Here is a 71,228-nt window from a genome sequence, read left to right as displayed (position 1 = left end):
TTCTCCAGTGAAGGTACCCAATTGTTAGATGTGTTCACTTGGACACTTTATGGCCTTAAGGCTATAACTGTGTAACCAAATAAACCCCCTTTATAAAAGCCAATCCATCTCTGCTGTTTTGCATTCCAGTAGCATTAGCAAACTACAACACAACTAATTCAGTGAAACCATTGCTTTTTACCCAGTGGAAGCATTCCTACTAAATTGATTAAGGTACAAGTTAATTGCTATAAGAGATTTAATAATAGAGTGGGTTCAGTAAAATTGAAATGTATTTCTCTGTAATAAAACAGTCCAGAGATGAGCTGTTCGGAGCTGGCAGTGTGGATCTGCTTCATAAATTAAACTGAAACCCAGATTCTTCCCAGATTGTCATTCCTCCATCTCCTGAGGTTGTGATTACCTACATGACTGGAGTCATGTTACCTCCATATCCTCATACTAACCCTCAGGAAAGGGACAGAGAAAATACAGAGAAGGCAGCTTGGACATTAAGGAGAAGAGGCAGAAATTTCATGCATTTCTTTTGCACACATCCATTGGCCCAAACTTGGTAACACAGCCACATCCGAAAAGAAAAAAGCCAAATAACTATGTTTGGGGACCCAGGGCCTGGGGACCCCTCCCATCCATAGTGATTTCACATAGCGGCCTACTTGACTGGGACAGATGTTAAAAGCCATCAGACCTCCCCAGGGGGAGAAAAAAATGTATTGTTAACAAAGCTTTGAAACTGCCCTCCCCTGATCACTATTGATAACAATCTCCACACCCTTGTGTCACAAGACCCTGCTGAAACTCTGTTCCCACACCCTCCTTGCCCTAACCCTTATAAACCACCCCCTGGCATCCTCTGCTCTTGCAGAGCACTAATTTCCATCTTTCTCAGCCTGCTACCACCATGGAATCCTAACTCCTGTAAGTCCTATTAAACTCATGTCTAACTCCATGCCTGGCATGTGCTTGGTTCTAGGGCTAAGCTAGCTTGTGACACCATGGACTCTAATTTGGTAGCCAAGAGCCCAGCTAAAACTAGGGGAGTTCTATTAATAAACAGTTGAGGGAAAATGGATAATGAGGAGACAACTAGGAGTCTTTGCTACACCTTCCTAAGGTACCTCTAAACCAACAAAGCCTAGAGTCACAGGGACAGGAACAAAATATTTTGCAAGTGGGTCATTAGGTTTAATAGTGAAAGGTGCCACTCCTACTTCAACCCTTTGGTTACCAAATAATTGTATTTTTGGCTATGGGAGAAACCATGCCATATATTGGTCATTAAGTTCAGAGCCTATCTCTCACCTATAGAATAGCACTATAGGTTTATTCTCCCAGCTGGTACCGCATTTGAGTTTTTAATTGGCAATGGAAATGCGGTACTAGGTAATTACAATGATTCTGTGAGCATCAGCCCATTGTCTCACTTATTTTGCTATACAGTAAGTTCCTTGGTCAGAAACAATATCATGTGGAATACCATGATAATAAATGAAGCATTCTGTAAACACCTGGGTAGTAATATTGCCAGATGTGTGGCAGTAGGAAAGGTAAATTCATACCCAGAATAAATGATTATTCCACTTAGATCATTGCCTCCTTCATGAAGAAAAGGGCCCAATGTAATTAAATTATCCCCAGGTGTATTAGTTATCTATTGCTGTGTAACAAATTACTGCAAAAATTATTGGCTTAAAACAGCGGTCATTAAGTTCAGAGCCTATCTCTCACCTATAGAATAGCACTATAGGTTTATTCTCCCAGCTGGTACCGCATTTGAGTTTTTAATTGGCAATGGAAATGCGGTACTAGGTAATTACAATGATTCTGTGAGCATCAGCCCATTGTCTCACTTATTTTGCTATACAGTAAGTTCCTTGGTCAGAAACAATATCATGTGGAATACCATGATAATAAATGAAGCATTCTGTAAACACCTGGGTAGTAATATTGCCAGATGTGTGGCAGTAGGAAAGGTAAATTCATACCCAGAATAAATGATTATTCCACTTAGATCATTGCCTCCTTCATGAAGAAAAGGGCCCAATGTAATTAAATTATCCCCAGGTGTATTAGTTATCTATTGCTGTGTAACAAATTACTGCAAAAATTATTGGCTTAAAACAGCAAACTATTATTATCTCACAGCTTCAGTGGGTAAGCAATCCAGAAAGGCATTAGCTGAGTGCCTCTAGCTCAGATTCTCTCCTGAGCTTGTAGTCAAGCTGTCACCCAGGGATACAGTCATCTCAAGGCTCAACTGATGTTGGAAAATCCACTCTAATTCTTATGTGGCTGCTGGCAAGCCTCAGAAGATCTGCTTCCTAGCTCACTCACATAGTTGCTGGAAGACCTTGTGTTCTCTCCACATGGGCCTCTTAATAGGTTTCCTGAGTATCCCATAACATGGCAGCTAGTGGTGAGAGAGAGACAGAGAAAAGAGCCAGAGAGGGGACTCAAGATGGAAGTCAAATTTTTTGCAACCTAACCTCAGAGATCCCATCACTTTCACCATATTCTTTTCATTAGAAGCAAGTTACTAGATCCAACCTATACTTAAAGGGAGTGGATTACCCAAATCTAGGAGGTGGGGATCATTGGGAAACATCTTAGATACTACCTACCTCACCAGACTATTGCTATTGGCAGGTTGAACACTCAGCTGTGGTGTATCCAAATCAGTCTTGGTGGGGGGGAGCTATTATTGGTAAGCCTATGCCTAAACTCCAACTCTTCCAACATGGACATTTTGTTCATGATCTCTTGAATAAGACCAGAGAGACTGGGGAATGAGGCTCACTGACATTCATTGGGTGAGTCATCTTGACTCCCTAAATATTGACAGTGGGAGATCTTTCATGAACATTCAAATGGATCACAAATAGTCTCACAGTATGGTCCCATGTTGAAAAGTCCATCCACAATATAGTGAGATGGCTAAGAGCATGCATGCTGAAAAATCCCAACTCTGCCACTTGCTAGCTGTATGGTCTTGATCAAGTTCTTCTCTGTGCCTCAGTTTCCTCATCTATAAATGAGCATAAAGTAGAACCTATTCATAGGGTTGGTGAGAGGATTTAATAAGTTAATATACGAAAAGTGCTTAGAACAGTGCTTCACATAGAGTAAGCTAACACAGGTCATGAAGAGTAGGTCAGGTTGCATGATCACCTGGTGTCCCTAGTCAGATGTTCATCCCCTATCAGGTACCAAATATCAAACAAGGGTCCATTTCTCAAAAATACAGTAATTATTTGCTGAAGAAAGCATGGCTTTTCTCTGAAACCCTAGGGGCCTCTGCTATGATCCTCTTAGAAATGTCTGCAGACTCCAACCAGCATCGATTCAGCCACAGCACTCTTAACACCATCAAATTCCCTTGGTCACATAAGCCAGTGGCAGAGCTACCCACATTTCAGTCTGGTCCAGCTGGAAGCCTTATTTTGCTCTGAGCCCCAGGCAAAGCTAGAAGATATGTATGTTTAGCTGAAAATCTAAAATTCTGAACTTGTCAGTTTCTTTAAGTTGTCTAGAGCAGTTAGGGACAGCAGCCTAACCCACTGTCATTTAGTTACTTGTATTCATAGTACTATTCTATGGAGCCACCACTCAGTGGCACCTGGTTTCAGGTGACGATAGGTGAGCACTGAGGTAACTATTTGATAGTCAAAGACTAACATTTTTCCATTCTCTAACAGGACCTGTATCCTCATTGTTCTTAAACTCACTGAGTTCAAATAATCAGTCCTAGATTTCCATCCTTGCAACCATTTCTGCTTTCAAATCCTGGATCAGTGTATCAGTCAGGACTCAACAGCAGATAACAAATACCATTCTAACTATTTTAAGAAGAAATATATTTAATTCAGATAATTAGGTACTTATAACACAAAATTTAATGGAAGGGCCAGAAAAGAAGATTAGAGCTGAGCTTCTAAGAATGTGTCTTAGAATAACATTGTAGATCAGACCTGTCAAGGAAGCTGTCAAGATCAAGAAGGTGGGGCATTAGGAAGCCCCTACCCTAACTGCTAGCTCCAAAACCACATCAACTTTACCTCTATCCATGTCAGGCAAAATAAATGCCACAGATCCTGCCTCTTAGCATCCACAGTGCTGAGACCTCTGCTATTACTACTACAGGAAAAAAAAAAAAAAAGACAACTAAATTTGCCAGGAGAGACAGAGAAATAAGAGAAACACAGTTTTCAATCTTCTGTCTTCCATATCTGCCACAGGCACTTCAACATGGTAGAAACTGGGACATGTGCAGAACCTGAGCTGTAACGGAGCCTGGGAATGAATCTTTAGCCTTCCAGACTCCACAAGACAGTAAAGCATACTATGAAATGGCTGTAATAGAATGGAATAAGCAATCTAAAATATCTGTCAAATCACCTACTGTATACCAGCTCCTCTTCTAAGCTCTGAGGCAATAGCTATGAGCAAAACAAAGTCCCTGCCTTCATGGAGCATACCTCCTAGTGACAGAGACATACACAAAACACTTAAACAAACAAATATATAATTCTGATTGAGATACATGCAATAAAAACTATAACATAGAGTGATTGAGGTATGGTCCTCCTTTATCCAAATATGTCAAATACTGCTGAAACACTGTGTGAGATGAAGACCAAAAATTGACCATTATGTTTGACAACATGGGGTTTGCTCATGATCTAGATAAGAGAAGATTCAGGAAGCAGTAGGGAGAAGTGAAGAAAATAGGAGATAAGTAGAGACGGCAAGGGTTAACTAGGGGGCATCCAGGATTAAGGCAAAAGCCCAGACTATACCATGTAAACACCTCTGCTCTACCCCAAACCCCACCACACTCACACACCACCACCCACTCCACCCTTTCTAGACCAGAGATATTCAGAAGACCTGATGCTAAGTACAGCTGCAGTAAAATCAGAGACTTGGGGGTTAACAGGAACCCAGTCCTCCTTCCCTTGAACCCTGGGTAAATAGACTTTGTCCTCTTTGCAATATGTTCCTTCTGAAAAGCAAACCAAGCATGCAAATATGTAACTGAATCATGCTTCACTCTTACATCTAGAATCTGCCAGGAGCATCTCCATTTAACTGGGAACTAAGATTTCATGCAGAGGAGGGAATTACCCATGGTGAGATTCTAGCTAGACATGAGGGAGGGAGACACCCAAACCTCATGCTGTCTGGGACCAAGGAGACCATGCACAGGTGGGGAAGCCACAGTTATCCAGGGAAAGGGACAGGGTGTGAGGAAAGGGAGAAGGACACATGTTATCCAAGAGAAATGGAATTAAAGAGAGGAGGGAGTTCACGGCAAGCATCAGGGACCACCTGCAAATCACCTCGCCCGTGATGCTACCTCAGCTCGGGGTTACCCAGGGAAACCCCAGCAGTCAGGGCCACTCATGTCCCCAAGGGTGGTGGCACAACACCAGCTAGAGAATAACTGCGGGCCCAACAGAGGCTGAGACTTCCAGGTAGGAGGGAGGAAAAAAGCAGAGCATAAGCCTGTGCCCAGCAGCCTCTGTCCTGGCTGGGTGGCCATTTCCCACTTCCCTGGGTGAGTTCCCCACAGTCCTGGGCAGCCTTGGGCCTCTCCCTGAAAGGGCTGGAGCCTAAAGGAGACAGGAAAGGAAGAGGAACCATGAACAGATCAGGTCCACTCAGGACCTCAGATCTTCTCTCTGTGGGTGGGGAGCCTGTATTGTCCCTGGGCATGTGGTGGGGGTGGGGAGTCAAGACAAAGTTTCCAAATCTCTACTATTGCATTTGCAGAGGTGTGATTCAGAGGCTACCAGCCTGGCTGAACAGGGAGAGGAGCTGGAAAGGAGACAAGGAACCCTGGACAATTTCTCCCAGATAAAGCCGCAAGTAATACAGCAAGGCAAGTGTGTATACATACAGACTATGCAAATCTCTGAATGTGCAGTGTGAGTAGGTATGCTGTGAGGTGGGCTGTACCATGTAATGTGTGGTGATTGTGTAATATGTGTATTAATATGTTTGTTTGTAGTGTGTCTAATAAGCTGGGGTGTGTGTATTGAAGTGGTGGGGGTGAAGTGGTGGGTAGTGTTTGCAGGTCTACAGGTTTGTGGGTGGTATGTAAATAAGGTGGGCATTCAAGACTCTGTATTGTCTGTGGTCAGTGATGAAAACTTAGGACATTCTTTCTCTGGTCTCTGTTGATGGTCCCCATCCCAGTTTCCGTAGATGGAGCTACCTGCATTCTCTTTTGCTTCCCAACACAAATGCGCATGCACACACACACAGACACACACACACACTATTCCATGCCCAATTGCCATTAATACCGGGGAGTGGGGAGACTCTGAAAAAAAAAAAAGGGAGTTGCCTGGCCATGCTTTTCCAGACCTCCCAAACTAAATAAAAGCTGTCTTTCCCCTCCTCTCCCACACCCCCTACCAGCCTCCAGAATCCCAGGTTCCTTGCCCCCAAGATGCCAGATCTACCCATCAAAAGCTGTATTCTATCCCATTAGCCTTCCAAGAGCCTCATCTCCCCCATTCATGGATCGTTGGGCAGACCAGCCATTTAGCCATCCAGCCACACCTGTATTGGCTCATCCTCTGTGCATCTAGCCTGTCACCCACAGGTTACTCATTGTTCCATCCACATACCCATCAGCTGATCAATTTATCCATCTGCCCATTTCACTAACACTTGTTGGAGGAACAGAGGATGTTTTGGGGTTTTGTTTTGTTTTTCTCAACCTTAGAAAGAAAATCCCCTCTCTGTTGACCCAGTGGCAGTTACTCTGTGTACTTCTCTCTGTCCCTTTGTGGGAAGCTTTGGAAAGAATAACAGTGACTTCAGCGCAGTGTCTCTCCGAAGAGTGTCCCAATTGTGTAGGTTGTGTGGGAGATCAGAGAGGTAGAAAAGGGAAATTAATAGAGGCAGAGCGGAAACAGTGATGGTGGGAGCTGAGGAGCAGGGAAGGAAACCACAGAAAGCCCAGGAGAAACTTGACCATCCATGCTCACAGATGATATCTTGAGGCAAAATTTAATCAGAAGATTGAGAGTGAAGAGACTGTCTTAGTGGAGCCAAGGGGACGCGAGTATGGCAGGAAAGGTCTTCGTGTGGATGGACAGGATCAAAAAGAGTCCCAGTTTCACTCAGGGTAGGAAGCCAAAAACATATATGACCTGGCAAGAGCCATAAAAATGCTCATACCCTTGGCCAGTATGATTTCATTACTGGAAATTTGTCCTAACGGAATAAGACAACAGAAGCAAAATGCATGTATGAAGATAGTGCTTGCATCATTATCTACAACAGCAAAAAATGGAATGCCTTAAATTGCAAGGGCATGAGAAATGGTTCTTAAACAGTAGCGGAAAAATTCTAATGGACTACTACTACTGAAAGGGATCATTCAGAAGACTGTGTGGTCTCATGGCAAAATGCTTAGAGCAAATATGTAAAAGGAAAGGGAAAATACAAAATAATATATTTATATACTATGACTACAAGCATGTAAAATGGGTTTGTAGTTAAGCAAAGACTTGAAGGAAATATACAAAAAAGAAAAGAATGTAATTAGGGTGGTGAGATCATGGATAGCTTATTTCCAAATATTTCTTAAATATTTTAAATTTAGAAACAACATTTTTAAATTTGAAAAGAGCAGGACCTTTTCCATAAATTTTCTAAGTGCCATGAATATCTAAGGGTTGTTGACGGGGATGAAGAGAACCAATGGAGTCAGATATTCCTTCTCTCCAAACAGAGTGAGTTCATCTCCCAGAACTGTAGTGGGAAGTGAACCCACAGTGATGTTCAGTGGTTGAAACCTCAAGCTCAACATTACAATTCTAGTTCTGCTACTCACTAGCTGTGTGATCTTGGGTAACTAATTTAAACTCTCTGAGCTCTGGTTTTTATCTGCAATGATAAAATAACAGCTATCACTAGAGTTGTTATAAAGGTCAACTGAGGTACCACACAATGATCAGCAAGCAGCAATCTCTAAACATTAGCTATGGAGTAAATGACTCAAGGCAAAAAATATGGTGAGAGGCCGGTGTGAGAGTGGGATGGTTAGGACCACAAGCAATGGGCAGAAATTTTGAGACTCCCCCAACTAAAGATGAACATGGCTGGGCTAACCTCACATGTGAAGTGAGTGTGGGTGATGAAAGCTCTGTGAATCTTGGGAAACAGGACTTCCTAAAGACTTGAGCCCAGTTTCCTGTCTTTTTCTAACTAGCTGCCTGACTTTACGCAAATCAGCAAGTCTTCCTGATCATCAGTTCCCCTCTCTTACAACTGGGATTCACTCATTTATTTAATAAATGTCTAATGAACATTTGGCATATGCAAGTTATTGGGCTAGTCATTCTGGCAATTAAAATAACCTCTAAGACAGCTGATAGCTTAGTGCTTAAGAATACAGGCTCTGGATTTAGGCAGGCTTAGCCTTGAGCCCAAACTTTGTCACTAGTTGTATGAGTTTGAAAAAGTTACCTAGAGTATCTGGGCTTCTGTTTTCTCATCTGCAAAATGGAGAAAATAAAAGTTTCTGTATCATAGTGTAGTTGAGAAGAGCCAATGTTTTCAAGAATGCCAAGCCCTTAGCGTAGTGCCTGGGAAGATGTGGGCCCTCAGGATATGTTAGCAGCTGTGAAGACAGACGACCCCCCACCTCCCCACCTGTCCTGCAGGATCATACAGGGGAGACTTTAGACCAATAAGTTTTGGGACTGAGCCAAGGCAATGCCTCATGAGAGAAATGGATGACAGTGCTTCCTTCAAAAACTTGATGGGCTGTGTGCCGCAAGACAGGTTAGACATTCTGGAAAAGAGTAAGAATTTAATAATAAAGACTTTTCCTACAGGCAGAGGAAGCCAGAGCTAGAAGGTCTATCTTATAGGTGCTGATTTTTCCCATCACTGTAGATATTCAAACTAACACTATACAGCAGCCTTCTAAAAAGCTGTAGATAAGATCTGAGCATTGTCACATTGAACTATTTGACCCTAAAGGTCACTTTTAATCTGAAATTCTGTAGGTAATTATTTCTGCTCAGGAGAAGCAGAGAAATCTGCCATCATGGACAAGGAATCTGAGCTGAGGCTTGAAGTATGGGTGGAATTTTACCAGAATGAATAGAAATATTCCTTGCAGGAAGGACATTCTGTAGAAATGGATGGAGGCCTGGGAAACAGAGTGTGCTGGGACAGAGCTCCTGGTGTAGCTGATCATAGGGGCCCAGATAAGAGGAGAGCAAAGGACTACATGGCCAATCACTATCCCACTTCCCTCACAGGGCAAGTGCCAGAATCTAATAATTTATGGTAAAGGGCTCTGCAGAATCCTTTACCCTAAAGATTGTGCACTATCATTACAAATAGTCATTTAATTGTGTGGGATTCTACATCCACAGTCCATCACAGTGATCATTAAACACTAAATTGGGACAGTCACTGAGTCTACGGTAGGGATACTACGTGATTTCTTTCAAGCTGGGGTTTTAAGCCCGGAGAGTACAAAGGAGACTAAGTCACAGCAGGTGTTCCAACCCCATTCTGGAGAAAGACCTAAAGTACAGTGCTAGGATCAGGCCCTGGGACAGGGGATGCAGAGCATGGGTAACAGTGGTGTGATGGTTAGGTTCATGTGTCCAGGTGACAGTACTCAGGTGTCTGGTCAAGCAAGCATTGGCCTAACCATTACTACAAGGACTCTAGTGACTGGTTAATAAACCAGAAGGCTGGTTTATTAAATCATCAATTGACTGAAGCTGACTGATTGTATCAATGAAGGGCATGTCTTCTGCAATGAGAGAATTTAATCAGCTGGATTTAATCCAATCAGATGAAGACTTAAGCAAGACAGAGGACCTCACTTCTTCTTTGGCTAACCACCGAGCATTTCCTGAGGAGTTCGTCATAGTTGCCAGTTGGCTGCCTGAGGAGTTCATCGAACATCTTCATTGGAGTTGCCAGTTTGCTGCCTGCCCTATGGAATTTGGACTCATGCATACACACAGTTGCATGAGACATTTTTATAAAATCTTTTTTATAGATATCTCTTGTTGATTCTGTTTCCCTAGAAAATCCTAACTAATACAACTTGGTACTGGGAGTGGTTCTTGAGAAACAGAATCTTAAAATGGGCTTTTACAATTGGTTTTCTACTCTGATTAGATTCAAAGGCACTAATGACTCCATTTCCAATAATCAAGATGGCACTGACAGTCCACGGCATGAGGTGGCAATGGAGATATACACAATATCACCATTTGATTCTCCTAATCACACTCTTGTATGATGCAAGGCTCTGGGTGACAGTGTTTTTGACACCTTAACAGAGTTTTGCAGAGTTAAGAGGTATAACGATGTTGGCTGGTTGCTCTTAGATATGCTGGATAAAGTTATAAGAGCAAGGGACAAGCTAAGTCTTCAAATTTGAAACTTTAAGCACCATGTGACAGATGTAAAGGTTTCTATGAGTGCTCTGAAAGAAAATTTTATTTCCTATGGCCACAGACTTGAGATTTCTGAAAACCAGACCCAAAGTCTCATTGTGCGAGTAGCAGATTTACAACATAAACTAAAATTTCAAACTCTCAGGGTGTCTGCTGTTAAAGTAAACACATTGATTGGAAAAGAATGGGATCCTGAAACTTGGGATGGGGACATATGGATGATAATAATGGTAGTGAGGACATTGGAGTCCTGGATTCTGCTGAGTCTCTGTTAGATACACCTGTAGTAGTCTGTCCTGAGGAAACAGCTTCCCAAACTCCAGTCTGCCCTGAGGAGCCTGCCATCCAACCTCCACCTAAAGAGATTAACCCTTCAGTGCCTGCTAAACCTGTAATCATCTCATCTCCCCTGAGAAAGCAGCCCTCACTCCTCTGTCTGGAGAGATTAATGCTGTTTCATGAGATGGAACTGCAACATAATGTCCTGAGGCAAATGGCTTGAGGGATTCTTCTAACTCTTTTCATGACCCACCCCACACCAGTCTTTGCTTCAAGACCTATGACTAGACTAAAGTTCCAACAGGCCTTGAAGGGTGAGATACAAAGTGTGACCCATGAGGAAGTACCCTATACTCCAAAAGAACTGTATGAGTTTTCCAACTTATACAGACAGAAATCAGGAGAATATGTGTGGGAATGGATCTTAAGGGTGTGGAATAATGGTGGAAGGAATATAAAGTTGAATCAGGCTGAATTTACTGATATGGGCCCACTAAGCAGAGATTCTGCATTCAGTGTTGTAGCTTGAAGGGTATGAGAGGGCAATAACAGTTTGTTTGGGTGGTTGGCTGGAACATGGATCAAAAAGTGGCCGACATTACCTCAGGTTGAAATACCACAACTGCCCTGGTATAATGTAAAGGAGGGGATTCAAAAGCTTAGAGATATTGGAATGTTAGAGTGGATTTATCATGGAAGACCTGCTCACACATCCCTGGATTGTCCAAAGGACACAGCTTTTATCAGGACTGTGAGGAATAAATTTGTGAGATGAGGTCCATCATCCCTGCAGAGCTCTGTAGTTGCCCTTCTCTGCAGGTCAGATATTACTGTGCGAACTGCCGTCTCTGAGCTGGAATTCTTAAACAAAATGGGGATAATAAGATCCGGAGTAGGCAGAAGCCATGTGGCAGCAGTTAATTACCAAAGACAAGGTGAGCATGGCTACCATAATGGAAAACAGGCTCAAAGCAGCAGTCAAAATAATCTGACTCACAGAGACTTATGGCATTAGCTAGTAGATCATGGAGTACCTAGAAGTAAAATAGATGGGCCATCTACTAAATTCTTGTTTAAGCCATATAAGCAAAAGAATTCTAGCTTAAGTGAACAAAAGTCTACCTTGAATTCTAAAGTAAAAAGTCATGACCCATTAGTCAATTCCCAGACTTGAGACAGTTTACAGATCCAGAGCCCCTTGAATGAGGGGAAGGCTGGGTACCCTTGGGGAAGGACCCTGTTACACTGCCAAAAATTTATACAGTTAATCTTCCTCCCAGCCTTCCTGGGGGGGTGGGGTGGCTATAGCCTTTACCAGGGTAAGTGTGCATTGGGGAAAAGAAAATGATCAGATATTTCAAGGATTATTAGACACTGGTTCATACATGACATTGATTCCAGGAGACCCAAAACATCACTCTGGTCCTCGAGTCAGAGTTATTGCTTATCAAGGTAAGGTGATTGACGGAATTTTAGCTCATGTCCATCTCACAGTGGGTCCAGTGAGTCCCTAGACCCATTCTGTGGTTATTTCCCCAGTTCCAGGATGCATAATTGGAATAGACATACTCAGCAACTGGCAGAATCCTCACACTGGTTCCCTGACTCATGGAGTGAGGGCTATTATGGTGGGAAAGGCCAAGTGGAAGCCACTAGAACTACCCCTGCTAGCAAAATAGTAAACCAGAAGCAATACCAGGTTCCTGGAGGGATTGCAGAGATTAATGCCACTCTGAAGGACTTGAAGGATGCAAGTCCTTCAACTCTCCTGTTGGCCTGTGCAGAAAACAGATGGGTCTTGTAGGATGACAGTGGATTATCATAAGCTTAACCAGATGGTGACTCCAGTTGCAGCTGCTATTCCAGATGTGATATCATTGCTTGAGCAAATCAGCACAACCCTTGGTACCTGGCAAATGCTTTTTCGGCAAATGCTTGATCTTGCAAATGGGTTTTTCTCAATAGCTGTTAGTAAGGACCACTAGAAACAGTTTGCATTCAGCTGGCAAGGCCAGCCATATACATTCACTGTGCTCAACTCTCCAGCCCTATGTCATAATATTGTCCACAGGGATCATGATCATTTCTTCCCCCCACAAGACATCACATTGTCCATTAGATTGATGATATCATGTTGATTGGACGTACTGAGGAAGAAGTAGCAACTACTCTAGATTTGTTGGTAAGGTATTTGCATGGCAGAGAATGGGAGATAAATCAAAAAAAAAATACAGGGGACTTCCATTTCAGTAAAATTTCTAGGTTTTCAGTAGTGTGGGGCATGTCGAGATAGTCCTTCTAAGGTGAAAGATAAGCTGTTGCATCTGGCCCCTCCTACAACCAAAAAAGAAGCACAATCCTTAGTTGGCCTCTTTGGATTTTGGAAACAACATATTCCTCATTCGGGTGTGCTACTCCATCTCATTTAACAAGTGGCCAGAAAAACTTCTTGTTTTGAGTGGGGACCAGAACAAGGTGAGGCTCTGTGACAGGTCCAGGCTGCTGTGCAAGTTGTTCTGCCACTTGGACCCTATGATCCAGCTGATCCAATGGTGCTGGAAGTATCAGTGGCAAATAGAGATGCTGTTTGGAGACTTTGGCAGGCTCCTATAGGAGAATCACAATGCAAGCCCTTATGATTTTGTAGTAAAGCCTTACTATCCTCTGCAGATAACTACTCTCCATTTGAGAAACAGCTTTTGGCCTGCTATTGGGCCTTAGTAGAGACAGAATGCTTAACCATGGGCCACCAAGTTACCATGAAACGTCAGTTACCTATCATGAGCTGGGTGTTGTCCAACCCGCCACGTCATATGGTTGGGCATGTACAGCAGCACTCCATCATAAAATGGAAATGGCATTTACAAGATAGAGCTCAAGTGGATCCTGAAGGCACAAGAAGATACGTGAGGAAGTGGCCCAAATGCCCATGGCCCCCACTCTGGCCACCTTACCTTCTCTTTCCCAGCCCACAGCTATGATGTCTTGGGGAGTTCCTTAAAATCAGTTGACTCAGGAAGAGAAAACTCAGGCCTGGTTTACAGATGGTTCTGCACAATATGTAGGCAACACCTGAAAATGGACAGCTGTAGCACTGCAGCCCCTTTCCGGGATGTCCCTGAAGGACAGTGGTGAGGGGAAATCCTCCCAGTGGGTGGCACTTCAAGCAGTGCACCTGGTTGCTCACTTTGCTTGAAGGAGAACTGGCCAGAAGTGCATTTGTATACTGATTCATGGGCTGTTGTTCATGGATTGGCTGGATGGTCAGGGACTTGGAAGAAACATGATTGGAAAATTGGTGACAAAGAAGTCTGGGGAAAAGGTATGTGGATAGACCTTTCTGAGTAGGCAAAATCATGAAGATATTTGTGCCCCATGTGAAAGCTCAGCAGAGGGTGACTTCAGCAGAAGATGATTTTAATAATCAAGTGGATAAGATAACCCATTTGGTGGATACCAATCAGCCTCTTTCCCCATCAACTCCTGTCATTGCCCAATGTGCTCATGAACGAAGTGGTCATGGTGGTAGGGACGGAGGTCATGCATGGGCTCAGCAACATGGACTTCCACTCACCAAGGCTGACCTGGCCACAGCAACTGCTGAGTGCCCAATCTGCCAGCAGCAGAGACCCACACTCAGTCCCCATATGGCACCATCCCCCGAGGTGATCAGCCTGTTACCTGGTGACAGGTTGATTACATTGGACCACTTCCATCATGGAAGGGGCAGTGATTTGTTCTCACTGGAATTGATACATACACCAGATATGGGTTTGCCTTCCCTGCACGCAATGCTTCTGCCAAAACTACCATCCATGGACTAACAGAATGCCTTATCCACCATCACAGTATTCCACACAGCATTGCTTCTGACCAGGGAACCTACTTCACAGCAAATGAAGTGAGGGAATGGGCACATGCTCATGGAATTCTCTGTTCTTACCATGTTCCTCATCATCCAGGGGCAGCTGGGTTGATAGAATGGTGGAATGGCCTGTTGAAGACTCAATTACAGCACCAACTAGGTGGCAATACCTTGCAGGGTTGAGGCAGTATTCTCCAGGAGGCTGTGTATTCTCTGAATCAGTGTCCACTCTATACTGCTGTTTCTCCCATAACCAGGATTCATGGGTCCAGGAATCAAGGGGTGGAAACTGGAGAGGCACCACTCACTATCACTCCTAGTGATCCACTAGGAAAATTTTTGCTTCCTGTCCCTGCAAGTTTAAGCTCTGCTGGTCTACAAGTCTTAGTTCCAAAAGGAGGAGTGCTTCCACCAGGAAACACAGCAATAATTCCATTGAACTGGAAGTTAAGACTGCCACCTGGCCACTTTGGGCTTCTTATGCCTCTGAATCAAAAGGCAAGGAAGGGGATTACTATACTGGCTGGGGTGATTGATCCTGACAATCAAGGAGAAATAGCACTTAACTACACAGTGGAGGTAAAGTAGAGTTTTCCTGGAATACAGGAGATCCCCTAGGGCATCTCTTAGTACTACCATGCCCTGTGATTAAAGTCAATGGAAAACTGCAGCAACCCAATCCCGGCAGGACTACCAATTGGCAAGAAAATTCAGGAATGAAGGTTTGGGTTATCCCACCAGGCAAAGAACCACAGCCAGCTGAAGTGCTTGCTAAGACTAAAGGGAACATGAAATGGGTAGTGGAAGAAGGTAGTGATAAATACGAACTATAACCACATGACCAGTTACAGAAATGAGGACTATGATGACAGGAATATTTCCTCCTTGTTTTGTTATGATATTTATGTTAAAAGAAATCAATTTTAAGAGTTAATGTCACCCAAGGACTTGCACCCTATTCTGGAGAAATTTAGTGCATTTCTGGTTGTACGCAGGACAGCTGAGTATTGTTGGGTGAAATATATGTCTGTTATTGTTCTCTACTTAGAGATAAAATATGGTTTAAGGTGATGTGTATAACTGCCAAGCTGACAAGGGTTGGACTGTGATGGTCAGGTTCATGTGTCACCTTGGCCAGGTGATGGTGTCCAGGTGTCTGGTCATGCAAGCACTGGCCTAACCATTACTGCATGGACTTTGGTGGCTGATTAATAAGCCAAAAGACTGGTTTATTAAATCATCAGTCAATTGACTGCAGCTGTGACTGATTACATCAACCAATGGCATGTCTTCCACAATGAGAGAATTCAATCAACTGGATTTAATCCAATCAGTTGAAGACTTTTAAGTGAGACAGATAGAGGACCTTCACTTCTTCGGCTAACCAGCGAGCATTTCCTGAGGAGTTCATTGAAGTTGCCAGTTCGTTTTCTGAGGAGTTCATCAAATATGTTCATCGAAGTTGCCATTTCACTGCCTGAGGAGTTCATCGAACATCTTCATTGAAATTGCCAGTTTGCTGCCTGCCCTACAGAATTTGGACTCATGCATACCCACAGTTGCATGAAACATTTTTATAAAATCTTTTATTTATAGATATCTATTGTTGATTCTGTTTCCCTAGAGAACTCTAACTAATACAAGTGGAAATGCATGGAATTTGGAATTTGGAGTCCCAAGACCTGGATTCAAGTCCCAGGCATGCCATTCCTTAGATATGACCCTGGGGAAATTCCTTAACCCCTCTGAAACCCATGCCTCATCCACAAAGTAGAGCTCTATCTCTCTTATGTGATAATGAGAGGGATTGTAAGAAAAAGGCTTTACCAAATTACAAAAAGGTGATCTGTTTCTGTATGAAGGTGTCTTTTTCTTTCTTGACTGTGCCATAGGTTCTGACCTGGAGTGATGGCTCAGGAAAACCAGAACTCTACTCTGCCTGAATTCCTCCTTCTGGGATTCTCCGACCTCAAGGCCCTGCAGGGCCCCCTGTTCTGGGTGGTACTTCTGGTCTACCTGGTCACTTTGCTGGGCAACTCCATGATCATCCTCCTAACACAGACCAGCTCTTCCCTGCACACTCCCATGTACTTCTTCCTATGCCATCTCTCAGCACTGGAGCTCCTCTATACCACCAAAATCGTACCCAGGACCCTGGCTGACCTTGCCACCCCATACCCCCGGGCCATCTCTTTCCAGGGCTGTGCAACCCAGATGTACATCTTCATTGTCCTGGGCATCTCGGAGTGCTGCCTGCTCATGGCCATGGCCTATGACCGCTACACTGCCATCTGTTGGCCCCTGCATTACTCCACCCTCATGAGCCGGCAGGCCTGTGTGGCCTTGGTGGTCACTTCCTGGCTCATGGGTGTCATCACAGCCACCACCCACTCCTCCCTCATCTTCACTCTGCCTTTTCCTAGTCACCCAACCATCCCACACTTCCTCTGTGACATCCTGCCAGTCCTGAGGCTGGCAAGTGCCAGGAAGCACAAGAGTGAGGTCTCAGTGGTGACAGCCACCGTGGTCTTCATCATGGTCCCCTTCTCTCTGATCGTCACCTCTTATGCCCGTATCCTAAGTGCCATCTTGGCAATGACCTCCACTCAGAGCCGCCACAAGGTCTTCTCTACCTGCTCCTCCCACCTGCTTGTGGTCTCCCTGTTCTTTGGAACAGCCAGCATCACCTACATCCGTCCACAGGCAGGCTCCTCTGTCACCACGGACCGCCTCCTTAGCCTCTTCTACACCGTCATCACACCCATGCTCAACCCCATCATCTATACCCTTCGCAACAAGGAGGTGACAGGAGCCCTGTGGCACATGGTGAAGAGGAAGGTCTCCTTTCCCTAAAGGAACATCTGCTCACTGCCTCACCCCTCCAAGCCTTCAGGCTCTGGACTTAAACTCCAGCCCAACAGAAACCAGACAGGACTCAAAGAAAGGTTACCTGGCAGCAAGTATGGGAATTAAAACAGAGGTGGATCTATAGCATACCTGCTATCCCATTTCCCAGTGGTCAGAGCCCATGTCAGTCAGGAAAGATGTCTATGAGGTTGACATCCAACTAAGTGACCCACCCATGGAAGAGTTTGCCTGCCACCTTCCATCACATTTTCTCCCACCTGTGTCTGAGTCTCACTGTACTAAATGGTACATTTATCCCGATCTTGGCCTCCAGAAAGGAGTATCTGAGGGTTGTAGTCATACAGCTACTCTCTCCTTCTGAAGATATCAGTTCAAAATGGAACATAGTTAAATTACATCAAGGACTGAGGTTAGATAACAGGAAAAACTTTTTTTTCAGGATCTGCTAGGAAATGTCTCCTAGGAACATACTGGAGTCTCATGCTCTGGATGCCTTTAAGATGAGAGGCAGCCTGTCAAGGATTCCAGAAGAATCTCCAGCTTGAGGGGAGAGATCCAGGGCAGGTGCTAAGTGGGGAGCCAGAAGCAGGAATCCATGGAAGCAATGCACTCCCATCTCTCTGGTGCTGAGATTCCACTGCCTGCCCACCTCCCCTCAGGTCAGAGACAGTGGTTTATGTTACTTTACTTCCTCCATAACTAGATAGGTTGACCAGGGAATGCCTCTCTGCTCCCACAGCCTCTGACAAACAATTACCACCTCAACACTCTCTGGACAAGAACCTTCAGAAGCTTTGGCTCTCAGTGAGGAGGCCCCCAACAGTTCATCAATAATATGAGCTGCTCAGAGAGAGATGGGAACCCAGTCTTCCCTCTCACCAACCTCTGATCTTCAAGCAGGCCTCATTCCTCACAGAGAAGAGGGTGATTCAGACATGGGAATCCTCTTCCCTTTCTATGAAGAACTCCCCCATGAAGAACTCCTATTCATCCTGCGAGACCCAGCTCAAAAAAATTCTTCCCTGGAAATCTGTCATTTGTTATCCCAAACACACATTTCATTACTCCTTCCTTTATGCCACTCCCATTATAATCCCTTTTCTCAACAATTGCAATTATTTTTCATATTTCTGAATCTACTTATAAGCTGTTCAAAATTTAGGGCAGGGAAACTTAGGCCATCACTCCCTAAATAGCCCCAAAAAATGTTAATTTATTTAATGAAGTTAACGAATCACTCAAGCATAATAATGCTTGTAAAGACATTTCATATAATCTAAATGCTATATAAAATTCTGTAAATTAAACTATTAAACTCCATGTTATAAATGAGCTCTAGGGAGGTTCAGAAATACCAGTGTGAGGTCTTCTAAATCATAGAACCTGCTTCCTCTTGAAATATTCTACATGAATTCTGTTGTATGCCTTTCCCACCTTTGATTTCTGACATCATCCATAACTGGTGGTAATATGTTCAACTGGACAAGATGATCTCTCTGGCTTCCCTGTTCTCCTTCCAACCTATGTCATCAGCTTGTTCCTGCACCTGCTTCACCAGCACGCAGACCAGGTGAGGCCCTGAGGGCATCCTGGATAGGACCTGGAGAGTGAACGCTTAACATTCATTGTGGCCACCCAGCATCTGAATGTCTTTCAATATTTGGGGAATTCTTCACTTTAGAAGGCTGGTGGGGAGAAAAACCATCTCCCCCTGCAGAACTGAGGATGCTTCCCAGCTTCCCAGGCATGGGACCTGGATTCCAGGGGAAGAAGTACACTATGCCTGACTTTGACTGAGTAGCTGGCACCCGTAAGAGGCAAGGAGCAGCCCACTCTCACTGGTGGCAGCAAAGACAGCTGCTGAGTCAAGTTTCTGGCATAGAAGTGGCATCAGTTTCCTGGGGGTAACAACAGTGGTTTTTCAACTGACCAGTTTGTGCTTGGGAGTTATTCCTGGAAGGCTAGCCTCTGGTATGATCTCTCGTTCTCCCAACAACTCTATTTTTTTAAATAAATTATTCTTCTGTGTCATCATCCAGGCAACTTCTGTTGCTGTTATGGATTTTGACTGAAATAATAGGTTTTGGAAGCTGGAGGCAGCAGAGAGGAAAAACTCAACCCTAGAAATGCAAAGGTCTGGACCCTGTCTAGAGACCAGTTAAAGGAAACCTGGGGTCAGAGGACATCCTTAAACAAACAGACACAGCATCAGTGTGCCCTATGCCACACTCCTGATATTCAGGAAATAACAGATAAAGTTCTTGCCCTCAATGGGAGTCAAATTCTAATGACGGTGTGGGGAGAGAAATGAACCAGCAGAAACATACAATGAGAGCAATTATAAAGATGCATAATAGTGCAATGGAAGGTTAATGATTGATGACAGTTTGAGGTGTTTCTGGAAGACTTCCTGGAAGAAGTAACTCAATGCAGTGCTTCCAATCTTTCTTACATCATAGCACACATAGAAAATGCTAATATTTCAGTGGCACACCAGGGAAAACTGGAAGTGATTTGGAGGGCTTGATTGAAAAAAAAATCATTATACTCTTTTTATTATATAAGTATAATAAAAATAAGAAATAAAGTAATAGGTGAGTTGTTAAACGCTGATTTTATATAAAAATTCCTAATAAAATATTTAAAATTTTTACAAGACACTTAAGCTTGCTTCTGTGAACAGAATTTTTTATGTTAGATTTTATGGTTGAAGAAATGACTAAACATCTCCTGATCAGGATCTTTAAGGGTTGATTTCTTAAAATGACTGATATTCACAACCAAAGAAAACTTTGATCACAGATGTGAGTGATAAAAAATGTAAAACCTTTCTCAAAGCCATTCAGAATTTTCAACCATTGAAATCATATGAAAAGAATCTATCAGGTCTTCCTTTCCTTTTACTGACAAATGGTAATGTTGAAATGTCTTGTAATACTGACAAAATATTGTATCCAAACATGCTTTTTCATGTCAAGTATTTCAAACTACAGTACCATTGGAGCTCTAATTTGCAGAACATGTGTGCATTGTTGGAGCAGCCACCAAATAGTCATCTTGAATACCACGATAGGGCAAATCAGCAGTTAACAGACAGAAGTAACTCCTGTACATGAGAATGGAGATTCAGGACCACCACAAGAGCAGAACCCTTCAGGAGACCTCCTGGCTCCCCACCTCCAACCCCAGAGGGCCACACCTTGGGCTGTGCACTATGTTCCCCGGCATGTGGAGCCCCAGCTCCTCCACAGCTGCATGGGTCCTTTGTCCACAGTAAGCAGGAGGCCACTCTGGAGCCAGCTGCTGGAGTAGACATGGACATGGTAGAGCACCTCCTGGGCTGCCCTCAACCTACTGAGGCCTAGGAGTGGCTACTGAGTATCACTCATTTTACTCAGCACCAATGGGAACCTTGGAGTGCATCACCAAACCCCACTCCTTTTGGACATTCCCCCTGAGAAGCACCAGGCAAAATGCAATAGGCCTGGGGGTTATGTCAAAACCAAGATCCCACACACACAGAAACCAAGGACTAAGAGGATCAGTCTCTTATGCAACACTTCCAATCCGTTTGTGGCCTGCCAGCATGCCATAATGCAACTTTTGGGAAGCTCTAGTTTAATACACTCATTCAGAAAATACTGTCAAGCCATGTGCCAAGATGGGGTTGCAAAGGAAAATAAAGCACAATGTAATGGAAGAGACAAGTCAGTCAACAGGAAATTACAATTTTACAATGTTTTGTGTGATATGTACTAAGATAGTAGCAAACACTGGAGCACAAAGGAGAGGTCCCTAATCCAGCCCAAGAGGGTCAGAGAAGACTTCATGGAAAAGGGCATATCTTAACTGAATTCTGAATAACAAGAACTTATCCAGGAGAAGAAGTAAGAAAGGGAATAGACTGTGTAAAGGCCTACAGGTGAGCAAGAGCCTGGCACATTCGAGGAACTGCAGGTCATTTATTACAACTGAATATAATCAGCAAGTGGGGACAGTGAAAAGGGAGAAGGGAGAGAGAAACAGTGGCCAAAATGGTTGGGATTTTAGAACATCCAGTTAACCCCGTGTCTCTCCCTTTTGTGTTCTCTATCAACTGGGAAATATACTCTGGAGTTAGTATTTAATTTAGTTAATACTAACTAAATTAATAAAGCTGAATTGGAAGATGTGGCTTGAACCCAAGGTCAAAATGATCTTCCTGGGGGAAATTGTAACAGTAACTTTTTAAATATAATTTTAAAACTGTAAGCAAGCAGGAAATTGCAAAATGTAACCTTCAAAGCTGGAACAGACTATAAAAAAAAAGCTCTTTTTCTCACAAAGGAGCAATTTGTAAATGTAAGGTCTGCAAACATATGTAAATGTAAGTTTGCACTTTTCCCAGGTGTCATCTAAAAAACAGGAGATAACAAATTACTGAAGTTCTTCAAACCTGTTACAGGTTGACTAAAATAATTGACTCCCTTTATCTCTAATGAGTTTAGCCGATTAAACAATCACTGGAGACTACCCCAAACCTCCCAGATAGATGCGCCTTTTGTCTATCACTCTTGTTGCATGTTGACTGAATGATTATCTCTCTTTGTTTCTGAACCTCTGTATAAAACCCAACTGGAGAAACACTTTGGGGAGGCAGAGTTGGGAAAACTTCCCTTGCTTTCCACTGGAGTAAAATAAACCATCTTTTCCTCTTCAAAAAGAACAAAAACAAAAACAAAAACAAAAAAAGATTTTCCTGCTCCTTGCCTTCACCCCCACCCCACCCTAAGCTACAGGCAGAGGATTGTGCAAATCACAGGTCACTCCACGCAAGCCTGCCACTTGAAGGAAAAATGAGTGTATGCTGCCCGAGGCAGGCCAGCCTGAGAAATGTTTTAAACTGGCAAATGCCACAAACGTCATACAATTCAGAAAAATAGTATAACATTTTTGTTACTTAACTGCCTGATCACCTCTATAATTCTTTTTTTTCCTATGCTTTTTGCTGTGTATTCTTTGCATGTCTTCTCATATGACAATGATTTTGTAACACACTTTCTACTGAGAGATTTTAAAAATGACTTGTCTCTAGCATGGCTGATTGCAATTTGGTTATTTGGTCACTTAGAAAAACTTTTTCAATTTCACAACTCATTATTGGTAATTTTATGTAAATTTGTAGGACTATTGTCAAATATGGGAAAATTTCTATCAAGTTTCTGTTACGGTGCCCGCGAGTTAAAGTTTGAGACAGACAATTAGAATTTAAAAAGCTTTTATTAGCTGGCCGGCGACTGCTCAGCTTGACTCCCTCCGCACAGGGAATTCAGTGAGCAGCCCCGACATGCATGCGCTGGTTCTTCATATAGACAGAAACCGTATCCTAGAAACGCAAGCAAGCTAGTCTAACAGAAGCAGAGTTGGCAGTTAGCTCTTGATCACAAAAAACAATTTTACAAAGAGTTTCACTTGGAACTGGAGCAGTTATTGATCACAAAAAACAATTTTACAAAGAAACAATTTCACAAAGAGTTTCACTTGGACCTGGAGCAGTTATTGTTAAAAGGGTTATGCTTGGCTGATGCGTGCAACCGCAGCTTCGCTTCCTTTAACTGGTACAGTCTCACTCCCCCCTCCTCATGGCCTAATGCTGTTTACACAACATTTTTGCTTTGCAGATGTTATAGGATTAAGGGAAAAGGGGACCCCACTTCAGTTTCTTTCACATGCAAGCTGTAAAATTTCATATTTCAAGGGTTCTTGTGCAATGACTTATCTTAAATAGTCTTTGAACTGATTTTACTCACTAACCAGTTTGTCCTTGAGATTCTCACTGTAGTAGCATATTAAGTTTTATATTATCTTCTTTGATGTCAAATTAGCAAGAAATACAAATCTTTTTCCCAATGAATTCATACACCCATCTTCATTAACTGGATGGTGTTCAAGTTATCCATTGCTGCATGACAAACCACCCCAAATCTAGTTGCCCAAAATGATAATCTTTTTATTATGCTCATAATTTCTGGAGAGCAGGAATTTAGACAGGGCATAGCAAACATGGCTTTTCTCTGCTCCACAATGTCTGGGTCCTTGGCTAGGAAGATTTCATGGTGAGAAGTGACATGAATGGCTGGGAGCAGAACACCTAGAAGTTTCCTCCCTCTCATGTCTGGTGCCTACAGTGACTTGAAAGCTGAGCTGAGCTGGCACTGTTGACCAGAACACCCATATGTGATCTCTCCATACAGCTTGGGCTTCTCACACTTAGCAGCTGTATTCCAAAAGGGAGTGTCCCAAGAGGAAACACCCAGAGAGTAAGCATTCCAAAGACCTAGACAGAAACTACCAGTCTTCCTCTAACCTTGCCTTGGAAGTCAATCATCACTTCCACCACATTCTATTGGTTATGCGTCACTAAGGTCAGCTCAGACTTAAGGGTAGGGTGAATTAGAACCCACCTCTTGATATAGGGGATCAACAATGTCACATTGCATAAGTGCATGTGGGATGGGAGACATTGTTGTGGCAATCTTTGGAAAATACTGTCCGTCAGAGATAGATCATCAAATAATTCAAGAGCCTACACTTTGTGCAAAATTTATTTCTTCCTCTTAATGCCTTACTGCTTTTAATATGATTTCAAATTTTTATTACAAGTCATTTCTCATTATAAGAATAACTCTCAATATAAGAAAAAAAGCATTTATCTTTATTACTTTTGTTTCATATTTCACTATTTTCATTTGGGTTTTCTCTCTGTGATTCAATAAATAAATTTAAAGATAACAAAAGAAGGTAACTTCATACACATCCAAATCAAGTGTCTATAATTTCTCACTTTTTTATCAAAACACTCAAAAAGTCTTTTCAAATTTCAGTTAAACTGAATTATTTGGGTATTATAAAATACTCTTTTCCCATCAAAAAATAAAAAATGAATGGTGTGTTTGTAATTTTATAAGCTACCACATTATCAAATGCATTTCTAACAGGAGAGAATTTTTTTTAACCTTGAGGGTGAAAATCAAATCTTCACTTACAAGTTTACACAAATGATGGTTGGAAGACTTTTATTTTCCATAGACTGGCTTCTGGTTCCATACATTTCCAACTCTGTTTCTCCTCCACTACCTATATATTTTCAGTGCCAGGTACCATCCGACACATTTTTGTCAGAACACAACTTCTGACACTGCACTTTGGTGTCACAAATGCTGAGTGATATGGCACAGTCGGTGGAAGGAGTAATACTGGAAGTCATTCCCATGTAGTATAGCAAGCAATAATTTAACTATACCCAAAGTGACTGTGAACCACATAAATATATCTCACAAACTCAAACTTTATCTATCCCCAACTCAACTCCACCTTAGATCCAAAAATATCCACAGCCTCTTCAACACCACCCAGCACAAGGAGAAACATGATAGAGGGGAAGCCAGAGAGGAAATAGATAGTGGTTAAAATATATTGCTTTAACAATTTTTATAAGAACATATAAAAACATTATACAAATTTTTATATTATGTTTGTAATAACAATTTCTAGGGCTCCTCCCAGGCCTCAGTAAGAAGCCCATGAAAGTTAAAGTTTCCAAAAGCTTAAGCTTCACAGTAAATCCATGTCTAAGTAGACTCTGTTATTATGCCAATTTCACCCAAATGAAGAAACTGAGGCATGGATATATTTGACAACTTTCACTATGTAACACAGGAAATGACAGAGTTATGTTTCTACTCCAGAGCACACACTTTTAACTCTCTACAGTCTGAGTTCTTTCTATGATAATGTGAGCTTAGAGAGGGTAGGAAGATGAGAGTAGACAAGTGTGATGGTTAGGTTCATGTGTCATCTTAGCCAGGTGATGGTGCCCAGGTATCTGGTCAAGCAAGTGCTGGCCTAACCATTACTACAAGGAGATTTGTGGTTGGTTAATAAACCAGAAAGCTGGTTTATTAAATCATCAGTCAATTGACTGCACCTGTGACTGATTGTATCAATAAAGGGCATGTCTTCCACAATGAGAGAATTTAATCAGCTTGATTTAATCCAATCAGTTGAAGACTTTTAAGGGAGAAAAGGAGAGACCCTTCACTTCTTTGGCTAGCCAGGGAAGCGTTTCCTGAGGAGTTCATCGATCACCTTCATCGGAGTTGCCAGTTCACTGCCTACCCTACAGAATTTTCATTCGTGCATATCCACAGTTGCATGAGACACTTTTATAAAATCTTATATTTACAGATATCTCTAAACAGTCAAGTAGCTGCAAAGTCTCTTGGCCAACTAGTGTGGAACTGAGATGTGAAACCCAGAAGCCAAATCCCCAGCCCCCAGTCCAGGACACTCTCTAATATGTCATCCTGTTCTGCCCATCTTGGGGCCCCCTCTCCTACTAGCCCTTTCTCCACACCTGTTACTTGTCCGCTGAAGGCCCAGCTCCTTCCAACACCAAGAGACTGGGGCATTCTACACAGCCCCCCAGGAACAGCAGACGTTCTCTAGGAATCCCCTCGTTCCCCAGCCTCCTCACCACCTAACCAGGCTCCTGGAGTAGGAGAGAGCACACCCTAAGTAGTACAACAAGGAACTAAAGAGAATAAACAGATGGGGCAGGTGAAAGAATAGGACATTAGTGGAATACAGAGGGAGAAGCAGGACAGCCAGAAAGCTACTCCTTCTCACCTGGATTGGGTATGAAAATAGTGAATGAGAAAAATACACTTTTCCCTACCTCATTATCAGAGAACACTCCAGAAGCAATATGCTTTCTCCTGGCACAGACAGAATTTTGCCCTTCTTTTCTTGCCTTAAAGTTACAAACAGCTCTCTAGCTGTGGATCATCATTTAACTACAGACATTTGATCATGTCACCATCCCACAGGACACCACACTGCTCCGTTATATTGTTGACACTATGCTGATAGCACCAGAATACCAGAAAATAACATTTACTCTAGATGTACAGTCATACCAGAGAGTAGGAGATAAATCCCCTAAAATTTGGGGGCCTTCTACCTCAGTGAAGGATTTCTGGGGTTGTCAACATATCTTCTCAAATGTTAAGGACAAGTTGCCTCACCTTTTTCTTTCTACAATCAGATGGAGACCACCTATGGTTCTCTGGATTTTGGAAGCATCATATAGCCTGTTTGGGTGTGCTGCTTCAAACCTTTTATCAGACATCCTAAAAGCTGGAGCAAGAAAAGACTCTAGCTGATCCAGTTTGCAGTTCTGTCACTTGTGCCTTCTGAAATACCTAGCAGACACTAATATGCTCAGTGTCTGTGGCAGTGGAGCCTATAAAGTCCAAGGTGAACCACAGATTAGGGAGACACACTTTGCTCTTTGGGGCATCATTAATAAGCATCATTTTAAAAAACTGCTCTTGAGCTGCTCATAGGCTTCAGTACATACCAAATGCCTGACCATTGGACACCAGGTGACTATGTTGAGCTTTATTGCCAAAAATTGGATGTAGTTTGATCCACCCAGCCTGAAGTTGGGTAGTGCCAGTAGCACTTCATCAACAGCTGAGAGTAGTAAATTTAGAAACATGTAATGAAGACGAGTTGCATCTGCCTCCTTCTCCAGCAAACCACCCCAGTTCATTCTTAATGGGCCTGTGAATAGAATGATCATGACGGCAGAAATGGAGACCATGCACAAACTCAAAAGGGGCTTCCCTTCACCAAGTTAACATGGTTACCAACACTACTGAGAACCCAATCTGCCCCTCACTTCAGCTTGATGGTGAAGAGCACGGGTTTCAGAGCCAACCTGCTTAAGTTCAAATTGAGTTCTGCTACACATCTCTGTAACCTTGAGCAAGTCACTTAATCTCCCTGAGTCTCAGTTTCCTTACTATAAAATGGGCATGACAGTAGTATTTACTCCACAGGTAAGTATTTCACGGTTGTGAGAGTTCAATGATTTAATGCATGTAAAGAACTTAGAACAGTCCCTAGCGAGTAGTAAAGGTATAGGTATTAATTATCATTGCCAGCAACTACCTAAGCCTGAATCTTTAATATGGTACAGTGCTCCAGAAAGACCATCAGGCAGCTCCTTGATGGCAAGTGTGTATTTTATTGGATCTCCCCCACAACATCACACATAACATTGCTTCTGACCAAAGACTTAATCATCACAACAACTGTGGCAACCAGTGGCCTGAGAAAAACAGGCCTGCAGATCTTTGGTGCACAGCAGTCTGCGTGACCTAGGCAGCTAATATTTAACCTATTGGCTTTGTAAGCCAGTAAAGAGAAAAAGAGTAAATTGACCTTAAAATGTAACTTTACAGGAAGCAGGCAGGAGGTGAGAGGCCCTTAGTCTCACAAAAAGAGAAAAATGTTATTGTTCAAGTGTTATTCTAGTCCTTCCTGCACCACCTCTCAGGTCAGAGTGACCTGTTCCTGCATCTGTGCTTCCCCCACCCTTAGGAAGGCCTTTGTCTTAAACCCTTATAAAGGGCTTTCTGTCCTCTTTGCATCGCACGGTCACTTCCCTGCGAATGTGATGTCTGCCCGGCCTGAGAGAGCTGTCATGATCTCTCCATGACTTCTCACCCTGTAAGGAACCCCTGAATAAAAGTTCATGTATCAGAAAATGCTTCTTTGGCCTTTGGACTAGCATGGCCCTCTTGGGCTGCAACAGCAATCCTGTGAATCACAGAAACTACTGTAATCACTATTTTACAGATGAGAAAGTTAAGGTGCAAAGATGTTGAGAAAACTACTTACTATCTCACAGATAGTAAGTGACAGTCAGGATTTGATCTCCAGCATGCCTAACACCAGAACCTCACTCTAAAACACTGTACCATATTGTTATCCACAACCCAATCTTCTAGTCAACCTTCCTTAGCCCCCTCCATAGTCTCAACCCCTGGACTTTCCAATAAAAGGTGAGACCCTATTCTACTCTTTGATGTCACTTATTCTCAAAGATAGACACAGGTTCCTCTCTCCTCCACCTTCCATATCCTCTTTTGCATTCACAGGAGGAACAAGATTTGCACAGGTACTAAGAGTAGGTCTTGGATTACATAAAGGACTCATATCAGGGGAAACTACTCTATTTGCCAATAGGCTTCCTTCTTGCTGAATGGAAGTGATCTGAACTTTCTACTTAGATCATCACCTCCAACCAAAGCCCCATCCCTGCTTGGACAGCACCTGGAAATAGGGTTGTTAGGCTTAGCAAATAAAAATACTAAAAAACCAGTTAAATTCAAATTTCAGATAAACAACGAATAATTCTTTAGTGTATGTAAAATAGAGAGATAAAATAGTGCCAGATCCCTCTGGCCAAATATTTCATGGAACATAGTTATACTATAAAATTATTCATCATTTATCAGAGTCTCAAATTTAACTGGGCATCCTGCATTTTATCTTGCAAACCTACACAGTAACCCTGAAAATAGGGGTCTCAATCTCCAGCATCTCAGTTTCTGGTCATTGTGTCAGATGACAGAGGCACGAAGCCACTTAGGGCTGAAACGGTTCAATTCCATCATGTCATTCTCCTCTTGCCTCCATTCCCAGCTCAGAACAAAGGACAAAAAGCCATAGTCTCTCCCTCATCCTGTTCAGATACCATCCGTATCAGAAAGTCATTCCTCGGGTCTAATTTTGATGCCTTATGTTGTACTTTCAATTCAAACATGTCTCATCCAATCCTCAGCAGACTGAGGGAAAATGAGTCTGTGTCCTCCTCATCAGATCCTTTCTGTATCATAAGAACATTAAATATCCATACCTTCTCCCACCCTTCTCTTCTCTGGGTCATCTAACCCCAACTGATTCCTGACTTTCAGTCCATTTCTTTGCCCTGAAAAATGTGGAAAAGGGCCCTCACCAGACTATAAAATGATAAAAATTCTTGTGGAAGGCAATCTGGCAATGTTTCTATAACTCTAAAATTGTGCATACCTTTTGACTCAGCAATTTTATTTCTTGAAGTTTCTGATAAGGAATGTATAGGATAAGTATACAAAGATTTAAGTATAATAATACTCATATCGGCAGTATTTATAATAAAAATGAAAAAAAATCCAATAACAGGAGATTGCTTAAAATTATAGAATGTCATATAGTAGGAGACTATATGAATATTAAAATCATGTTTTGGAAACCTATTGATATGGCAAAATGTTACAGTATAGTTTAATAAGGTGAAAAATAAAGGTTATAGAGCAGTTTGGACAACAATTTCATTTTTAGTTTTTAGAAATATGTATTATATATATGCAGAAGGAAAACAGACTGGAATGCTTTCCCAAGGACATTATGAACGCCAAAATGTTAACATTTATTTACTTTTCTTCTGGGTTCCAAAGTCTCTGCAATTAACATGTATTGCTTCCATAAACCCAAAAAGAAAAGCAACGCTATTTTAAAGGCCCTCATTTATTGTGCCTTGAGAGTGATTTCCCTGCTTCTGCTGATCCTTCCTGGGGCTCACTGCTAAGGGAGAGTTCATGTACATGCAAAAACAGGCTTCCCAAGAAAGCTAAAAATGATACTAAATCCCTCTGGCCAGCAAATTAAAATAGACTCCAAGTGAAAATAGTGGACAGTTTGCAAGAAACTAAAGAGGTATCATTTGGGGTTTCTGGGAACCAGATAGGACCTTCTGATCAGAGTCAGGGAAAGAAATGGATGTGAATGTCTATGGAGCTAAGAGCAGAACCTAGGGCCAGAGAAGGAAATGAAAAGCAATTCCACCACAGGGTAGAAAAGAAGCTGTGTCAACTATGTAATGGTACTGTGAACAACTGAATGTACGCTTTGTATGACTGCATGGTATGTGAATATTTCTCAATAAAAATGAATTTAAAAAAATGTTGCATAAGGAATACCAACTACACAGGGATCCCAGCAAGAAGTTTCAAGTAAGGAGCAGAGTGTCCGGGCAGATGCTTCCAGACTCAAAGCTTCACAAGGCAAGATTCAGCACCTGAACTGCCAGAGCCAGACCAACTAGTCCCTGTCCCCGTTCCTTTCCTGCCACCCCAGATGCCCAGATCAGAAGGCGAAGCCATCTGGAGTTCTTGTTGCACCAGAGATAGCTGGTGTGAGAGAGGCTTGCAATGAGGAAGCTCAGAAGAACAGTGTCTCCAGGAATCACAGTCCAAGAAGGTGCCCTGAGCCTCAGGAAAGACCAGAAATTGTTCAGTTGTACACAAGATCTTTGCATCTGCCTTCCCTCCTCAACTTCCTTGCAAGAGCGTGTTTCCCCAGGTCTGCACCTACAAACACGTCAGGTCCAGGCCGTAAGAACAGACCCCAGCAGCAGAGATCTGAGCAGGGCAGGGACGCCCACAGTAACGCCAACACAGAACGGCCCAGATCTGACCCTCCCTCCTCCTTGAAAATGTCCAAGGCTCTCCAGGAACTCAGGGGGATCAAGTGCTGCAAAGATATTTCTTCACCAGCTGCCTCATGGCCCCTGTCACCTCCTTGTTCTTCAGGGTGTAGATGAAGTGTTGAACATGGGATGACAACCGTGTAGAAAAGGGAAGGATCTGGTCCACACCCCGAGAGGAGTCTGCCGAAGGCCTCATGTAGGCAACAGTCCCAGTCCCAAAAGAGTGAACAACCACAAACAGGTGGGAGGAACACATGGAGAAGACTTTCCAACGTCCCTGGGATGGCAGGAAACAGGCATGGGAGGCCGTGATCAGTAAGAAATGGGTCAGGGTGAAGGCCAGGTTGATGCCGAGATGCCCCACTTCACCCCAGAAGGTGCTCGCCCTCGCCAGTCTCAGCTCAGACGGGATGTGGCACAGGAATCGATGGATGGTGTTGGCACCGTGGAAGGGCAAGGTGAAGATAAAGGTGAAGGGAGTGGTGCCAGGGATGACGCCCGTGAAGTAGGAGGCCCCCATCTTGCTTACACACACCCTGGCTCATCAGGGTGGCATAATGCAGGGGCTGGCAGTTGGCAGCATAGCACCCACAGGCCCTGGCGGTTAGCAAGCAGCACTGGTGATGCCAAAGAGGGCAAAGAAATACAGCTGCATGAAGCAGCCAGCCGGTGGGATGGTGGGGCAGGAGAGGAGATCAGCCACCAAGGAGAAGTCGTGAAGGAAGAAGTGCGTGGGCAAGGGCAGAGCAGGGTCTGCCAGCGTGAGGAGGATGATGGGGAGTTACCCAGCAAGGGGAGCAGGTAGATGCAGAGCCCACCCCACCCCAACCCCAAAAAAAACAGGGGGCCCCAGTGGGAGCCAAAACCTGAGACCCCCAGCAAAACAAACTCAGTTACTGCTGTGCCATTGCCACCCCCCATGGCCCCTAGGCCAGCCTGGAGGAAGGAGCCAGGGGAGGGCTCATGAGTCCCGGGGGTCGGCCCAGCTGAAAAAAAAGGCTCCGGGGACATCAGGAAAGACTCCGGACAGTCCACAAGAACATCCCAGCTCTCAGGCCTGGGACGGGTAAGCACCTGGGCAGAGAAACGTCTGCCAGCGTGAGGAGGAAGACGAGGAGTTACCCAGCAAGTAGCCTTATTTGGAAATAGGGTCTTTGCAGATACAATGGGTTAAGATGAGATCACACCGGATTGGAGTGGGCCCTAATCCAGTGACCCGTGTCCTTCTAAGTAGAGGGAAATTTGGACCCAGACACAGAAAGGAGAGCACCACGGGAAGCCCTGGAGACACACAGGGAGAGTGCCAGGTGCAACAGAGGCAGCGATTGGAAGGACGCAGTTGCAAGCCAAGGAGCGTCAAGGAGTGCTGGCAACTAAGACACAGACCAGCTTCTCTCCCAGAGCCTCCAGGAGGAGCCAGCCTTGCCGACATCGTGATTTCTGGCTTCCAGCCTCCAGAACTGTGGGAGAATAAACCTCTGTTGTGGTAAGCCATCCGATTGGTGGTAATTTGTTATGGCCACCCTAGGAAACTAATATATAGGCACTTCGCCGCTGTGGCCTTCCTCTCAAAAACCCATAACCCCAGTCTAATTATGAAAAAAAAAAAAAAATCAGACAAATTCCAATAGAGGGCATCCTACAAAATGTCTGACCAGGACTCCTCAAAACTGTCAGGGTCATCAAAAACAAGAAAAGTCTGAGAAACTAAGAAGAAATGATTTAACACACAAGTAATGTGATATCCTGAAACAAACAAACAAAAAAGACATTGGGCAAAACTAAGGAAATCTGCATAAAGAATGGACTTTAGTTAATGTATCAAAATTGGTTCAGTAATTGTGACAAATGTACCACAATAACTTAAGATATTACTAACAGGGAAAACTAAGCATGGGGTATATGGGAACTCTATGTACTATCTCTGCAATTTTTTCTTTAAAGTGAAAACTATTCTAAAATAAAATGTTTATTTTTTTAGGTTTATTTATCGACATGAAACAATGTTCACAATATATTATTAAGTAATAAAAGCAAAGTAAAAAAAGAATAGATTTGCAACATAAAATATATGCTCAGAGAGATTCATAGATAAATGATAAATATAGATTAATAGAAAACAGACAGTATTAACAAATGAGGGTCTCTGGATGGAACGGTTTTGGGGTGTTCATTATATTCTTTCTGTTTTGTGTTTGGTTTTTTTTTATTTTTTAGATCTATTGATTAGGCAATAGGAAAAAATAATATATAAGACTTTAAAAGAATGTTTCAACTTATTTCAATGTTTTTAAATGTATACAATTTATTTTCAACCAATTTTACCCACTTTAAGTCTTTGCAAATGTTTTTATCAATAGTTTAAATTTGCAATTTGATCAATGGTGAATGTTTCCAATTGTCAATGCAAATTTTCAAACACTTGTCATAGAAAGACCATGAGCAGAACGCAGAGTGATGGGCACGTAGGCTGTTTCCAGCTTTATAATACTAAACATTTCTGTAGTTTCCAATTAAAATAAGTTTTAATAAAAACAGGAGGGGCAGGGGGAGTCTGATGACAGGATCAAAAAATTCAGACTTCCTAAGGAGCAGCACGGGTCTGGAGTTGGTTCAAAACAGGGCCACATCGCCCTCGTGTGGTCAATCTCCATATAGCCTCCCATGAAGCCGAGTGTGAGTTGATTAAAGGAAGGAGCCTTGAAGATTGCCTACTCGTCCAAACCTTTGAGTCCACAGATGAGAAATATGGGGTCCAGAAAAGCTAAATAAATGACCTAAGATCACTCAGTAAATTAATGACAGAGCTTGGACGAGTAATCATAAGTATCATTTATAGAGTATGGCACTATTATATAAATCACCTCTCTTAATCCTGACACAATGAGGTATGTAAAATTAATCACGTTCTACAGGTGAGGAAACTCAGGTGAGAAGATTAAGTATACTGCCTGAGGTTACATAGCCTGACAGCTGCAGAGCTAGAACTCAAACACAATCTTTCTGCCCACAAAGCCAGTGTGACTGAACACCGTGAGCCCAGCCTCCAAAGCCAACGCCCCACCGCACATCTTTGGAATGTGTCTGTCTGCATCTAGATCACAAAAAGATGATGTCTTGGAAACACATGCTCTAATTTCATCACATTACCCAAGAGAAAACAAAGGTGGACGGGACTATGACTTATCCACAGTCACCACAGGTCTGGATCCAGGTCTCCAGGCTCCTGGTCTAATGCCCTCTCTGGGCCTCTGTTCCATGTACCTGTCCACAGTGACTCTGTGCATGCTTGCATGGGGGGGTGCTATGTATGTGCATGTGTGTTACACACAGGTGTGTGCATGTGTATATATTGCAGGGACAACCCTACCCTTAGCAAGAGTAGCCAGGAAAGCCCCAGAGTAACCCCTGCTAGTAACAGGGGTACCTGTCAGTTTGCAGAGCCGTTAGGGCAGAGACAGGGATCAAAGAGTTTAGGGGATGGAAGGGGCCATTGGTGATATAAGGCCCCACAGCCAGGTCCTGGAGGGCCTAAGGTGGACCGGCCCTGTGAGGCCTCCAGGGTGACAAGGGGCCTAAGGAACCAAAATAGAGGCCTCGTCCATGCTCCTGCCACAGCAGCAGAGCTCAGTGTCTGGGTCTCTACGAGGAGCCTGGGGAGGAGAAGCAGGTCACTGAGGTAGGAGCAGAGATGGTGAAAGGGGGCACTAATGGGAGAGGGGAAGGCAAGGCCAGAAACCAGGGGCAGAACTTCCCCAACGTCCCTGAGGAGGGAACCCTAAGTACCATCGGCCCCGATGGCAGTGCTCCTTAGGGTGTGAGGCAGACCAGGACAGAGGCCACAGACCCTGTGAAGACAGACACTCCCACCCCACACTGGACATTTCCATCCAGGTACGTACATGGGTTAGGTCATTTCCACCAAATCGGATTGAGAAGTTTGACCTGGTTCCCCCAGAGAAACCGAATCACTCCTCACGGCCTTCCCTGCTGTATGATCTCAAAACCTCATGACTTAAAACAACAAACATTCATGATTTCACAGTTGCTGTGGGTCAGGAATCCAGAGCATGTCTTGGCTGGGTGCCTTTGGCTCTCACAAGACCTAGATCCCGACGTCTGCTGGGGGAGGATCTGCCCCTCTAGCTCGCTTGCAGGGCCGCTGGTGCCCTTAGGTCCTCACTGGCTGGAAACACCAGTTCCTTGGAACATGGACATCTCCACAGGCAGCTCACTACTCCAAGTGAGTGGGCAAGAGCAGGAATGGGAGAGATGGAACAAGAGGGAAGTCATCACCTTTTTGTAACCTAACCTCAAGTGACATCCCATCATCTTTGCTGTATACTATTAGTTAGAAGTGAGTACCTGTCTAGCCCCAAAAGGCTCAGGTTACAGAATAACTGTGACCTCTGCCCTGCCCACTCTCCCCCTCCCTCACTCAGAGGAAATGGGAGGCCCTATGGAGATGCCCACATGACAAGGGCCTGATGTCGCCTTTTACTCAGGGCAAGGGGGGCCCTGGAGGGCGTGAATCCCAGGAGGCGCCTCCCACACTGGTGCACCCCGGTGACCATGGGCTTTCACTTAGCAGCCACTGTGAGTCTAGAGCCAGGCTGGGAGGTCACATTAGTAAAGTCCTGTCACCCACTGTGCCAGTTTGAATGTATTATGTCCCCCAAAACGCCATTATCTTTGATGTAATCTTGTGTGGGCGCACATATTAGTGTTGATTAGATTTTAATTTTTTGAGTGTTTCCATGGAGATGCAACCCACCCAACTGTGGGTGATAACTCTGGATGATTTCCATGGAGGTGTGGCCCCATCCATTCAGCGTGGGCCTTGGTTGGTTTACTGGAGCACTGTATGGGCTTGGACAGAGGGAGCAAGCTTGCTACAGCCAAGAGGGACACTTTGAAGAATGCATGGAAGCTGAGAGAGTAGCTGCAGATGAGAGACATTTTGAAGATGGCTGTTGAAAGCAGACTCTTGCTCTGGAGAAGCTAAGAGAGGACAAACACCCCAAGAGCAACTAAGAGTGACATTTTTGAGGAACTGCAGCCTAGAGAGGAACAACCTGGGAGAAAGTCATTTTGAAACCAGAACTCCAGAGCAGATGCCAGCCACGTGCCTTCCCAGCTAACAGAGGTTTTCCAGACACCATTGGCCATCCTCCAGTGAAGGTACTCCCTTACCTTGGACACTTTATGGCCTTAAGACTGTAACTTTATAACCAAATAAACCTCCTTTTATAAAAGCCAATCCATTTCTGATGTTTTGCTTTCTGGCAGCATTAGCAAACTAGAACACCCCCAAAGTGAGGTCTGCATAACCAGCACCTCACACATGAGAAAACTGAGGCTGAGAGAGGTTACGTGACTTGTCCAAGGCCCACTACTCAGTGACAGAGCCAGGATTCAAACCCAAGCCTCTGAGTCTATGCCCAATGCCCTTTCTGCCTCAATTGCCTGCCATTGATCACTTTCTAGGTTAGACTCCTGACTCCAGCACCTGTGAGATGTGTGGCCCTGGGCATGTTGTTTAACCTCTCAAAGACTGTTTCTCATGTGTAAGACAAGGGCAATACCCACCTCCCAGGGTTGTTGCAAGAATTCAGTAACATAATGTATGGAGAGCACTTAGCACCCTGAGCACAATGTCGGGCAGATAATAAAAATAAGCATTGCTGCTGCACACTACATGGCTTGGTGCACAGTCATGAATCAGGGGAGACAGAGGTGAGTTTGCTCTTTGCATTTGCACCATGAACAGGGAAGACAAAATTTCAAAACCATAAAAGCTACCCAAAGGATACCAAGGTCAAAGAAAGCATGGGGTTAAAGGAAAAGCACCTTGAAAGTTACCTCAAGTGGAAAGAAGGCTTAGGAAGCCCTCCTCTCCCAGCCTAGAGGGCAAGGAGAGAGCTTTCTTAGTTGTGCCTCAAGGCCTTTCTTAGAAAGTCATTTCTATTCAGGTGAAAATAGAAAATGGTTGCTGTATCTGGGATGTGTGTTGATGGAGGGACAAGGAGAAAGCCAAGGAGAGAGAAAGTGAACAGAAGGATAAGGTGAAAATGAGAGAAAAGGGACCTGTGACTGTGGATCACCCCACAAAAGTTAGAAGACAACATTGGCCTCAAGTTGCAGCTGAAGACATTGCAATTAGGCCCAAGAAACTAGGGCTATGGTGGCCTCTTCCCTAGAAATAATGAAATGATACATAATCTTATGTCTGGGAAAGTGATTTAGCCTGAACCCCAGAACTTCTCGACTCTCCTGGGCCAAGCTTTCTCTTTTCAGGGAAAATGGGTGCGTGATAAGCTCACAGGTACCAAGAGCTCCTGAGAGAGAACTTGGGACAGGGGACTCTCCAACCCCCTGAGAGACTTGTTACTCTGAAAGTCTGAGGCAGTAACTTGCATCACTCAGATGCAACTTAATGACTAGCAAATACTTTCTCTGATGGATGCCGTGTAAGTTTTAATTAATTCCACAGAGCCAGCCAAGTCTCCCTGCTTCCCTCAGGCCTGTTCCCAGCTCTGCGGCCCCCAGGGCCTCTGAGACAGTAATTAACCTGCTCTAAATGAGAACATCTCCCTGCAGCACAATGATAATCACAGCCACAATAACTCTTCACTATTATTTTGTCCCTCAACATTTAAAAGTAGAAAAAAAATTGTAACCTAGCAATGAATAGAGCACTTCAACAATTTCACTTCATTATCTCATTTGGTCCTCACATCAACCCGAGAGATAGGCCAAGCAGATATTATCATCCTGTTTTAGTGACAGAGACACTAAGGAGTCAAGTAGCTGCAAAGTCTCTTGGCCAACCAGTGTAGAACCAAGATGTGAAACCCGGAAGCCAAATCCCCAGGCCCCAGTCCAGGACACTCTCTAATATGTCACCCAGTTCTGCCCATCTTGGGGCCCCCTCTCCGGCCAGCCCTTTCTCCACACCTGTTATTTGTCCTCTGAAAGCCCAGCTCCTTCCAACACCAAGAGACCAGAGCATCCTACTCAGACCCCAGGAACAGCAGACCTTTTCTAGGAAGCCCCTCCTTCCTCAGCCTCCTCCCCACCTAGCCAGGCTCCTGGAGCAGGAGAGAGCGCACCCCATGAGGAGGTCCTTCAGTCTCAGCCCACAGGCTCCACTAGCCTCTGAAAGGTCACCATGACACTGCCCCAGCGTCTGCCTCTCTCTACCTTCCACCCCCTCCCAGAGCTAACGAGAGACTCACTGTTTACATCTATCTATCCAGTGCCTTGTTGGACAGCATAACTAGCTTACCATAGAACATCACAGGATGGCAAAAATCATAGAGCAGGAACAAAGGAAGAAAGAAAAAAAAAGGTAGGGATGTAAAATGGAGCCAGGAATGACACTAAAAAATGTGAAACATTAAGAGCCATGCCCTTCCTAGGGGTGGGCCACAAGTTTGGCTCAAAACTGTTCAGCAGCCAACCTAAAAAGGAAAGTCTGGTCAGCTTTAGAGTCCACAGTGTCCATGAGATAAAGCAGAGACAGATCACTCAGGGAGGTGTGACTATTCTCGGAATTAAGTCTAGACAGCAGTTTCTCCCAAGGACACTCTGCGAAAGGTGACTGTGGAGCATGTCCTCACCACAGCCTTGACAATCCTAGGACAGAGTCACAGCTGCCCTCACAGGTGACGCCACTGCACTGCAGGGCCCTTTTGGCAGAGACAGGATGTGCCAAGCACGCTGCTCTTTCCTGATCCAGCTCGATCTAAAGCAGAGTCTCTCAACCTCAGTGCTATTGATACTTTAAGTGGAATATTACATTGTTGGAGGGGTCAGCTCTGTGCACTGTAGGATGTTTAGTGGCCTCTACTCACTTGATGCCAGTGCCTCACCCCTTAACTGTGACAACCGAATGTCACATTGCCAAGTGTCTCTTGGTAGCAACCATTGCTACTAGTTTTGTAAACATGGAGAGATCAAGAAGGAACACCTAGTTTTATAATTTTTTTTATTTTTTACAACTCTATTGAGATATAATTTACAAACCATAAAATTCAACTGTTTAAAGTATGCAATTCAGTGGTTTTTAATATATTCACAGGGTTGCACAAACATCACCACTATCTAATTTTAGAACATTTTTATCACTCCAAAAAGAAACCCCATTCTCCCCTGCTGCCTGTCCCTGCCAACCAATAAATTACTTTCTGTTTCCTTAGATTTGTGTATTCTGGGCATTTCATATGAAAGGAATCAGACAGTCTTTTGTGACTGCCTTCTTTCGGTTAGCATAATGTTTTCAAGGCTCATCCACACTGTAGCATGTATCAGCACTTCAAACTTTTTATTGCCAAATAATATTCCATTGTACGGATATACCACATGTTTTTATCCATTCCTCAGTTCATGAGTATTTGGATTGTTTGCACTATGAGTCTATTATAAATAATGCTATGAGCATTTTTGCACAAGTTTTTGTGTGGAACTATTCTTTCAGTTCTCTTGGGTATATACCTAGGAACAGAATTGTTGGGCCACATGGTACCTCTATGTTTAATATTTTGAGAAACTACCAAACTATTTTCCAAAGCCCTGCATCATTTTATGTTCTTATGATGAATGAAAGAGGGTTCTGGTTTCTCCACATCTTCATCAACACTTACCATTGTCTATCTTTTTTTATTTTAGCCATCCTAAAATGTGCAGTGGTATCTCACTGTGATTTTGATTTTGATTTCCCTAATGCTAGGGATGCTGAGTATCTTTTCATGTGCTTACTGGGCATTGTGTATCTTCTTTGGAGAAAAGTCTATTCAAGTCCTTTGCCTACTTGTTAATTGTGTTGTCTTTTTGTTTTTGAGTTTTTCCTTTGTTTTTAGTGTCTAATTTGAAGGAAACAATTTTCACACTGTTGCAAAACATATAAAACCATGAATGATTTTCCACAATGGTCACAGCTGATTTCATGTTCTATCTATAACCTGAATGTGCAGGCAGAACCTTTCAGAGGTTGAGAAAGGACTGGACTTCTTTCATTTTTCAAGCTGTGCATATATTTTCAAAATGAAGAAATGCCAAAACAGAGTTACTTAAATAATGGTATATTTTAGACGTTCACTTTTAATCAACCTGAACTTTGAATGTCACAAATAAATATGAAGACAATAGGTATAACTTTACTTGGCAATAATAGCAAAGTCTATACATGAGACCCTTCATGAATAAGAGGCCCAAGCCAAATAGTTCTCCTGGTTCCCCAAGTGATAGTAGGCTCCGATGAAGGACCCCTCCTTTCTGTCCTCCTGGAGATTTCTTTGCTCTCTTAGAAGAGAAAGGGAAAATGAGAATTCAGGAAACTCAGCCTCAAGAATCCACCCACCTGTAGCTCAGTAGCTCTATCCTCAGTTGCCAGCCAAAGTGGTGGCTCCTCCCAGTGAACCCCGGGGGTTGGGGACCAGTGCACTCCCCCTTCCCATCCCAAGCTTTATCTCCACTGCTGCCAGCATCCTCCTGCCTCTCCAGGAATCCTCAGAAAAAAAATAAAATCATCCCAGCACTATAATGGAGATCTATACCATTCCTTTCCTGTCTGGCTGGACAGTAGACCAGAGGAAGAGGACTAGGAGTTGTTGCTTTATCTAAACAACTCATTCTCCTGTATCACACAAGCAAAAAAGCCCTTATAGACCCAGGCCTTATGAAGAAAGGAGATTCTTGTGAATTCTCCCACTCTCTCAACTCATCTTCAAGTTTGATATTTTAGCCAAATGCCAACAGAAGTTTTCCTCTGCCCAGGTCTTGCCTGACCCAATGTGAGGCAGAGATAGTTTTGGTTCCCTGAATGGAAGAGAGGTGGCATGCTCTAGCCAATTTCCTCACAAATTACTTCAAAGGCAAGCACGCTTCACCATAGCAAGAATTAATTTTCCTCCAAAGTCAATAAAATCTGGCCTTACATTAGGAAAGCATGGGACGTTTTGTTTTGTTTTGTTTTGTTTTGTTTTGCCCCTCATGATAAGATTTTGACCCTCTTTCTTGCAGATGTGCTAGGGAACACTTGATTTCTTCCGGAGCCTGCATTAGCTTTAATAGATTGCTCAGCCCCTCCCAGGCCGTGGGAGCAAGCTCCAAATTCTTTCTGATCCACAAATATCTCCCCTGACAGAAGAAAAAGGGAGATCTCAGTACTTCTTAATACATATCACAGTTCATGTTCTAACTCATATCTGATGCATCCAATTATTTTTCCTATGAAATATCAAAACACCATATTTGAACACAGGAGGTTGGCATGCAGGGGTTACACAGTGAATATATATAACAAGAAGAGCACTTGGGGGGCTGAGAGGGCAGACGCTCTCCCTCCACTCCATGTTCCCTGTACATTGATCCCATGACTGGAGGAGACCACACCTAGCCTGCCTGATCCTGGCCAGACTTCATTTGGACCTATTTAGCCAAGCCCAGGCCCAGTCCCCAGACAGCTCCTTTGGCCCTGCCTGTGAGATGCTGGGTCTCTAGACCTGCCCATCTGGACACAACTGTTTGAGCCCTTTGCCCTCTCTGAAGTCAGGTTCTCCTATGTCTGGTCTGCCCAAAACCCACAGAGCACTGTTTCCTGGAGGAGCAGGACTGACCAGGGACCCTGAGCTCATAGCTCCACCCCCTGTCCCAGCTAATAAAGTGATTTTCTAAAACAGGGCTTCACAAACTGCACATATGATTGGCCTAGGATCTTGTTAAAATCCAGATTCAGTAGATCTGGGCTGGACTGGGGCCCAGGATTCTGCATTTCTAACAAATTCTCAGGTGAAGCTGATATTGTTGGTCTAGGGAACACACTTTGAGTAGCATGGTTCTCAAATACCATTTACTGCAGTTTTGCAAAATAAAAAATAGTTCACAGTAACAACAGGCCTAATTTCCACCAAGGGAAGAAGAGAACTTATTCCCTCCCTGTTAGCTCCTGCCAACAGATCTTGGAGACTGTCCCACACATATTTTACACTAATCACATGCAGCAACTGCTATGGATTTCACTCACTAGTTTCCTATACGTGTGTTTTATTCCTCCTCCATCTGGTACAACATTCATTCATTCAGCAAACAAAATCGATTATTATCATGTTGGGCAATGGCGATATGAGACATTGTCCCTGTCCTCAATAAGTAAACAGGCCATTAAAGGAGACAGATATGTCAATAGATATTTTCAGCACAATATAGTAAATACAATAATAGCGACTGTATATATTGGGGCTGGGAGAGGCCCGTAACCCCATCAGGGTGGGGGAGTCATCAGGAAAGACATTCTGGGCAAAGAAGTGTCTCAGCAGAAGCTTAACAAAGGGAGGGGTGTGGGGGCGCCCATAAGGCCGAGGAGCTGCTTGTGGAGGCTCCAGTGTGACACAGCTAGTGGAGAAGAACTGCCACCCTTCGGATCGTCGGGGCACAGTTAGGAGGGCAAAAGCCTCAGAGGAGGCTGGCCGCTGAGCAGGGGCAATCACAGAGGGCTTTGTGTGCCAAATTGAGCTGCTTGGACTTTATCCTGAGGGCAGTGAGGAAACAATTTTAGATTTGTAAATAAGGGCGTGCAATGGTCATTTGGGGGTTTTAGGTAAATCACATTTGGCGACCTTGCGGAGAATGGACTTGAAAGTGCCAACACCAGAAACAGGGAGGCGAGACCCTGTTTTCATGTTTTCATGATCCAGATGACAGAGGATGTGGGTCTGAATGAGAGCACCAGTGGTTGGGATAAAAAAGAGGGGACAGATTCAAGATATGTTTAGATGGTATCTGGAAATGCTTGGCAGGATTTAGGATTTGAATTTAGGATTAGGGCTAGGGCTAGGGGTGCAGAAAGGCTCCCAGCGGCTTGGCCTGGGGGACACTGTGAGGCATCCAACCATCCACACCCATTGGATCCAAGTCATCCGACTGGGTGTGGGACCAGATCCTACCTCCCTGCTGATGGCTCGCAAATCTTTCTCTCTAGCCTAAAATGCTCCTTGAAGTTCCACACTCATGTATTTAACCGCTCACTGGACATATCTACCTCAAAGTCAGTATGCCAAAATCAAATTCACCATCTTAAAAAAAAAAAATCTCCTGGTAAATTGTATCCCAAGACAAGAGTCAGAAGCCCTAGAGTAATCAGCTACTAAGCACTATCAAAGCTATCTTCTTAACATTCTTTTATAAATATCCTGCTCTCTGTCCCCACACTATTGCTTCATTTCTCACTGCTCCCTTGGACATTGTAAATCATCTCTTTTTTTTTTAATTCAATTTTATTGAGATATATTCACATACCATACATACCATGCAGTCATACTGCAAATAATCTCTTGACTGGTCATCCAGCGCCCACTCTTTTGTCCCTTGAATCAACCATCAGAAAAATATTTCCAAGAGGCTGGTATCTGAGCATGCCACTCCTTCCCATTTCCTGTAGGATAAGATCCAAACCACTTACATAGGCAAATAAGACCTCCATGATAAAGACCTCTTCTCAATGATATGGCCTTTTTATTCATCCCCCCAATAAATAAGTATTGAGTGATCACTGAGACAGATACTGGAAATGGCCCTGAGGTTAGGGTGGTGATGAGGAAAATACTCTCTCTGATACTGTAAAAGTAACTCATTAGAGGAGACATCAGATTTAAATAAAATCATTACAAATTGTGATAAATCTATTCACCATTTATTTGATATGCATAATTTCAGGATCTACTGTTAGCCAGGCACCATGCTAGGTGCTGGACATATGGTAATGAGGAAAAAAGACACAACCCTTGCTCTCTTGTTGCTTAGAGACAGACACTAATCAGATAATAACAGCAACAAATATTAATTACAAACCGAGCTAAGAACTCTTGCTTCTTTTTAACATGAAATATATTAGGGTGTGTTAGTATATCAAAAGATCTGTAAAGAGGACAAGATTAATGATTTAGGAAAGAGAGAAGATAAAACTAAGGCAAGAGTTCTTGCAGCATTATTCACAAGAGCCAAAAATTAGAAACAAGTCAAATGTCCACAAACTGGTGAATGGATAAAATGTTGTATATCCATACAACGGTGTATCATCTGACCATAAAAAGGATGGTATATCAACCCATGCTGCTACACAAGTGAATCTTGAAAACATTATGTTAAGTGAAAGAAGCCAGTCACAAAAGGTTACACATATTATGATTCCATTTATATGACATGTTTAGAATAAGTAAATCCGAGAAACAAAAAGTAAATTGGTGGTTGCCTACAGAAAGTAGATTTGTGGTCCTGGAAGAGTTAAGGGGAAATGGAGAGTGACTGTTAATAGGTATGAGGGTTTTTGGGGGGTGGTGAAAATGTTCTAAAATTGATGGTGGTGAAGGTTTCTCAATTCTACGAAGATAAGAAAAACCACTGAATTGCATAATTTAAACGGAAAAATGGTATGGTATGTAAATTTTACCTCAATAAAGCTGTTATTTTTAAAAGAGATATCTTAAAGTGAGAGGGGTTGTAATGGCAGAAAGTAATAAAATGCACAAAAAAATGATGGGGCCATTTCAAAGGAGAGAGGAACAAGCTTGAAGGGGCTTCCTTGGCCAAATCTAGGACAATTTGAGCAATTTATCCAAGGGAAACGTTTTAGTTTGCTAAGCTGCTCAAAGCAGATACCATGAAATATGGTGGCTTTAACTATGAGAATTTATTAGCTTACAAGCTTACAGTTTGAAGCCATGAAAATGTGCAACTCTAGTCATCATCAGGACAATGCTTTCCTCCTGAAGACTGGCTACTGGAGATCCTGGACTCCTCTGTCACATGGCAAGGCACAAGGCGGCACCTGCTGGTCTTTCCTTCTCTTCCAAGTTTCATTGCTTTCAGCTTCTTGCTTCCATGACTTTCTGTCCCTCTCCCTTTCCCCTCCCTTCCATCCCATTTATAAAGGACTCCAGTAAGAGGATTAAGACCCATCCTGACTGGGGTGGGCCACACTTTAACCGAAGTAACATAATCAGAAGTTCCTACTTACAATAGGTTTATGCTCATAGAAATGGATTAGCTTTTAGGAACATGATTTTCTGGGGTACATACAGCTTCAAACCACCCCACATATGTCCACACAATGATGGGTGCACAAATGTTCATACATAGCAGCTCTGTTTGTAATAGACAAAAACTGGAAGTAACTCAAATGCCCATCAACAGGTGAATGGATAAATAATTTGTGGTATACCCCCACAATGGAATGCTACTCAGCAATAAAAATGAAGTATTGACACATACAGCAGCACTGATGACTCTAAATAATCAGGCTGTGTGAAATAATCCAGACAAAAAGTGAATACATATAGCAGGATTCCACTTACATAAAATTCTAGAAAAATGCAAACTGACAGAGAGCAGACCAGTGTTTACCTGGGAACAGATTGGGAGAGGGAGGGATGGATTATGAAGCGGCACAGGAAACTTTCATGGGTGATGGATACATATGTTCATCGTCTTGAATGTGGTGATGGTTTCACAAGGACAGAATACATCAAGCTCATCCAAGTGCACCTTTTAAATATGTATACTTTATTATATATAAATTATTCCTCAATAGAACTGTTAATAAGATATAGATAGATTAGATAGATGATAGGATACTGGGTTACAACCTACTGAATAAAATTTAAAATAGGAATCTGTGAGTCAACACTAATACAGACGAATGATAAAGACATACAATAGCAAATATTGCTGGAGAGAGTATAAATTGGTATAACCACTTTGGAAAACTGTTTGGCAGTATCTTCTAAACACTGTCAAAAGGGGAAGTAGGAGGCAAAGCATAGAAGAATATGTTCAATATACTACCATTTATGTAAAGGGGACTTTGTATACATATATATGTGTATGCATTGAAACACGTTGTATGTGTTTCTTGCTCACTCACAGATAATCTCTAGAAGGATTCACAAGAAACTGGTGAAATTTAATGCCTCCAGAGAGGGGAATTGAGTGGTTGGGAGAGCAGAGTAGAAGACAGAATTTTCCCTGTGAGCCCTTCTGTAACTTTTAAATTTTGTACTATGTGAATATAGTACATTTTCCAAAAGTGTTTCATGATTCTTTAAATAAAGAAAAGAAACCTTCCTCTAAGGAATGACTCTCTCTGACTTCACATCCCACCACTTCTCCAATTTACGCCATACTCCATTGCAATAAATTACTCACCCTTCCCAGAAAGAGACAAGCAGTCTGTGTGACATACACCTGTTTTTGCCTCTGCCGGGAACACCCTTCCTTTCCCATCCTCCTTCTGAAGCACCTCTTTGTCTCCCATTTGCTTGGCTGTTCCTGTCTTTCTCTACAGAAGTTTCTGTAGTGGCTTGAAGCTGTATGTACCCCAGAAAAACATGTTCTTAAATTTAATCCATTCCTGTGGATGTGAACCCATTGGAAGAAGGACCTTTTGATGAGGTTACTTCAGATAAGATGTAGCCCACCTCAATCAGGATGAGCCTTAATCCTATTATTGGAGTCCTTTCTAAGAGAATGAAATTCAGACCAAGAGAGAAAAAGCCACAGGAAGCAAGAGGCTGGACATTGACAGACCCCAGGAGAGAAGAGACAGAACAGGAGATGCCACCATGTGCCTTGCCATGTGAAAGAGGAGCCAAGGATCGCCAGCAGCCAGCTTCAGAACACCGCAGTCTTCAGGGAGGAAAGCATCACCTTGATGATGACTTGATTTGGACATTTTTTCAGCCTCAAAACCAGAGCAAATAGATTCCCATAGTTTAAGCTGAACCATTTCACGGTATTTGCTTGAGCAGGCCAGGAAACTAAAACAGGCCCTGTGCCCACTGGTGTTCTGAACAGGCTTCCACCACTGCCCATTTGTTGCCAGACTCTTTGTTCACATGTCTGTGAACTTCTGGAGGACGGGAACACATATCCTTTATAGTCTGCAACAGAAACAAAGCCCAGAGGAGAATGTGTCTAAGCTGTGGACATCACAGAATCTCTCCCGTGCACCGGCAGAGGCGCCACATCTGGTGTGGGCAGCTCTGCATAGAAGACGTTTTTCTGAATTAGCTCATCAATTAGCTCATCCCTGCCTGACTCAAGAGCTGTACCCAGAACTTTTCTCTAAAAAGTGGACAAAAATTAGATGAAGAATAGGGTGGAATGGAAGGGATAGAAAGTTTTGGGTGTTCTTTTTTGCTTTTATTTTTACTTTGGAGTGAGGAAAAGGTTCAAAAATTGATTCTGGTGATGAATGCACAACTGTATGATGGTGCTGTGCATAACTGATTGTACACTGTGGATGACTGTAGGGTGTGTGAATATATCTCAATAAAACTGTATTTTTTAAAAAGTAAATGAGCAATGGAGTAGAAGGGGAATGGGATGTTTTAGATGTACTTTTTTTACTTTAATTTTTATTTTATTTTTTGGAGTAATGAAAATGTTCAAAGATTGATTGTGGTGATGAATACACAACTAACTATATAACAATACTGTGAACAACTGATTGTACACTTTAGAAGACTGTATGTTATGTGAATATATCTCAATAAAATTGCATTTAAAAAAATTTCCTTTGGCCACTCTGCATTTAGATTGCAACCTTCCAGACTATCTATGGGATGCTGCCCCCAAGACTTTGCAGGGATCTTACGCCAAAAGAGATGTCAGCACTTAATAACCTGGGGGCTTTCTGCAAAGGTGCCTATGATGCATAAGTCTGCCCTTTAAGATTTCTCTGCTCCAGTGGCAGCCACTGGCTTGGTCTGGAGGCCTTGGGAATAACGTCCTTGGCTGTGATCCAGGAATCCCAGGGTCTGGGAAGACACCCAGGTCCACCTGCTTACTGCAGCTTACCCCCACTCTCCTTAGATCACACAAATGTGGGAGCAGGTGGAGACCTGAGAAATTACGTAGGGCCCATCCAGTATCTCCTCATCTCCCCATTTTACAGATGAGAAATTGAGCCCCACCCCCGCCCCGAAAAAAAAAAAAAAGTCTTGCCCAAAGGAGCCCAGCAAGTTCATGGCAGAACTAAGGCCAGAACTCAGGTCTCCTGACCTTCTCCACTTTGCTTTTTCTTCCCTTCTTCTTTTCCTCTATTTCTGTGGCCTTGAGACTTTGGATTTGAAAATAAACACCAGCCAGCTGAGAAAGTGCCTTTCTTTGGGCCTGTAACCTCCTCCTTCTCCTGACCAATCAGGCCTTCCCTGAATGCTTTCTGTTTGGCCTTCTTCTGGGACAAAGGCATGTTACAGTTTACAAATCCCTGGGGGAGTGCCAAGGAAACCCAACCAGAGTCTCCAGCCTTCGTAACCTGAGCAGGACCTGAGGACAGCATGAAGCCAGAAGATGACCCAGGAGTCAGTTCTGCTGCCAGCAATCAGCCCAGATGATGCTGCGATCTGAGACATATCCCTTTTCTGCCTCCCTGCTCCCTCAGAGGTGACCCCAACCCCTTCAGCTGGGCAGAGCGCCCCAGAATTCAGGGCACACTGGAATCACTTGTCCCTTTGCCCCACATAATACTTGTCAAAGAGCCTGTGCTCGTGGGGCCTATGAGGAGGAGACAATCACCAAGCAGGGAACAAAGTCCTATCACAGGGTGGGAGGGGAGGCAGGGAGTCTGTGAAAGGCTGGGAAGAAAGGCCAGTGCCTGAACGGCAGCACCACTCAAAGCCGGGCCGCCATGGATGTCCTCGTCCGACTGCTGCAGCTGCTGGTGCTGCTCCTGACCCTGCCCCTGCACCTGATGGCTCTGCTGGGCTACTGGCAGCCCCTGTGCAAAAGCTGCTTCCCCTACCTGATGGCCATGCTAACCGACAAGGCCAACCGCAAAACGGAGAGCAAGAAGCAGGCACTCTTTGGCCAGATAAAGGAACTTACAGGAGCCTCTGGGACGGTGGCCCTGCTGGAGCTGGGCTGCGGCACTGGTGCCAACTTCCAGTTCTACCCACCTGGCTGCAAGGTGACCTGCCTGGACCCAAACCCCCACTTTGAGAAGTTCTTGAAAAAGAGCACGGCTTAGAACAGGCACCTCCAATATGAGCGGTTTGTGGTGGCTTCCGGAGAGGACATGAGACAACTGGCCGACAGCTCCATGGATGTGGTGGTCTGCACCCTGGTGCTGTGTTCTGTGCAGAGCCCGAGGAGGGTCCTGCAGGAGGTGCAGAGAGTGCTGAGGCCGGTGAGCAGACAGGAGGGGAATGGGCAGGGGGCAGGCAGACACAGCATCAGCCACCCAGGATGGGGAACTTGATGTGCTAGCACATTAGATGCCCCACTCCATCCCCATCTGCCACTGAATAGGAAATAGGATCAGTGCCCAGATGGGGTAGAATGGGATGCTATAGAAGCATCTAACACAATGGGGCAGGGAGGGCCGAGGAGTCAGGGAAGGCTCCCAAAGGAAGTGCTGTTTAAATTGAGATCTCAAGTGGGATAAGGGAGGGGGATGGGGCAGGAGGGAAGTAAAAGAGTATTCTAGGTAGACATAGTAGGGGAAGTAGGATCCAGAAGATTTTTGAAGTGAGTGTGGAAAGAAAGGAGTTTAGGATGGTTGCCAGGCTTCTGGCCTGAGCAACTGAGGGGGTGAGGGGTGGGGTGAAGGTGCCATTTGCTGAGATGGGGAGAATTGGGGGAGAAACCCATTTTGGATTTGTTAGGTCTGAGGTGCCTCTGAGAGAGCCAAGCAGAAAAGCCAGATAGACAGAATTCTGAATCTGAAGCTCAGAAAAAGATATGGATTTGGAAGTCACCAGCTTGTAGCTTGTAAATTCAGAGGCTGGGGGTTGTTGAGATGACCTAGGGAGAGTGCAGTGAGGAGAGCAGAGCTTGAAAAAAGGAGTTAGGTCCAAGGTTCCCCTGGGACTTTTGCTGGGCTGTCCAGGAAGCGGGTAGATGCCTGCGTCCCAGTGTCGGGAGAGAAGGCAGCAAGCCATCTCCATACATACAAAGAGATGTCGGCTCCTGTTTCTCCATCTGTCCTTAAAGACCTCTCATCAGTGGTTCCCACTCAATTACATGATGTTCTTTACAAGGACTCACAAGGACACTACCCTTCTTTACAAGGGTAGGTGTCAGAGGATACACAAAATGTCAGCAACAAGACAGTGTGCTCCATAAACTCACAGACCAGCAACCGTCACTTCGCCAAGAAGTCTGTGCATGCTTGGTCCTCAGAATGGAGGGGAGGTTAGAGGAAGAGAAGAGATGGAGCAGAGAAGTGACACTAATTCTCTTCTCCCTCCCAGAAAGGCGTGTTGTTTTTCTGGGAGCATGTGGCTGAGCCACGCAGAAGCTGGGCCTTCAGGTGGCAGCAAGTTTTAGAACCCACCTGGAAACACATTGGGGACGGCTGCTGCCTCACCAGGGAGACCTGGAAGGATCTGGAGGGCGCCCAGTTCTCTGAACTCCAAATGGAATGACAACCCCCTCTTCAAGTGGTTACCTGTTGGGCCCCACATCATGGGAAAGGCTGTGAAATAACCCTTCCCCAAGCCCCCCAGGCTATCATTCGCTCCCTCCCCTGCTTCCAGTCAGAACAACCCCACCCACCAGCCATGTGACGACGGATCTAGGCAGAGAGAAGCCATTTGCCCCACCACCCCTCCTTCTCTTCTCCCTCTCTTTCCGCAGTGAAAAATAAAAAGACCTATTGCTACCCTGACCAGAGAGAGAGAACAGCCATCCCCCATCATATCCTTAACTGCAAACTTCTGGAATGGCTCTCCCAACTCTTCCTACCTAACCCCTAAGACAGCCCCCCTCCCTTTCCCTTATTCCTGCAGTAGTTTCCCTCCCCTCCTTCTGCCGCTACACTCCTGTGCTTCTAGGAACTGGCTCCGTATGTGCATTCCTGCCAGATCACGTGACCCTCCCTGCCCACAGGCACCTCACTGAGCTGTCAGGGTACCAGAGAGCATCGGGGATCCCCTGGAGACCCTGGGGATGAGGAAGCAAGACCAGTAAAGGAGCCACAGGTTTTGTCCTCAAATATTTTTTAATAAATAGGCAAAACCCACTAAACTGATGCAGCAAACTAAGGTCAGAGGAGAGGGGAACTAGGGAGGGAGGAGCCCCTGAGTCAGGGACGCATCCTCCTCCGACCCTCTAGGCTAAGGCACTTTCGGGGGACAGGTTCTTGGGGTCTTGTTAAACCAAGTGCATGGGAGAAGGAAGGATCAGGGTCCCTTCTCCCCACCTCTGAGTCAGGACACCCTTGCCTTCTTGCCCTGCCCCGCTGCCCCATCCCTGGTACACCCCTCTCACCTCACAGCATTCTAGGGGGAAGTCTGAGGGGAAGCCCTAGTGGGGGGGAGGGGAGGTCTATGCCCCTGAGGAAGCAGATCCTGCCAAATGCTGATGTGACACCAGCAATCCACTCCACCCGCTCCACCCAGGAGCCGCATCTGGGGAGGGGTGGGGGGCCAGGGCTGGGACGCAGGGAGCTAGGCGGAGCCTGGCCCGGGGTGTCCTTCGGGACCCAGGTCAGGGTGCCCATCGGCAACCAGGATGGGGTGGGCATCGGGGCCCTCCCGTCGGGGGCTGCCCCAGTTGCTCCTCAGGATGGTGCCCGTCTTCTCCTCCTTGAACTGCTGCCTGTCTTCCCGTGGAATCTTCACCGCATGGTACTGAGGCACTGTGGCCTTGGGGTACCGTGCCCGCTTGAAGAATCCCATCTGGAAGGACACCAGGCCAAACCATGAGGAGCCAGCAGGGCTGAGGGCCCCAGAGCAGACGCGCAGCGCAATCCAGCTCCTTGCCCTCCCCATCCCCGAGACAGAAAGAAGCAACTGCTGCAGAGAGGAGATAGAAGACCGGCATCTAGTGCAGTGAGAAGCTTCCATAGAGGCCACCACCACTGCTGGATCCCCAGGAGCAGGAGGGGCTCGAGGGGCAGGACCAAGGACATCTCCCTTGGTCCCTGAAAGAGGAGGTTGAAGGTAGAACATCAAGACCTCTGACCCCAAAGGTTTCCACCCACCCATGCTTTTTTAAGAGACCCAATAGACTCCCCAGAATCCAGACGAGATCTGTGGAAGAAAATGGCTTCCTAGACCCTTGCATACTCTGGAGTGATTCCTCTCAACACTCACACACACACACGTACACACACACACACTACGTGTACACCGACAATGGGCAGCAGCCCCCTTAGGACAGGGCTTCTCATCCCTGAATACGGTACCTTGCCCATCCCTGAATGGTGAACATGCAGGTCCTTCCACACCAAGGTGGAGATGTGCCCCTTGCACACTCACACTCCACATGCTCAGACTCCTTCTGCACAGCATCTCCTTGCACAATCATCTCTGCACACTCATGCCCATAGAAAAGACATGCAGGGGACCTCCCCACTCTCCCACATGCTCACACTCCATGGACCCAACCAGCCCTTTGTGCATGCCCACGGCTGTGTACACTCACCCTATAACCTCACCTTTATACAATATTTACCTTCCACCCCGGCTCCTAGGACTCACACCACCTTCATGCCATCTCATTTTTTCACCTTGTACATTCACCAGCTCCTGAATGCTGGGAGCTCTGTGTACTCACACACACACATATCCACACAGGCACACATATTTGCACACACACATGCACACATGTAACAGTTACCCCACAGTCCCCGGACCCCTGACTTCCACAGCCGAGGGCTGCAAAGCCAGATGGGTCCGATGATAGTTGGTGGGGAAAGATGAGCTCTGGCTGCTCCGATGGAAGAAGCCACACTGGGATGTTGGGGGAGGAGGAGGACAAAAGAGGCGGAGAATGGGAAAATTGAGGACAAAATAGGGCCCTTATTTCTGCTCTATCCTCCTTCCATGGAAGCAAGAAGCAGGGATCCTGGGCCAGGTTTCAGGAAGGCATCAACCTCCCCTGAGACTGGCCGGGGTCCCGACAGTTTGGATGCTACTCCAGAAGCTGGTCCACTGCTATCTCGCATTTGCCAAAGGGGGTGCTTGGTCTGTGAATGGTCCCAAGGAGAGGGGGCAGGGGAGAGGGGGTCCCTAAGGAAATGCACAGTTCCATATACAGTACGTGTTTTGGGTGTGACCCCCACCCCCAGTGACGTATGTGATTCCTGGAATTGAGATGTGCATGTGCACCCCAGAGGCAAGTAAGAAAGATTCAAGGTAGAGCCTGGTGGTGACAGTTTCGAGTCCGGCCCTGGAGGCAGTTCCCTGGATGTAATTCTCCATACTCCTTGGGCTTTTTGACCATTTTCCTTTCCAGCATTAACTGCCACAATCTATCTAAATCAGATTACACTTCCTTGCCTCCACTACTTTGCCTACCATAGTGCTTCTGGGAGCCTAGACCTCACTTACCCCATCTCTCCACATCCAAATCCTACTACCCCATCTTCCTCTAAGGCCCAGCTCCTTTCAAGCCTTCCCTCCTCTGGACTCCCACTGCACTTTCTTGACTCATAGCACCTTTTGCCTTGTCCTTAATTACAAGGCTCACCTCCTCCACTAGATTTTTAAATCCCTGAGGACAACATCTACAGCTGATTTACCTGTGAAACTTCCATATACACTAAATAAATGAATGAGTGAGTGTGCTCCTTGAAAGAAAGGCACCCCTGCCGCCTGCCTGGGAGGCCCAGCCCCCACCGGCCACACCCCTCCCCAAGCCTCACCTTCCACATCAGCAGCACCAGCAGCGCCAGCACCAACAGCCCGGCCAGCACGGCCAGGAGGATAACCCACCAGGGGACTCCTTCCGCCACCACAGCCACTGGGTCCAAGTATACCATCACTGGGATCTGGGAAGCAAGGGGTTAATGGAGCAAAAACAGGAGGGAGCCAGAGAGAGGAAGAGAGAGGAGCCCCCTGCCCACCTGCCCAGCCCTGCAGCTCACCACTGTGGAGGCGTCTCTAAGCAGCAGGTTCTTGATGGAGGACTTCACCGTGATGTTGGCTTGGACAATCACTTCCAGGGACTTCACAGCTGAGTACTCCTAAGGGAGAGGGGAAGAGACCCTCCTCCTAAGTGCCTCCTTGCCTCCCTCCTGCCCCCCAGCACCTGAAATTACACATGGCATGGTGTCCAGCACAGAGGGTGTTTCAGCCTCGCTGTATTTGGAGAAGGAAGAGATGGGAGGGGAAGTGAGTCCCAGTGGGGCTGACGGGAAGGAGAATGCTCACCTCCAGGAAGGTGCTGTTCCAGAGGCGGCCCCACACGTGCAGCACAGCTGCGCGGTCAAAGCTGTAGAGCGGGCAGCTGAACACCACACAGTTGGCTGTGCCCCGGGCGCAGTCCTGGGGACAAGGACAGGCAGGGCTCTGAGCTGCTCGGGCCCCACCCCGCCGAGCCTGCCCCACGCCCGGCGCCCTCACAAACGTCATCAACCAGCAGAGTCTGCCGAGCCTCCACTCCATCCCTCCATCCCCCCCACATCTGACCCCCTTTTCCCCTTGCCCTCACTCATATCTCTCCCACCTTCACACCTGGCCCTAAACTCCCTTCCTCCAGGAAGTCTTCCCAAACCAACCCTGCGGTCTACCTGGATCATCCAAAATAGCAGCCTATCCCCAAGAGGGGCCATTTGGCTTTGCAGTGCATGGAAGGGGGTAAAGGGATCTCTTACGTAACAGGAGCAGACTCGCTTCATCAATTGATGCTCATGTTACCTAATGACGGCCCCATTTATTGAGCGCACTACTACCTTCCAGACACTTCTCTCATTTAAACTTCACAACACAGGGGTGTTGTGCATATTATCATCCCATTCTTCAAATAAGGAAACTGAGGAAACTGAGGCTCAAAGAAGCCAAGTGACCTGCCTCAGGTCACACAGCTGGCAAAGCTATTAAGCAGTAAAGAAGATATTTGATATTCTAATATTCAGTAAAGCTGCACTCCTGTGCTAAGCCCAAACCAATGAAGGAGCAGGAGGCTGCCCAGGACTGCTCCTTCCAAGCCTGACCTAAATCCATTAGGCCCAAACCCCACTTAATGACCCATTTGCCTAAAAGTCTTATTATAGTCATCACACTTAGCACACTCCATATACAGAAGACTTGCATTGAGAGTACTTGAATTATTTGAGTCATCTTTTATTTTGCCACTTTTGAGCAGTTCAAAAATAGTCAATTTATCTAAAAGCTTTCTGCCTTGCTTTTTAAGTAAAAGAATCAATTTCAAACTTCTTATTTAAAAAGGAGGCCTTTCAGAGGAAATCAATCATACGGAGAAGATAGGACTAGCCATATAATAGGGAAACCAAGATAACAGAAGTTCACACACACACACACACACACAGGCCAACCCAGAGCCCTCAGTTTGCCTCCTGTCACACTTTCGGGGAAGGGAGGAAGCTGAGGGCCCAGAGGACAGAAAAGAGTGTGGCAGTGGTAGAGGACCACAAAGCTTTCACAACCTAAGCCGCCTTCAAACAGCCTCCTTTACTCTACTGCCCCCCTTCCATCCCTGAGATTCACCCCCTTACAACCAGGCCAAACACCCCCCTAACCCCTGTGCTCACCACAGTCTAGTTAAATCAGATCACACCCCCTGTCTCCAAGGCTGTACCCACCGTGGTCCCTCTGGAAGGCCCAGACCCTTCCCACCTTATGTCCCCACATCCAAATCCTGCCAGGGCCATCCTGGAAGGTGTAAAGCCCGAGAATCTGCTAATTTGCTTAGTGATTCCATTTAAAGAACAAAACTATTTGAAACAAATAGAATAAGGGGAGACAAAACTACTCAAAAGGGATAGACTTAATGAATCATATATGATAAACCGTGATTTTAGTTGTTAGAATATTACAAAACCTAAGTGTTTTGACATTTTGGAAACTAAGCAGATTTCCTTATCCAAATTGACTTTTTTGACCTAAAAAGAGTTCAAAAGAACAAACAGATCTCAAAGGTGGCTAAATATGCCAGTTTGGATGTATTATGTTCCCCAAAATGCCATGTTCTTTAATGCAATCTTGTGGGGGCAACATACTAGTGTTGATTAGGTTGGAATCTTTGAATTAGGCTGTTTCCATGGAGATGTGACCCACCCAACTGTGGGTAATACCTTTGATTAGATTATTTCCATGGAGGTGTGGCCCTGCCCATTCAGTGAGGGTCTTGACTAGTTTACTGGAGCCCTATAAAAGTTCACAAACAGAAGGACCTCAGAGCTGCCGCAGCTTAGAGAGACATTTTGGAGAAAACTATTTTGAACACAACCTAGGAGCAAGCAGATGCCAACCATGTGCCTTCCCAGCTGACAGAGGTTTTCCAGATGCCATCGGTGGTCTTCAGTGAAGGTACCCTACTGTTGATGCCTTTGTTTGGATATTTGCTTGGCCATAAGACTATAATTTTGTAACCAAATAAATCCTCTTTATAAAAGCCAATCCATTTCTGGTATTTCGCATAACAGCAGCATTAGCACACTGGAACACTAAAACTATCCTATCCCCTATAAAATGTAAACTTTCTATTTTATATAAATGTATGGAGAATTGATTGCTCAGCTAACTAACTGGAGTGAGCATCTGGCAGATGTGAGAGGCTCCGTGCAATCAGCAGCTCCTCCTGTGAGCTGTCGTGGACTGTCCTGTCCACTTGCCTTAGGTGTTCGACCGTACGCCTCATGGCATGCTACCTCCCTCAAAACCACCACCCGCTCCATGCCTCCCACCCAAGACATCCTCCACCACGTCACCACCCACACTCCCCATTCTGGCAGCTGCCATGTTTGCCCTGCCCTCACCAGGGTGATGTTTTTCTTCTTCTCAGCAGAAGACACTGGCCACCAGGACGTGCTGGGCTCCAGCTGCTCAGGAGGCTCCTGCTGCTCCGGCTGCTCCAGCTCCCGCCGCCTCCTATCCCTGCTGTCCATGTCCTGGATGCAGAGAGGGAGAACCCAGTGAGTGTCCTTCTAAACCCAGCAATCCAGAAGTCTCACCTCCTCCCCACCACCTTCCTCCAGGCTCACAACCCACACCACACTACCCCAACTCCAATGACACCCTTCCCAAAGCCTAACGCCCCTCTGCCTAAGCCTCACCAGGCGGAGGATGTTGGGCCTGGGAGAACAGAGCCCCTTCTTCCCAGGGCCCTGCCCGCCCTCCAGCTCCACCCGCATGGGGTACAGCAGCCACTTTCCGTTGGCAATCTCATGGGGCCACATGATGTTGAGGAAAGCAGAACCCAAGGTGTTGAGTGACTGGCCTTGGTTGGAGACCTGTGGACGTGCAGGAGCGTAAAGAAAGGGAGGTCAGTTTCGGAACAGAACCTAAATCCCCAGAGAAGGAGGGAACAAGGGCCGAGGGGAGGGCCTCAGGAGGCATAGTTCTAGCAAAGACTCAGGATTCTAGACCCCACCAGGCACCAGTCCCTCCCCACACCAAATCCAGGAAAACCTGGAGGTATCACTGGGAGGTGTGAGGGGAGGCCCCAGCCAAGCAGGGGCAGATCTGGGAAAAGACATCAAACCACCCCCCTGTTCCCATCCCCCAGCTGAGGCCTCCTCAACAGAGAAGCTTCTCTGGACTTTCATGTCCTCCCCAGACCAATGGGGTGAGATGGCCAGTCAGGGGATGACCAGAATATAGTCAAGTAAGGCTCCAGCACAAACACCTGCCTTAGGCAGGTTCCAGTCCAGAGGAAGGGCAGAGGCCATGAACTTCCTGGATGACCAGCCTCCGTATGGTGGAAGAACCCCAGCCCTTGGAACATCTCCCAGCCTCCCCTCTGTGCCAAGAAGAGAGGGGGCCATGGAGGGACCACAAATCAAGCCACTTACCGTGACTTCATACTTGACCTTGCTGCCCACATCCCGCTCAGACCGCATGGCCCTCTCGCCCCTCACCACACCGGAGAAGAAGAGTTGCTGGGGGGTGGCCACCCTGGTATGGGAGGGGTCAAAATAAGGGCTGAGAAGGCCTGGGGCCTGGCCGAACGGAGGGCCAGGAAGGTAAGGCCAGGCAAGGCAGAGTTCAGGCTGGGGTTTGGGAGTAGCAATGCCCCTCTTCCCTTCCCCTGGAGGTGCTCAATGAACTTACCCTGTGATGGACAGTGGCAGCTCAATGAAGACACGTGCTCGAGCAGAGACTGGATGTAGCTCCTGCTCACTGATCCTGGTGTGTGGGCAGGGGCAGGCATGGGCAGTGAGCACAGGCACCACCCCAAGGGGCCTCAGGCAGAGGCAGCAGAGCCCCTTCCAGGTGGATGCCAATCTGACTGACCCCACCTTCACCCACCCTGGCCCCACCAGGCTTACGTGGCCAACAGCAGCTCCACCTCCAGCTCCGTGGTCTCAATGGTGATCCCCGAGGTGCTAAGAATGAGGTAGAAGGTGACCTGGGCCAAGGGTGGGGTGAAAATGTAGTCAGGGGGGTGCTGGGGGCTTCAGGAGGGGTCAAGGGTTACAGCACCACCCAGAGGGGCATAAGGGCAGACATGCCCACCTGGGCCCCTCTCTTCATGGGGTTCCCCAGCTCACACTCGACATGGGAGGCATTGTCATTGGACAGGCAGAGTGGCTTCTCCTGGGTGTAGGGAGAGAAGGAGAGGTCAGTTTGGGCTACTGGAGCCCTTCCAAGAGCCCATCCCACCAACGCTGCCCCAGGCCCTCACCGCAGGATCCAGGGCCCGGACTCCTGAGTAGTGCAGAGAGGCAGGGAGGGTGACCAGGAGCTGGGCTTCATGGGCGTCATCCCCGTCGGCCTGGGGCTGGGCTGGGTCCGAGGGCAGGTTGGTGACCTTCAGCTCCAGGCCAATGAAGGGCTGCCCACTCAGTGCAAATAAGGCTGTGGTGCCATCTGCATCCCTGGAGGGTCAGACCCCACTCCCTCTAAGATCTAAATACCTTCCTCTGACTCTCCCACTCCCAGCCTCCCTCCCCCAGTGCACGCTGCCCTGCCTCCACTCCCTGAGCCTCTCCTCCCATCCCAGGCCCCTCAAGTCTCCTTTCACACCAGTTCATGCCTAAGATCTTAACATGCTGGAGACAACTCCAGGCTGGGAGTCAGGGGACGGCCATTCTCATCCCAGCTCCACCACTTACACGGACAAGTAACTTAACCTCTCTAGGTCCCACTTCTCCACCCACAAAGTAGTACTAATAATAATCCCTACCTCACACGGTTGTGAAGACTGGGCAATGTGATGCATGCAAACTGAATAACTGAAGGACTGTTATTCCTTGCCAGGGAGCCCCCGTGGGCCCCGGGACCAGTCTCACTCCACAGCCATCTGAATTACAGCAGGTCCTCCTTGGCCTTCACCTTCTCCCTGCAGGTTCAGCCCCTCCCTCTGCCACGTCCTCCCGAAGGGGCTTCCTTCCATTCCTTGAACTCTTGCCCTCTCACCCCACCCCATCCTCCCCCTCACATGGGCAGAGGCTGGAATTCCGTGTCGCTGACCCGGGCACAGAAGCGGGCCTGGACCAGCTGCAGGTTGCTCTGGCAGATCTTGTCCTCACCACAGCCTTGCTTCAGGAAGTGGATCTGGAGGGAGATTTGAGGAGACGAAGGGGTGAATGTGTCACCAAGGGATGTAGTGGGGTGGATGACATAGGATTAAACAACCTGTGCTCAACTCTTAGATCTGCCACTTACTAGCTGTGTGATATTGGGCTAGTCACTTAACCTCTCTGAGTTGTGCCTGCCATCAGTAAAATGATGGACATATTACCATGCTGTGGTAGAGACTAGCAGGCTGGCACACAGCTGGAGCACAGGAGTGACCATGAGACTGACTTCCAGATACTAGTCTGAAGAGAGGTGAGGGGTTCCACTTCCAGACCAACCATGAGACCCATGCATGGAACTTCATGCCACTTCCCCTTTCTGCTGACTGGGATGAAGATATGTTAAGGAACTTGGTGGACACATTTGAAGATGGAAGAGCCCCCACCATCCTGGGCCCTTGAATGGTTGGATGGAGGACCACTGTCAGTCATTTGGACTGTTTTACATTTGGGGGTCTACTTGTTATAGCACCTAGAGATAGAGGGAACTACTGGGATCAAATACACAAAAGAGCTTTGTAGCTAATAAATGGGTCAGTGATGAAGGATCATGATTATTTCCCCTCCCAGCTTCTTTTCCTGGGCCATACCAGAACCCAGACTTACCTCTGCGCGCTGGGTGCTGGGCTGGTGGGCATTGAGGATGGGGACCACTGGGGGAAGCCCCTGGCCAGGGGCCTGTCGCCGGAGCCGAGAGGTCTGGAGACTGTAGGACAGGGTCACCACAATGGCCCGAAGCTTATCTTTGACATTCTCCTGGGAAGGGAAAGACGGACATGGATCCTGGAACAATCCCCAGACCCCAGCTCTGCCCAAAGCCCCAGCCAGACCTAGGAGAGATTCTGAGACATGGAAAGAAGCTTAAGGAGATGAAGGAAAGAGGTAGAGAACTGAGCAAGGAGGAGGGAGAGAGACTGGGGTAGAGAAGGGAGGAGACACAGGATTTAGGGCTTTGAGGGTCAAATGTGACAATGGATCCTGCCATCTCCATCTCCAGGGAGCACAGAACTTGATAGGAGATGCAAAAAGGCAGCAGGTAAGGAGGAGGTAAGCCCCTAAGGGAGGTTTCCCAAAAGTCTACATCTTAGAATGAGATGTGAGTGTGTTATGGAGGAGGAAGCTGAGAGGAATCGAGGAAATGAGGGAACGACAATGACCCTTGGAGGCCCAGGGGTCAGTGTCCACCTGCAGCTGCAGCATGGCGTCTCCGCAGACCCGGTCATGCTGGTGCTTCAGCCACACAGTGCCCGAGGCCTGGTGCTTGGGGTCATCCAGGCCACGGTTCAGGAAGGTCACTCGGGGGACCTGGCCCCGGAGCCTCCGGTCTGTGTCCCCATCTAACACGTAATCCAGGGCTGTGGCATGCGGGGAAAGGAGAGGAGCCAGTGAGCCGAGGAACTGCTCCAATCTAACTCCGTCCCCATGGTGCCCTTCTCCCCACTTCAGAGTGACCCTCCCTGGAAACCCAATGGGATGAGATTGTGGGACCGGGGACCTCACTCACCCACAGCAGGGCTGTAGCTGCTGGGAGATGCGATGTAGCTGAAACACACCCTGAGGTCCATACTGTGGGAGGCAAAGGGCAGCTCCTGAGCCAGGCAGACTGGTGGGCCAAGAACACAACCCCCACCCTGCCCACTCCTGCCAGCCCCAGCCCCCAGCCCCAAACTGGGGAGGGAAACCTTCCCTAGCCCTCCCCTGGGATCCAGCCTCACCAGACCGAGTGGCCATCAGCACAGTTGGGTTGTTCTAGGTCGATGGTTCGAGGGGCAATGAAGAGCTCCTGGGAGACGTGGAGGACAGGTCTGGCTCTGGGGGAATGGGGGGATGAGGGGATGAGGAACATTAGAAATTAGGCTGGGAAAGCATGCAGTTGGGAAGAGTCTTCAGCATCAGACTCAGCAGTGGGAGTGGAAATTACAGGAAGGGGGTGGTGGCCTCGGCGAGGGAGAAGGCAGAGCAGAGGAAGGGGCTCACCTGAAGAGCACAGCAGTGTCGGCCAGGGAGCCCACCAGCAGGTCAGGGTAATGGTTTCCATCCACATCCAGGCCCCCCGACAGGGAGTAGCCGAAGCTCTTTATGCCCACGGCCTCACCCTCCAGCACCTGGGGGACCAGACAGTCAGCCTCCCCCAGCCCCTCTGCCCCCAAGTCCTCTGCCTCCCAGGCCCTCCTCGGCTATGCCCCCCTGATCCCCCCATGCCCATTCCCTCATCCCAGCCACACTCCTCTCACCTGTGAAGGTTTGAGAACAAGCCCCAGGCTGCTCCCGTGATAGATAAAGACTTTCCCATCCCCATCAAAGGGAGCACCCACTGCAATATCTGCAGGGTATGGGAGAAAGGCAATCAGACCAGGGGACAGAAAGGGGGGTGACAAGATCCAGGCCCCAACTGTCCTGCAGGCCACTCAGTCCTATACAGTAGGTTTTCTATTTTATTGAAAGGCTACTAAGTCCCAGGCACTTTACATCCATCATCATTTATCCCCTAAGCCACTCTCTGCAGATAGGACTAGCTCAGAAAGGTTAAGTAACTTACCCAAGGCCACCAAGCTGCTAAATGGTAAAGCTCAGATGAGAGCCCAGCCTCCTTCTCTCCCTGGGTCCTCAGAAGATGACCCCCAGAACTCTGAGCCACTTCTGCACCCCTTCTCAGCCCCTCCCTCCACTGAACCTTTCCAGTCCCCAGCCACACCTGGGAAGCCATCTTGGTTGAGGTCCCCCAGGACAGTCAGGCTGATCCCGAACATGGAGTCAGTAGAGCCGCAGAGCCGGAGAGGGGAGACCCCAGCCCAGTGACCCCCTTGGTTCATGTACACATACACAGCACCCCCCAGCTCTTCTTGGCGCTCAAAGAAGTAGGGGGCACCCACTACCAGGTCTGGCCAGCTGTGGAGAAAGTGGGATGGTCAGTGGGGGGTCCTCCATGGCCAGGCGAGTCAGGGGGAGATACCAGGGGCCCCTCATCCCTCCTGGACCCACCCCTCAGGCTGCACCCCCGTCTGCCCCCCTCACCCATCACTGTTGAGATCAGCCACGGCCAGAGAGTAACCGAAGCCAGAGGTCAGGCGCTCCCCTGACAGCACAACTTCGGGCACCAGGCGGCTGGCACTGTCCTTACGCAGAATGACCACAGCACCCTTGTGGTTGGCACGGGGGGCACCTGCCACAAAGCTCAGCTCCTCTGCACGCACCAGCCCCTTCCCCGAGTCAATGGAGAAACCTGGGTGACAGGTGGCTTACTGAGTACTCCCCACAGTGTCCAGAAGCCAGGGGGCATCACAGCTCCCTCCACCCTCACCCCCTCCCGACAGGTCTGGAGACAAAAGGCAGAGGTGCCCCCCAAGTTATCACCACCACAACTGGCAGCCCTGCCACACCCGCCCGGCCCAGAGACTGGAGCTTGGCAGGAGACGTGCAGTGAGGTCAGCCTCAGGGACTGGGGAGGAGAGAGAAGGGCAGTGGCCGAGAAGACAGGATGACTGGGCTAGAGGAGGTTGAGCACAATGGCGGGACCTGAGCCAGAGGCACCACCCACCCCCATTCCCAGGGGACAGAGGAGAGGGCATGCTCCCTCTCCCATCTCCACACCCGAGGAGGCCCCCAATCCCACCCAATGCACCTTCTTTGCCCCCACCCCCACCATCGTGGCAGGGAGAGAAAGCTTTCACAGGCAGGGAGCATGGGGTGACAAGGGAGAGTGGGGACGAGCTTGATTCACCCAAACATCTCCCAAGTCTCATTCCCGTCTCCTCTGCAGAAGGGAGGCAGGTGAGACAATGAGAAGAACTTACCAACAAGGCTAGTCCTTTCTCCACTATGTGCCCACCATCCATCCCTCAGAGAAATTCCCCCTACAGAGCTAACCTCCTTCCCTCCCATGACATGACAATCTCAGCCATGTCCCTCTCAGGCCGCCTGGATCTTCCTCCGTAGAGACCCTTTGTTCCAGCCCCTGAGGCTGTTACTCTCGGGGAACTCCTCTTCTCAGGCCAGGTCATCGGGCCAGCTCTTCTCTGTCCTTTGGGCCCAATGTGTGCTAACCTGGATGTGTGTGTTGGGTGTGGAGTGGCGGGGAGTGGGCAGGAAAGGATGTGTTCCCTAGGCGGGGAGGGGAGGCCAGGGCCAAGCCCCCAGGGTCCAGGGGGGCATGGGTAGCAGCTTACAAACCTAAGTAGCTATTCAGGGCCAAGTCTCCGGCTGGTCCTGGGAGCCGGTCAGCAGGGTCCAAAGTTTTATACACCAGCTGGTCAGGGTCTGAGCTATCAATGTTGGTCACAAAGAGCAACCCTGCGGCGGGGTGGGGAGGGGGCAGACACCAGGGAAGGGACATCCAGAGGCGGAGCCACAGAGCGGGGAAACAGAGCAGGACAAACAGGCCAGAAGAAGGCGGAAGAGGAAGACATGGAGAAAGAAAACGAGAGAGACGAGAGAGACGAAGAGGCCACAGAGAGAAGAATCGGAGGCAGAAAAAGTGGGTGCGAGGCAGAGACCGAGACAGAAGGATGGGAGTGTGGAGAGGGAGGGTAAGAGAAAGGAGCAGAGGGTTAGAGTGGCTTTGGGCCAGGAAGGGGTCCCTACCAAAGTAGCTGTTGGCAGGGACCGGGATGAGGTGGGGGTCTTGCTCCTTCTCACCCCCTGCCTCGTAAGGCCCGTCGTCCAGATCTGCCAGGTCCGCTGAGCCCTGAGCACAGAGCTCTACCCTGGCCGTGCCTGCAAGGACAGACCTGTTAGTGGCCAGGGCAGGGGGTGAGGAGCAACCCTCAGGCCGCACAGAGTTAGACAGGCACCTGGAGATGCCCCTCCTCTCCTTTCCAGCCCTACCGCCACCCCCTCCCAGCCCAAGCTTCCAAGGACCCCCCTGACTTGGCATCACACTCACCGAGAAGCTCAGCCAGCGGCAGCGTGCGGAGATGGGAATGGGAGTGATGAGGGGCGGGCTGGCGTGATGGAGCATGCAGGGGCCAGCCGGGCGGACAGACCCAGCCATGCGTGGGGGGCCCATGCCAGCGTGTTGGGGAACACTTGGCCATGCGAAGGAGAGGACATACTCTCGTTCACGTGTGTGCTCAGGTGATGGGGTGGAGGGTGTGGCTGTGCCCAGGGCTATACGGCAGGGAACATGTGGTCATGCTTGGCCATGTGCTGCCCCCACTGCAGTCTGTGGGGTCCCCTCCTCCCCGCCCTGAGGAGTGACTCACCCTTCCAGTTATAGGTTCCCGGGGCTCCAAAGAGCAGGTAGTGGCTGTCCGGGGAGAAGGTGGCGGCAGTGCCCTGCTGGCAGAACCCAAATTGTTCATGGCCCTGGGGACGCCCCTCACAGAACTTCCACTCCCCACCGTCCAACTCATCGTGGACAGCCAGGTCCTGGCTTAGCACGAAGCAGCGGCCAATCACGTCCCGCGTCTCCAGGATCTGGTCCACTCGCTGCCGCGCCTCGTATCGGTGTGCACAGGTCTGTGGGAGGAAGGATAAGGGGGCATTCCCCCATGTGGGCCAGAGATCTGCTTGAGCCACACCGGCCATATGCAGACATTCAGCATACGCTGTGGGACACACACACACACACACACACACACACACACGCACACTCACACACACACTCCTCCGACGGCATCACTTGGGCAACCACCACCCAGCCCAGAGTTAGGCAGGTACATGGAGAGCCCAATAAATATCCCAACTGCACACACTTCCTTGCCCTCTCAGGAAGAAGTCCTTGTTCCACACTGCCTTTCTGGTCACCTCACATGTGGCTGTTCCCCAATAGGCCAAGCTTGGTCCTATCTCTGGCCCTCTGGAAGTGCCACCACCTCACCTGCAAAGAATTTCCTCCCTTTCCCGTTCCTCACCTGTAGGAGCCTTTTGTCTCCACTCCTCCTCTGGACTTTTATAGGCTGGTGGCTGTACTGGTCACTTAACATTAACCGTATTCTGCCCCATAGTGACTTGTATTATTAAATGTGTGTTTGCGCATGTTTGTGAGAGAAGATAGAGACACAGAAAAAGATTGAATGAAAATCTCCATAACTATAAAGTAGGCTATTTGAGGCAGGTACCAGGTTTTTCCCTGTCTTTAGACATCCTCTCTCAGTAAGTACAACACTCCCTGATGCTTACAAGGTTCTCAGTAAGAGTTTGACAAATGGATGGATAGAGGGATGGTTAGATGTTTTTACATTTGTAAGAATAGAGACCAAGTCTTACACTTTCTTATATCTCCCTGAGGTCCTGGCAATCACACTCTGTACTCAGCCTGTGTTCCGTAAGCACACTTGTGCATTTGCACACCACACATGCATGCGCACACACACACCGCCCTGCATGCAATCACAAGTGGTACTCACCACAATCTTGCCCCCAGGCCCCTGGCTCTGCACACTGACTCCCAACCACTGGTTCTCCTTGCTCTCCTTTTGCACATCAGCTGCAGGCAGGACACAGGGAATTAGGGAAGGAAAGAGGAAAGCCAAATCCTCTCCTCCCCACCTCATGTGCTTCTCCCATTCTGCCCTTCTGCCCCTGCAGGGCCCGCACCTCCCCGGTCGATGTCCACTCTGTAGCAGTCCGTCTCCTCCAGGCTGAGGGGGCATGCGAAGAGGCCTCCCGTGCGATTCGCATGCTGCCCGGGCAGAGCCAGGGCCTGTGGAGCGCCCACCAGCAGCCTGTATGATGGGTCAGGGCAGGAGTTAGAGGTCAGGGTGCCAGGACCTCCCCAGAGCTGCCGAGGCCCTACCTCTCAGCACCGAGCAGAGTGTTTGAGGACGAGGAAGGGCCAAAAGTCTGTTTCCCAAGTCCTGCGCAGGAGTAAATTAATACACTTGGCCATGCAGCCATCCTGCTGCATATGCACATACTATCTGGATGAGGGCCCAACATGCATAGTAGATGCAAACACACACACACTTACACACTTACACACATACACACACAAACACGCCAACCCAAACTGTCTGGCCAGTGCTGATGGTTTGAAAGAACCGCCTGTTCCCAGCACCTGTTCCTGACCAGGCCTTGCCTACTCCCTGCCTGGCCCCAGCCCCAAGCCCTGCCCTCCTCACCCACCCCAGTCCAGTTGAAACACTGCCAGAAATGCCAAGAATGCTGAGCAAAGTAACAGGGGCTGGGACCAGCGCCACAGGGTGACCCAGGGACCAGCTTCAGAGGCCAAGCAAGAGGCTACATGTGGGCCTGCTTCCCCCTGATGAGGGCCCTTGCAAAGACACCCCCACTGCAACCCCGCAGCTCTGCCAGCCCAGGACTCCGTCAGTCTTTCACAATCTTTCTAGCTGGCATGGAGGTGGGGACAAGTTTCCCATCCTGTCTCCATCCCACCCCCATTCTCCTCCCCACCCAGAATCCCCTTGCCCGCTCCTCTTCCTTCTCCTCCACGTATCCAATTATCTTTCCCTTTCCTCTCATCCCCAACCCTCTCCCCTAACCCCACCCCCACCCCCACAACTCATTCCCAGCTACAACTTTCTTGGCAGAACAATTTTCCACGATCACAGCCAAAGCTTCTTCCCTGGGGGGAGGGCTGTGCTGGGAATGGAGGCTGCCTGGGTCCCTGGGGGCTAGGAGTGAAGGGGGGTGCAGTGAGGTGACTGACGCCCAGCTGACTACACGGATCCTCTGAGAGAATCACAAGTCACCGAAGGGCACACCTTGAGGCCCCTCTCTCATGCTCTTTTCTCCATCTCCCTTCCTGTGGGGCGAGGCACAGGCCATGGCAGACGGTAACACAGGCGGGCATCTACCGCAGCACGGCACCAGTTCTTATGGGCAGGGGGAGAGCGCAGAGCCCTGCTCCTTTCCCACAACTTCTCTGCGCCCTTAGCAGCTGTCATCCCATGTCAGAGTCAGTGTCAAGAGAGAGAAGGGGGGTGGGGAGGGATAGGGAAGGGAACGTACCTTCGGCATTCATTTAGCAGCTATTTATTGAGATCCCATCATATGCCAAGCCCTGTGTCAGGCACTGGTGCACCCACAACAGGTCAGGCCCCCAGCTGGATGCCAGGGGTATGTGGAGCTAATGTTTACCACTCTCTGTGTATGACCATCACCAGGCTAGGCATGTTACATGTAATACATCATTTAGTCTTTACAATGATCATACAAGATCTGATTTTATCTTTCAGATGAGAAGACTCACTCAGACACCTGAAGCAGCAATGCTGGGATTTGAATCCACACAGCTCCAATACTCATACCTTTTCCATGATACCCAGTGACTGACCAGTCTCCAGAACACCAAGACAGATCCAGGAAAGGAGGAGGAGGAAGGGAGGGTACCCAGAGCAGAAAAGGAAACCAGGTGACCAGGCCCCATGCCAACAAATGCCAACCTTCAAACAAGTCAGCAGTGCCCCTCATCTGTCCAAACACAAGGAAGGCCCTTTCTTGGAAGACAGAGGCCATCTTATTCAACTTCCTGCTTGCCCCATAGGAGGCAACAGGATGCATTTGCAGGACCCACACTTCATGTGTGGTTCACAGAAACACCCAGGGCTTCAGATGGCCCGAGCATAGCTGAGCACCCAGAGAAGCCGTCAGTCAGCGTTCAACGCTCACCTCTCCCCTGGAGGGAGGAGAGGAGGGGCCCACATTGAGGAAAGAGGCAGAGTGCATAGAGATGCCCAGCCCCATTTTTGGCAGAGACCAACCCAGCCCTCCTGGAATGAGTGTCCACACCCAGCTTCTCCACTCCCCCCACCTCTGACCCAGCCACACATCCCTTCCTGGCTTCATCCCATAAGCCCCAGCTAACCCAGGCCACTGGACAGAACAGTAACCACAGCTGTAGCCACTGCAGAAAGAAAAGGAAAAACTGTTGGCAATTGGGAACAGAGGACCCCTTGGAAGCCCAGCTAAGCAGAAGCTGAGAAGTAGCCCACTACCACCGCACCTCTCAATTCTCCACACACTCCAGGGCTCCTGCCTACATCCAGCCCCTCTTTGAACCAGTTCAATCTGGGTGGCCTTCTGGGGAGGGTGCTTGGCCAAACCTTTGGATCCAGGATCACTGTAAGGTGCTAAAACTGTTCCCTAGCTCTGTGGCTCACAGTACAAGAATAACAGTAGTCTTAACACTCTCATAGCACTTCCTATGGGGCATGTGCTATTCTAAGCATTTTATATTTATTGAGAATTCTTTTAATCCACCACAACAATCCTATATGGTAGCACTATTATTTATCTCCATTTTACAGTTGAAGGAAATAAATGATGCTGAAATCACAGTACAAAGTAAGAAGGTTAGACCTCAGAGTCTCATCCAGCTGAGGAGCCAGATTGAAATATCAGAACAGGCAAGAAGGTCTTTCAATCAGTGAATTCTGGGAAGGTGATGTGCAACTCAACAGCTAGGGACTTAGCAAGGTACCTTGCCTTTCCTGTGCCACCAAAGAGCAGAGTGCCCCCCTGTTGGAGCAAAAGCAGGGTCAGGTCCCTCTGGGGACTCCCTCAGCTTGGCTCTGGGAGACAGATTCAGGGGCCACGTTCAGAGAGGAAGGGGAAACGGCTAGACACCGAGCTATTAAAAATAACCTAGAATTTGCCTGGAAATAGTTCAGAGAGTTGAGCATGTCCTAAAAAGGCCTCCAAGTCCTGGAGCTCTGGCAGATGGGGGAAGGAGGGAAAGAGGGAGGGAGGAAGGCAGAGATGAGGGAAGAAGCAAATGGCAGTCTGAAGAAGAGGTAAAGTTGGTTGCTGTCTATTGCCCCCCAAGTGTTGGGGGCCACTGACCCTGCTCCCAGATGACAGAGATAATGGAAGAAGAAAGATTGGAACCACCCCCACCTCCCTCGTGGGGAAGGAGAAGTGGGCTCCTGTCCCTGCCCTCTGCCCCCAGGTCAATAATAAGGGTGAGAAGACAGTCCCAGCAGATGGCACTGATCCCAGAAATGGACACTTTATGTGGTTTACACTCTAGCCATGGAGAGAAAAGCCCCCTGGCAGGAGGGAGCAGGAAGTCTTCTTGCCGTTCTCATCTCTCTTTAATTAATGCATGTAGCTAGAGCTAAGGGTACAGGAAGCATCACCAGCCACAGATCCCACATGCAAGTGTGTCCATTTCCCATGGATCCTGAACTGATTAGAAAAGAACTAGAATTGTCCTCTTCCCCTCACACTTTCCCATCTTCCCCCAATGCTGAGCCTCTTGGAGCAGCCTGGCCAGCATCCTTCCTGGATGTGCCTCGCTGCAGCAGTGGCGGCTGCTGCTGCTGCTGCTGCTGCTGCTCCTACTACTTGAGGGCTCTGTTTTCTGCCACTCTCTATCACCAAGTCACCTACTGCCAGTTGCCAGACCTCCCAGGTGCTCTCCCAACCTTCCTGTGGTCTTGGCCTTGAGCCACAGAATTGGCAGCTCTCTCCTACCCTCATTCCATCCCACGGCAATGCTCTGGCAGGAGGGTATTTCTGGAATGCCATCCTTCCCATGGCACCCTCAACCTTTCTGCCCTTTCTCTCTCCTCCTGGCCTAAGCAGAGACGGGATGGTCAGCCTCCCTTCCTAGGGAATTCAGCCCTTTGAAGAAGGGTAGGGCCTACTTCTTCAAAGGCTGGAGCAAAGATGCAAGTTGGAGGAAAAGGCAGAAAGAGACAGCTCCCTGCCAAGACAAGAACCTGACTCTCCAACCCATCTCCAGAGCAGGACTCTGGGTCTCAGGGCCTGGGAGGATGGCTGCAGACCCAAGGCTCTAAGTCGGGGTGTGGGATATGTGTGGGCAGCCTAAGATTTGGTGGGTTGGAACATTGAGAGACGAGGTGGCCCGGGACTAGGCGAAGGGGGATCTAACGGCTCAGGCAATGGGGACTCTGGGCGGGTACGGTGACTCACCAGCTTTGGGGTCGTGGCTGCAACTGCCGGTGCAGGGCCACAGAGAAGCCGAAGAGGCTGCCGGGCTCTCCCTCCTTGCGCAGGGCGCCCATCACGTCCAGATTGAAGGCGACAGTTCCTGGGAAGAGCAGTCCGGGGAGCAGGAAGCCAAGAAGGTAGCGAAGCCCAGGACCCCCCCAGGGACCGCGGCCCGGAGTCCCGGCCATAGGGCGAACTCCGCGCGCGCCCCACGAGCGCCGGGGAAATCACGCGCGCCCCGAGCCTCAGGTCTCCCCAGACACGCCTCTCGTCTCCTAAGTCCCGCTGGTCTTCTAGGGGTCTCGCAAGCTTTCGCCTCGCCACGCCGTCCTCCGCTACCAGGACTGCAGCCGCAGCAGCTCGGGCGTCCACTCCGACTCCCGCCTCCTCTAACCCCGGGTGCCACCCGGGCCCCACCCTCGGCCCCGCCCCTCGCTCCCGCGGCAGGTGGAGGCTCGAGGGCGTCGCAATCGGGTGCCCCCAGCCCACCCCGGCCCCATCCCGGCCCCGCCCCCGCCTGCGCACTCCTCCCCTGCCCTCCCCCGGGCATTGCGGGTGCGGGGTGGAGGCGGCGCCCAAGAATGGGGAGGGAAGAAGGATAGAAAGACGGGGCCGAAAAAGAGAGAGGGGGTAAGAGATGAGAAGTGTGATATGGCTAAAGGGCAACCTAGAAGAGAAATATGCCGATAGGAGAGGAGATGAAAGGGGAGCGTTCCTGGGCCTGGGTCCCGAGCCGCCCCTGAATGCCCTCTGCCCCCCGGGGTCACGCAGAGCACCCCTTGTGCTGTTCCAATCAAACCATCCCCCACCCCATCCCACCGCCCTCCCCAGAGCCCGGCAGTGACAAAGGCAACACTAGCCACGTTCTGAGCAAGACCGAGGCAAGGAGGAGAGAAAAGCTCAGGAGGTATGGGAAGGGGAGCAAAGGAGGCAGGTAGGAACAAAAAGAAAAGAGAAAGAGAAAAGAGATGGAGAAAGAAAGGAAGAGTTTGATCAACAAGGAATGGAATGAAGGGAGAAAACAAGGAAAAGACAGAGAGCAGTGCTGGAAGAGGACTGTTGGAA

The 71,228-nt window shown here is 47.2% G+C and overlaps 3 protein-coding genes and 1 pseudogene across 12 annotated transcripts; 2 read left to right on the top strand and 2 right to left on the bottom strand.

The window, feature by feature from the left end:
* The first annotated feature begins 16,500 nt into the window (after positions 1-16,500).
* Positions 16,501-17,445, top strand: LOC119543401 (olfactory receptor 10P1). Its single transcript, XM_037848215.1, has one exon. The coding sequence runs from the start codon at positions 16,501-16,503 to the stop codon at positions 17,443-17,445; it is 945 nt and encodes a 314-aa protein (XP_037704143.1).
* Positions 17,446-30,857: 13,412 nt separating this feature from the next.
* LOC119542698 lies at positions 30,858-31,741 on the bottom strand (annotated as a pseudogene).
* A 16,666-nt stretch (positions 31,742-48,407) lies between these two features.
* METTL7B (methyltransferase like 7B) lies at positions 48,408-50,558 on the top strand. Its single transcript, XM_037847242.1, is given in 3 exon segments — positions 48,408-49,004; positions 50,071-50,252; positions 50,254-50,558. Coding segments are annotated over 3 exon segments (732 nt in total). The 5' UTR covers positions 48,408-48,506; the 3' UTR covers positions 50,306-50,558.
* A 242-nt stretch (positions 50,559-50,800) lies between these two features.
* Positions 50,801-70,554, bottom strand: ITGA7 (integrin subunit alpha 7). 10 transcript variants are annotated; one of them, XM_037847134.1, is made up of 27 exons: positions 70,146-70,502; positions 65,844-65,971; positions 65,654-65,733; positions 64,508-64,763; positions 63,888-64,019; positions 63,477-63,596; positions 62,322-62,529; positions 62,002-62,195; positions 61,541-61,629; positions 61,284-61,411; positions 61,022-61,117; positions 60,811-60,872; positions 60,492-60,661; positions 59,913-60,062; positions 59,168-59,283; positions 58,913-59,029; positions 58,412-58,604; positions 58,243-58,323; positions 58,056-58,135; positions 57,838-57,912; positions 57,579-57,681; positions 56,841-57,017; positions 56,544-56,675; positions 53,977-54,090; positions 53,691-53,789; positions 53,469-53,594; positions 50,801-51,498 (listed from the first exon to the last, which is right to left on the bottom strand). In XM_037847134.1, exons 1-27 carry the CDS (start codon positions 70,349-70,351, stop codon positions 51,268-51,270), a joined length of 3,663 nt encoding a protein of 1,220 aa, XP_037703062.1. In that variant the 5' UTR covers positions 70,352-70,502; the 3' UTR covers positions 50,801-51,267. The 10 variants fall into 10 exon arrangements, with proteins under 10 accessions (XP_037703062.1, XP_037703059.1, XP_037703063.1 ...); XM_037847131.1 differs by having other exon boundaries at positions 63,477-64,019; XM_037847135.1 differs by lacking the exon at positions 58,913-59,029.
* Between the last annotated feature and the right edge of the window lie 674 nt (positions 70,555-71,228).

This window comes from Choloepus didactylus, chromosome 8 (genome assembly GCF_015220235.1).
Source record: "Choloepus didactylus isolate mChoDid1 chromosome 8, mChoDid1.pri, whole genome shotgun sequence".
NCBI classification, from domain to species: Eukaryota; Metazoa; Chordata; class Mammalia; order Pilosa; family Megalonychidae; genus Choloepus; species Choloepus didactylus.
This window is presented reverse-complemented; position numbering and strand designations above follow the sequence as displayed.

What these genes read in the sequence shown, in the direction of transcription:
- LOC119543401 (XM_037848215.1), top strand. Translation starts at nt 16,501, where the DNA reads ATGGCTCAGGAAAACCAGAACTCTACTCTGCCTGAATTCCTCCTTCTG.
- ITGA7 (XM_037847131.1), bottom strand. Translation starts at nt 70,351, where the DNA reads ATGGCCGGGACTCCGGGCCGCGGTCCCTGGGGGGGTCCTGGGCTTCGC. An exon ending in GGCCCTGAATAGCTACTTAG is followed by an intron (nt 62,530 to 63,476) that starts GTTTGTAAGCTG and finishes CCTGTCACCCAG; the next exon opens with GTTTCTCCATTGACTCGGGG. An exon ending in TGGTGCTGCTGATGTGGAAG is followed by an intron (nt 51,499 to 53,468) that starts GTGAGGCTTGGG and finishes GTGTCCTTCCAG; the next exon opens with ATGGGATTCTTCAAGCGGGC.